We start from the raw sequence: 66394 nt of genomic DNA, 5'->3' as shown, positions 1-66394 counted from the left end.
CGTGGGCGCGTTCCCGAGCGCGGGTCGCCGCCGTTATTGTGCCGTGTTAATTGCCACGAACATGAGGGTAGCTTCCTAATGTGCGGTTCTACCGGTTTCCCGAAAAGCCGTACGAAGTGGAGGCGACGGAACCGCTGTATACGTGCCGTGCGACGTGTGAAGTGAGTACGAGAGAAAAAGCGCGTCGCTTACGTAAAATGCTGATTAGTTTTCGATATATTCCCTTGTGCAGTCCTGACGGCTTTGTGAACTATTCATCATTGTATTGAGTATCAATGAAAGCGAACTTTCATGTATTTTTAGGAAATATTGGCTGCTGCATTGTACTACCTACACTTAAATTTCATTGTATTACTTCACTTTGTTTTTTGATTACATCACTTCTTGCTCATTTTGTTTTCATTGTTTACTTCAGTTGCCCTTTCTTGCTGTTTGTTTAGGTCAGAAATGTTTACCGTGTGGGTGGTCGAACCATGGCAAACGTTTTCAAACGTAAAAAAAAAAACGACGAGCGTTATCTTTAAATTTGGCAAGGTTAACACGCCACGGTGAGTAAAATGAGGCGGAGGTGGCATTTCCGCTAAAAAATCACCTTTGTACAGCAATAAAAAAAAAAGCTCATACCATGATTTGATGCACTGACCACCGGAGGAAAGCAGTGTGGGCTCGTCAGGTGCGGCGAAAAATGTGGAAGGAAGCTCGTTATTTGTAGTGCGCCTCCTAACCCGCTAGCTCCTCGTTTTATTCCCGTACTGTGAGCCGTGCTAGGGTGGCTAGATTGGGAGGTGTGAAAACCGGCCGCTCTAAGTTGGCCCCATTCGCGATCCCGCAGCGGTGGCGCTGTAGTCGGAGGCGCTGCCAGCTTGCGCTGTGGTAATGCACTCGCGCATGGGCCAACAATCAGGCATAATTCGAGCCTCCATAATGAAACCATTCTTCGATGAAGTGTTATTTCGAATGAACCAATGTTTACATGTTTGATGAAGGCAAATTATCTTCATCTTCATGAGATTTATCTGCCATTTACGGAGCAAAAGAGAAAGCTTCTTCCTGCAGGAGCGTTATATCTTTCACGACATTTTCTAACATTATCACGCGATAACCTTTGATACATTGTAGTTACTCGTACTTCTAATATACCGCGAGAGTGCGCCTTGCCTTGTTCATATGTTCCTTGCCATTTACTCAATGCTGAATTTGCATTACACTCGAGGTCGCGCCGTCACGGAGCAGTATGCTCAAAGTTGAATAGAAATTGAGACGGCAGTTAGTTTCGTGGCTTCTACAAAATTTAATTAGCATCATTTTCTGAGCAATACAATGGTGGATATTCTTGTAGGTGTATGCGCATGTATTCAATATTTTTTAATTTGTCTCGCTTTATGCCTGGTTGAGCCCCTTCAGAGGGGCTCAACCAGGCATAAAGCGTCGTTTGGTGCACATTGAGACGCGATTTACGCCACGTGGTGCTCCAACTAAAAATCGGCTTTATACCTCAATCGAAAGCAACTAAAGAGTTCTTATTATAGGCAAGTTTTATCATTACAATTTTCGTTTTAAGGAAGAAAATATTTTGATGTTCCCCATTGATGGCTATCTCCCCATTTGGTCACATGGCAGCTTCCTCATTGATGTTCGCAATTGCCGTCAATAGGGAACATCAAAAATTATTTTCTTCCTTAAAACGAAAATTGTAATGATAAACTTGCCATATAAGAAGAACTCTCTAGTTGCTTTCGATTGAGGTATAAAGCCGATTTTTAGTTGGAGCACCACGTGGTGTAAATCGCGCCTCAATGTGGACCAAAACGACGATTTTTCTGAAATTCGTGATTTTTTCACGTAATGTTTAGAAACTTTAGGGGTCTGAAAATATTTTTATCGCAAAATATACCTTCTGTAGAGTAAGTATTCATTACTCGTATATTCATGCAAGGCGCAATATCGCAATGGAAAAAATGCAAACATAGAACGTCTTGGCGAAATTCCTGGAGGCGTATATGGCAGAAAAATTGTACTAATATTATCGTGCTTTAAACAGCTTACACAAACACCTTTGCATAATATCTAAACCAAATTTGGTATTAAAACAAGAAACAATACTCTCAGAATAAATTTTCTTGCAAACAACACCCAGATGACATTCTGGTAAATTTGGAAGGCACCCACAAGACCAAAAAATTTTTTCTCTCCTAAATATTCTAGCAATTCACTGTTTTCAACGTAATAAATCGGCACGATTTTTTTTTTCAATACATTTGAGATAGTTGCCAAAATGACTGGGACGTTTGGCGTGGAATGACCCATATATAGTAACTTTGATAGATACAGCAGCCCTCAAATATCCCATTGGCTAGTTATCTGACTTTTCAGCTGTCATGCAGTGCTTTCTATTAGCACGATGCACGTATTTTTGCAGTGTGTGCAGCCCGATAGCAGAATGCGCTTTGTAACTGCGTAGCCCGCGATTAAATACACAAGGTGAGCATCGCTGCGTTGTTCTTTATAGTCGATGAAAGTATAATAAATGAAAAAAAAAACAGGAGAAGAAAATAAAACGTTCAGATTAATTCATTTATCACTTGCCCGTGCTTGTCACAAACGCACGCAAAAACATTTGCAGCACTTGAACGGGTTCAGTACATTTACCTTTTGTCAAAATGTTTTTTCACAGATGGCCAAATTCTCGGTGTATCGCTCTGTCGGCCTTTGGGATTGCCCGCTTCCAAACTGCGAATCTGTCTGCATGCCGGCGCACGGGAAAGTGACACTTTTTCCGCACATGTTCTGCACACCGAATCGCAGCGCCTGGCACAAAACACGGTCCTTGTGTATATCTTCTTTGTTTCCGCGCGTTTGAGCGAATCCGTTAAGATGGTCGCTGAGTTTCTTCTTTTTTGTTTTTTTGTACACGTTATTGATCCTCTCAAGGAACACTAACACAAGGAACACGTAAAAGCACGTACACGCCAACGTAGCTGACAAGCTTCCGTCGCAAGCGGCTTACACTGCCGTCTCCCCCATCCCCCATGCGGGCAGGCAGCGCCTCCGACTGTCGCGCTATATCTCGACCTAGCGGAGGGATCGCGCAACGCGGCACCTTCGAGCAAGGAAAACACGGCTCGCTTTTCACACCTCCCCATTCTAGCCACCCTAGCCGTGCTCACTGTGGGGCGCAGAAAAGAGCGCCATTTTTAATTTCCGGACAATAACCCCGCTTCGCCACACAACAAACATTGCGCGCCGTCGCTCCTCGACCGCCACCGTACGCTGACAGAATTTGACGAATTCCCTGGAAGCAGATGTTCAGAATTATGACCGGGCATGGTGCAAATGTGTGTGTGCGAATGAATGCGGCAGAAAACGGCACACCGCGCGAATGCGCTCATTCGGGCCGCTGACGGCTAGCCTGCGTCACTGGACCTTTCCTGATTCCGTTTCGTCGTGCAATGCAAACTATTTCGGCTTTCTTAACAGCAATCTCTTAGTTTATGCACTGTACTAATCGTGCGAGCATGCCTCGTAGAATTCACCTCGAGTTCAACATCGTATGAGATTCGCTGCACTTGCGAGTTGCAGCGCGCCGTAACGGTCCCTTCAATCTCCTGCACGTCGTAAGCATACTTCGCGCTGACGAGCTTCTTGCATTTACGCAGATTGCTTGGCCTGAAGATTTCAGCCACGCCCGAAATTGGCCAAAATCCAAAGCGCAGCACAACCGACAGCGGCGGCTCCATTGTGCATCTGAGCTTACTGCTGCATGCGGCCGCCAGTCTGCCTGCTCGAAACCAACGAACTTATCGTAGGGGGTGCTCTTTAGCACCGCTTTTGCAGTGCCGCCTGGGCAACCAGGCAGGTCTATGGCATGTCAAGCTTCTCTTTGATCGGCCTCTGAAGAGGAACCGCACCGAATCAACATTCCAATTATCGTTGCGAATCAGTGAACCAAGTTTCCCCAAATAGCATGTCATCTATAGTGAAACGACACCTAATAATAATATCTGGGGTTTAACGTCCCAAAACCACCATATGATTATGAGAGACGCCGTAGTGGAGGGCTCCGGAAATTTCGACCACCTGGGGTTCTTTAACATGCACCTAAATCTAAGTACACGGGCCTCAAACATTTTCGCCTCCACCGAAAATGCAGCCGCCGCGGCCGGGATTCGATCCCGCGACCTTCGGGTCAGCAGTCGAGTGCCATAACCACTAGACCACCGTGGCGGGGTGAAACGACACCTGAAGGAAACTGTTCTCATTACTAGTGGTCAGGTGCCTCAAGGAAAAAATCGGTCCAAACTATAAAGCCTCAAAATTGTCTAGCGGGGATCTCTTCCTAGAACTGAAAGACAAGGATAAAGTACAAAAGTGGCAAGAACTTGCCACCATCGGAGACACAAAGGAACTTAAGTCCACAGGTCAATAAATGCAAATACAGGAGTGATATCTCAGGAACATTTTCTTGGACTGAGTGATGAAGAACTCCTTGAGGGCTTCCAAGAAAAAAAAAACGTAACCATAGTACAAAGACTAGCAATGCGTAGAAATTATCAAGACATTCCCACAAAACATGTAATCTTAACCCTTGAAACAAGGGAAATGCCTACATCCCTGGATGCAGGCTACATCAAAGTAAATGTGAGGCCCTGTATACCAAACCCATGTCCTTGTTTCAAGTGCAAAAGATTTGCATACACTTCCCATTCATGCAGGGGCAAACAAAGTTGTGCAAAATACAGGAGGAGGAAAAAAAGTCACACTTTCGCCGCAAGGGCGATGCAATGAATGCGATAGCAACAACTCGAAATGTCACAAGGAGAACCAGAATTAGTTCGATACTTGCAGCGTGCCGCTGAAGCACAAAGAAGGACGCCCTAAATAAACGCACAGGCATGCACAGGGCAAGTGTGAACTAACAACTGTCACAGTTGTTACGCCTATGACCTTGAGCAACACGTGCAAGTGTCGACAATGGAGAATCAGACGCTTGCTTGCTTGCTTGCTTGACCCTTAATTCTTGGCTCTTACCAACTATGGGGGATTGGCCATGAAACTGGCGGTTAATATAAGTCGGGAAATTTAGAATTTAGACGCTCTTAGATATCTCTAAACTGCGGCGCGTGGAGTGATCCTCTGCGTCTCCTACCACAGGGGGCGTCTGATGCAAGGTGTGCCCGGTGTTCTTTGTCTTTTATTTTCCTTCCACATCACGAGTGGGTAAAGAAAAGGGCCACTTCGTCGTGCGCGTCTCAAGGGCAGTATTCGAAATGAAAGAAAATTAGGAGCGCTGCGTGTCTGCAAGTGTCGACAATGGAGAATCAGACGCTCTTAGATATTTCTTTTTCTTTTAAACTGTGGCGCGCGAAGTTACCCCCTGTGTCTCCAGTCACACGGGGGCGTCTGATGCTAGGTGTTTCCGGTGTTCTTTCTCTTTCTTTTTCCTTCCACATCACGAGTAGGTAAAGAAAAGGGCCACTTCGTCGTGCGCGACTCAAGGGCAGTTTTCAAATTAAAAGAAAATTAGGAGCGTTGCATGATCGGTAACACGCTCACGCTCCTCTGAGATTTGCTTACCACCAGCGGTACATTGTGCATATAAATAGCTCGCCGTTATTTCGCCGGCGCATACATGGCGTGTGGCTGAGTTGTCTAACGCAGCGCGCTGGGGAGCGAGGAGTTGCTGGTTCGAATCCGCGGTCGGGTACTTCAGAATTTTTTTCTTCTGCTTTTTCTTTGTGCCTTTTTACATATATACATACATATACATATCCGGGATATGAATGCGTCGACAAACGGCGACGGCAAAAATTTGCCGTAGTGTCCATATAATTGCTATCGCAATAAAAACTTTATTACAGGTATATACAGGGAGTAAGTGCGAGGTGGCCCGTAGGGAACCACCCCTTACAACCACGAGGTGGGCTCCTAATTACAGGAGCCCATTGATGATCGCCGCGACTCGAGCTGGGTCTACCGGACCCAGCTCGAGCGGGTCGGAACAGCCGAGCAGGGCTGTCTCCCAGTCCTCCCAGGTGGGGTGTGGTTTTGGGGCGAGGTTCGGGGTTGACTAGCATGCCCACACCATGTGTAAGATGTCCGAAGGCTTCTCGGCACAGTGCGGGCATTTTCCTGTACGGGCAGGATCAGAATGTTTTAAAAGTGCCGGGCACTGCTGTGCCCGGCACTTTTAAAACATTCTGATCTTTCTGATTCATTTTGCTTAAAGGCGGAGGAGTGTGCTTTCCTCCACCTTTGTAATACCTGTGTCACACGGGCACTTTTGAACGGCCATCCAGTGGAAGGCCATTGAAACGCCACAACTCTATCGACTCGATGCAGTTGTCGCGCTGCTACACGGCAGTTCTGAACGGCCGTTCAGTGGTTCAGGCGTCTCGCAAAAACTGCGTGACGCTGCGGATCTTTAGTTTTGTATTCATGTCACCGAAAGTTAAATAATACAAATGCGCCTAAAATCACAATTATGCCTGTTGTTTTTCTTTAAACATTTTAATAAAGTGTTTATCTGTAGTTAGCAATACATATTTATTATTTAGGTTGTTGAGCAGCGAAACTGTGGCGAGTGATACAGGGCAAGACGGCACGATAAAGACAAGCACGTTGCTGATGTCGAGAGTATGTGCAGTTCGCACATTTCAAGGGGCACGAATACTTTAATAAATAATAGATAGCGCTCTCATATACTGCTTTAAAGCAAACTGGTTAACGTTTTCTTTCTGTAATCGTGAGTACGAGCACACTGAACGAGAGAGCACGTTCGCGCCGTTTCCGCTTCCGTCGCTCAATGGCCATCGAAGTTTCAATGGAGATGTGGGGTGCTCCGCTGACTCGATAGGCTATTGACTCGATGGCCTTCGAAACCGCCTGTGTGGCAGCTCGTGCTTGACCATTGAGCCAATAGACTACCGGTTGGAAGGCCTTCCAAACGCCCGTGTGACACGGGTATAAGGCCCTTACAGGGTTTAGGATAAATTCCATGACCAAATTGATAGAATTGAGTACCTTCTCGAAACGTTAAGGCCGGATTGGGTTCGGGATCCATTTCGGAAGGGTCTGAAGGCGTTGCCCGGCGAGTCAGCGCGCGGGCAGCGGCGTATGCCTTTTCATTGCCTTCGGGGCCCATATGATCATCATATCATATGATCATCCGCGACGCAGGAGCCCCGACGTAATTGCTATCTTGAAGGATGCGATACGCCAGGTGAGGAGCGACCCATGTTCAATATTTCTGCGGGCCCCTCTCGAGTCGGTAATGATGACGCGCGAGTCCTGGTCTGCGGCAACTAGCACGATGGCGACCTCCTCCGCATGTGTTATATATTGTGCCCTGGATGTTAGGCCGTTCACCGCGACGTTTTGGTGGACAACTGCAGCCGTGTACCAACCCCCATGGTGAGGGCAAGAGGCGTCCACGTAAAAAATACCGTGTTCCTATAGTGGCGAGCCAGTGCCTCCGGCTGCGCAAGGCGTCTACCACTGTGGTCGTCACGTGTCATGTTGGCACGTGACGACCACAGTGACGAAATTTCTGGAATGCGTACGCGCTCTTCCGTCAATGTTGGGTGGTGGATGTGTAGTCGGGCTAATAGGCGGCGTCCCGACGTCGTCTTTGAATGTTTTGTGTATTGGTTGGTCAAGTGCAGGGGCGTAGCCAGGGGGGGGGGGGGTTGGAGGGGGTTCAACCCCCCCCCCCCCCCGAAATTTTTTAGTTTTGCTGGCGTATATATACACGAGCACATAAAAACGCACGCACGAACATACATAAAGTATGGTTGAACCCCCCCACCCCTCCGAAAAAAATTTCTGGCTACGCCCCTGGTCAAGTGTGCCTCCCGGAGCTCTGCAGAAGCGTTTATCATCACCAGGCCCGTAAGGCGCTGGTTGGACGTGGTTATCGGGAGATCGAGGGCACGCTTGTACATCTTGAGAATCTCCTCAAGGGCCTTCTCGTTAAACTTGCGCAGGTGGAGGTAAGGAGACGAGACTCGACTAGTCACGAATGCATGCGCCAGCCGCACGGCGTCATTGCAACGTAACCTCACGCGTTTGTTGGAAACCCGGCGGACCATCCGGCCCACCTGGTCCCCCACTTTACGCAATTTGGCCAATGTTGTGTCTGCTCTACGGTGCTTGTGTATAGACAGACCCAGTACTCTGATCTCATCGCGTTCCGGGATGGGTCCGCTTTACCATGCTGTGTAAACTTTAAATGAGAACATCCAGCGTACTCGCGCTCCTGGCCATGCTGGAAAAAAGAAAACGAAGTCATTGCTCTAACTGTCAAAAGATTTCTTGCTTCGTAGCACGAAAACCTTTCTAGAACCAGCTATGCCGATGTGGCACAGGCGGGCGCAGCGTCACAGAACATTGAGGCGTGCTCCGGGTGCACACAGAGTGGTCCAGCTGTGACTCCGCCCCCTTGATGGAAGCAGCATCCGGTCTCGCTGGGCCCTAAGATCAATCGCATGCCAAGGCCTGAGAACACACTCAGAATACCGCACTTCACACCCACACACTACACACACAATTCTAGGCTCGGCGTCTTCAACCAGTCTTGGTCGATCTCGAGGCAGTAAAACGATGTTTCCATTCACTGTGCACACGTCCGCACGTACAACGCCACTTGCATAGAAATGTTTTTCGCACGCGCGAACGTACTTGGAGTCGAACGAAAATCCGACAGTCTCCTGTAGCGGGATTGGACGTTTCCGCCTGTCGAGTTGTTGTGCGTCGGCTGGTACACAGAACAGCGAGACTTTTTCGACGGTGCCCTTGTATCCCGAGCGACAGCCCAGCACACAGCAGGTGTTGGGCATCGCTGTCACGACGAGGTGACCGCGAAAAGAAAAAAAGGGTGCAACCAGCAAAAACACCACCACTCCGCGCCCACGCTGCGCTAATAGCGGCCAGCAGCAGCCGGCTTCCTCGTTCCCCTTCTAGCTACGCCAGCGCTGCGGCACGGAAAGTGCGGGCGGTATATGAAGCTCTCCCATTGAGTTGCGTGGGAGTTTCATGACCAGTAAAATTACTGTGGGACCATGATGATACTTTCGGCCGGCAAAAAGGAAACAGGACTTGATCGCGCTTACACTACACAATGCTCGCGCACCTATCCCTAGCATCGCCGGAAGCACTTCTCCCATTTTTCAATAAAATATGGGAATCTGGAATAATCCCTGAAGACTCGAAAAATGCAATAGTCGTACATTTCCTAAATCCTGGCAAACCCCCAACATTCCCGAGTAGCTACAGGCCCAGCATTAACAAGTTGTCTTGCAGGAAAGTACGAGAGCATTACAAACATAAGACACACTTTCATTCTTGAATGACAGCACCTCAGCTCCATGAAGCATAGGTGCGCAGTGGCACAATGGTTTTGGTTTGCTCAAATAAGGTGACATGGGTGTGATGGGTGTGTAGCAGGCCCGTAGGCAGGAACCTTTTTCGAGGGGGGGAGGGGGATTTGCAGTACTTATTTCACCTATAAATTTCGGGGGAGGGAGGCGCCAGGGCCCCTAGCACCCCCCCCCCTGGCTACGGGCCTGGTGTGTAGTTCTTTTCTTTCTCTTTCTTCTTTCATATGCTTTTAATAAATATTCAGTTGCGAGTCAGCGCTGTGGTTTGTGCTTCTATTCTCTTCGTCCGCGTCGTCGTTGCGCTGTTTCAAAAATGTTCAAGTTAACCGAGGGTGCCATTATAGGTCTGTCAACAAGCGCTGCTTTTTTATGTCGTTTGGTTTCGTAGATTTAGCCGACAAAGTCATAAGGATCTCGCAACAAGCACGACTTCTTTTTTTTTGTTTACCCTCGTTTCGTTCGGGCTTTTGCAAGGACAGTTCGCTCGACCTACACGACTGCAACTATTGTGGGATATGACACTCGCCGAGTACGCGGACACAAGAGTGAAGGACACTATATGGGAGTGCATAGTAAGTGAAATGAAGTGGCCTGCAACGGGCGGAACGATGCCAATAAGTACTATTTAAATTGACTGTTTATATTCTGCATTATCACGTCGGTGGGTTTCGTGCCACTAACCTTCAGGAATGCATATGCTGTGCATGACGTGGGGCACATCGGTGTCTACAAGCGACGGGCACCGGTCAGCCTACTCTCAATCATGCTGCCAAGCCGGAAACAGGGACGCTCAATTAAAACGCGTTTTGATAAATGAATCGACGCACAATTCAGGGTCACGTGAATGCCGACGTATCCGCCAAACGTCGCTTGTGATGCGTATTCTTGCGGCAAAAGTGAGGACATTCATCGCCCTATTCGTCAGAGTACCGGTCGCGTTTTTGCAACATAATGTGTTGTGACGGTGACTGACCGGAACTGCATCCTGTTAGAACGTACTAATAAATACTTCCCCACCTCATTTTCGGTTTCTTTTTCTTCTTTAACAGGAAGGTGTTTTATGCCGGGGTCCACCAAGTGCTTCTGTTACCGGATATGACATCATAAAATGGACGCCAGCGGGTGAGAAAGAAGAAAAACCAAGAAAAAGATCCGCTGCTGGGAATGGAACCCACGACATTGCGGCCGCGACGGTAAGCGCGAGACGCTCAACCGACTAAGCTACCTTCGCACGGCTAGACACTTCACGAACGCGCCTTATACCTTTCACACATTCTCTCTCACACGGTGCTCTCTGGTGGCGGTGTAGGTAGGCGGGGCGGGGCGGTGCCGCCGTCTGTGAAAGGTGAAAAAAGTAATGCGTCACAATCGACACTTGCGCTTACTCCGAGATTGCGAGGGACACTGGCCGCCCTTGGCGTCTCCGAGGCACCCTAGATGCAGTCACGTTTTTGACTTTCGCTTCGTGTTAGCGTGCGCCGGCTCACCGGAGTAGCGCAGCTCTTCCACATGCACCAACGGGATTTCTCTGCCGCCGACTGCTTCGATTTCGAGAGCACCGACCAACAAAACTGCTACAATACGCGTTGCAGAAAGGACGCGATTTCGATGGGGCCTTGGGGGAGCGAGACAGGGGCCAGCGGGAGGCACGCGTTTGCGGTTCAAGCAACGAACCTCTACCTCCCGTGTTGCTGAAGCGCAGTGTGGTAGTGTATGCATGAGCAAAGGTGTCGGTTACCCATTACTAGAAAGCGCACACCTTGCCGTTTCTTTCCTTAATTGAAGACGTTTTGAAGAAGCGCATATCGGGTGCAAGTGTTCATTATGAGCTTGCTGATGTCATCTTGACGTATGATTCACGATGCGCTGTGTCAAAATATATGTTCACAACTTCAGCTACCACAGTGATTGAACCCCCCGCAGGGGCGCCTGCGCAAGCAGGCGTTTGGTGTGTAGCGACACCACGGACCCGAGCTAACGGGGCGGTTTCGACCCCCTACGACGCCTAGCCGTGCGTGGCTTTGCCGTGTCCGGGGAAAAGGGGATCCTGGGGGTTGAGCCGACTCCGGGTGATTGGACCTTTAAGGCCCCCCGGCAGAGGCAACACACCCCTTTGTCCCCGGCTTCACGTAGACGGCACCCCTGGGCTGACCCACCCAGGGGAAATCGGCGGTCACCTTTTCCTATCTCCCTCTCTGATCTTTCCTATCTCCTTTCCTATCTCCTTTCGTCGCTGTCCTGTCTCCTATTCCCTTCAGTTACTTCCCAATTTTCATAGGTGGCTTGGGTTAACCTTGTGCAAGTAGCCAACCTCGGTCTATGTGCATTGGGTTATAGTAGCGGTGTACGGCTGGCGTCTGCATGTTTTCAGCACCATGAATCTTGTAGCGTCCCCATGTTGGGCCCCGTGGTGGGTGGCCGCCATCGCTTCTGAATCATATTCCACTATCATGCATAGAGCGTTCCCATTACTAAATGATCGTGCCGCTTCGAAGCGCGTACGCACCGAAGAACTCAACTTTTTCAGCCGACCAAAAGAAGTATTCCCCCACTATCATGTTGTACACAGTGAGAAGTCTGACAAACCAGCTAGGACCGTGTCCCCTTTTGTTGTATCCAGAATACTAACAGACAGCTTAGGTGCTGGCTATAAGGTAACTAAAATGGCTAGTGGAAACCTACTTATCGAACTCCGTGAAAAAATACAATTTGACAAACTGAAGAACATCCGAACTTTTGGCGACATTCCTATTACCGTAACACCACACCGATCCATGAACTCTGCCCGCGGAGTCGTGTCGGACGCAGATCTCCTTAACCTTACCGAAACCGAACTCCTCGAAGGTTGGAAGGACCAGAACGTGACCAATGTAAAGCGAATTATCATCTGAAGGAACAACCAGGAAATCCCCACAAAACACTTGATACTTACCTTTGCCACAAGTGAACTACCACAAATCATAGAAACTGGATACACAAAGACAACCATCAGACCGTACATCCCAAACCCTCGCCGATGCTTTCAGTGCCAAAGATTTGGCCATGGCTCTCCGAGCTGCCGTGGTCAACCTACCTGCGCAAAATGCGGTGTCCAAGGCCATGCCTCGGACACCTGCAATGAAACTCCACACTGTGTGAACTGCGATGGTGACCACGCTGCGTATTCACGATCATGTCCAAAGTGGAAAAAGGAAAAAGATATCATATCCCTGAAGATCCGTGAAAATATTTCATTTAAAGAAGCGCGAAGAAGGTGTTCGGCCTTTCATGGTCCAACGTATGCTGATGCGGCGCGTCAGGGGGCAGCGCCGCACCGGCCACCGCCACTGTCTCGGCCCACGGAAAGTGAGCCACCGGCCGTGGCGGCTGCCCCCGTGGTGGCAGCAGTCAAGACTGCTCCACCTACCAAGCCACTGACCTCCGTGACTCCAGGGTCGTCGGGTCAAACGACCGCGCCTCGCCAGGCGAGGTCGGAAAAACGAACAACCAGCTCGCACACGCGGGCGTCCAGTGTCTCAAACGAGGCAATGGACACAACTCTGGTACCCCTGGTACCGAAAGAGCGGCGTAGCTCCTTGGAGCGCGCAAAGAGAACGAAAAAGCCGATAACGGGGCCCGAGGATGGCCCTGTTACTTGAGCTCCAACTTACCTCTAAATTCCAACTCGCCCAACAAGCAACGTTGCTAAGTTACCTCTAAAACAACAGCCACTTCTTTTCGTACACACAGCACTACTTTTCTTCCAATATGGAAACACAAATTATACAATGGAACGTCAGAGGACTGCTTAAAAACCTCGACGATATCCAAGAACTTTTACACAAACATTCACCAAAAGTGCTGTGTGTACAAGAAACACACTTAAAATCCAAACACACAAACTTTCTTCGCAGTTACATCATTTTCCGAAAGGACCGGGATGACGCCATGGCGTCATCCGGTGGTGTAGCCGTTGTAGTTGGTCAAGGAATAGCATGTACACACTTACCTCTCCAAACGTCCCTTGAGGCAGTGGCTGTTCGAGTGGTTCTTTTGAACAAACTCGTCACCATTTGCTCTCTTTACATACCTCCACACTACCACCTGCAAAAACATGAATTCCAGTCCCTAATAGATGAGCTACCAGAACCTTATCTGGTCCTTGGGGACTTCAATGCACATAGCAGTCTATGGGGTGACTCTCGCTGTGATGCTGCGAGGACGACTAATCGAACAATTCCTTTTCTCTTCTGGCGCATGCCTCTTGAATCAGAAAGAGCCAACATATTATAACCTCGCTAACAATACCTACTCGTCCATAGATCTCACCATTACATCTCCATCACTTGTACCTCTACTCAAATGGAAAGTCGTTAATAACCCTTATGGAAGCAACCATTTTCCAATAGTTCTGAGCACACCAATAGCGAATGAATGTCCTCCACAGGTTCCCAAATGGCAAATCGACAAAGCAGATTGGGAACAGTTTCGTAAAATGGCTCTCAAGTTGGACCGACATGTGTGCTTTAAGCATGGATGAAGCTGTAGAACACTTTACTGCTTTTCTGATTGATGTTGCAATTAAATGTATCCCACAAACATCTGGACTGCCAGGCAAAAAACGTGTGCCGTGGTGGAACACTGAGTGTAGAAATGCGCGCAAAAAAACAAAATAAAGCATGGAGGCTGCTTCGGGAATCTCCCACAGCCGAGAATCTGGACAGTTTTAAGAACATAAAGTCCCAAGGCAGGAGAACGCGCCGACAGGCAAGGAGGGAAAGCTGGCAGAAGTTTTTATTGGGCATTAATTCATATATACACAGGAGGCCAAAGTCTGGAACATGGTTAGCAGGGTAGCAGGCCGACAAGCACATTCACTTCCCCTAGTAAACACACAAGGCGACAGCTTGGAAGACCAGGCGAACTTCCTAGGTGCACACTTCGAACAGGTGTCGAGCTCGTCGCACTATAGTGAAGCTTTCCAACGATACAAAACAAGAATCGAAAAACAGAAACTAGAGCGCAAATCCACAAAACACGAAGCATACAATGAACCTTTCTGCATAGCTGAGCTACAAGCATCGCTTAATTGCTGCAATAATTCCGCCCCATGCTCCGACCGTGTTGTATACGAAATGCTGAAACACCTGCCATCCGAAACAGAAAAAGCCCTCCTTTCCCTGTATAATGCGGTTTGGTTTTCCGGCAAGATCCCCTCGGCCTGGAAGGAAGCCATTATTATTCCAATTCTAAAAAAGCGCAGGGACCCATCCTCAGTTACGAGCTACAGGCCCATCGCACTAACAAGCTGCCTGTGTAAACTTTTTGAAAAGATGATAAACCGCCGACTTATACATTTCCTCGAAGCAAACAAATCACTTGACCCATACCAGTGCGGTTTTCGAGAGGGTAGATCTACCTCTCACCACCTTATCCGTATCGAGGTACAATTTCGCGACGCTTTTGTCCACAAGCAATTCTTTCTTTCGGTGTTCCTCGATATGGAAAAGGCCTACGACACCACATGGCGCTTTGGAATATTAAGAGACCTATCCCACTTAGGTGTCCGAGGAAAGATGTTGACCATAATCGAAAGCTACTTGTCCAATCGCACGTTCCGTGTTCGAGTGGGTAATGTCTTGTCCAGAATATTTGTCCAGGAAACTGGAGTGCCGCAAGGTGGTGTCCTGAGTTGCACACTTTTTATTATAAAAATGAATTCGCTACGTCTGTGCATTCCACGAAACATGTTTTATTGCACATATGTGGACGACGTGGAGATCGGTTATAAATCGTGCAACCTTTCAATGTGTGAGCGGCAGGTCCAGCTGGGCTTGAACAAGGTCTCTAAATGGGCAGACGAGAATGGGTTTACACTGAGTGCACACAAAAGCACTTGCGTCCTATTCTCCAGAAAGAGAGGCCTTCATCCCCATCCAGGCATTGACCTACATGGTGAGCGTTTGTCGGTAAAAAGAGAGTACAAGTTCCTAGGGCTAATTCTAGACACACAACTTACGTTTATACCACACATTAAGTACATAAAAAACAAGTGCATAAAAACCATGAATATTCTAAAAGTGTTGTCACGCACTATGTGGGGTTGTACGCACGCGCCTAGCGTTGTAAAAGCGTTGTACGCACGCGCCTAGATTACGGGGCGATAATCTATCACTCTGCGACACCAAGTGCTTTGAAGATGCTTGACCCAGTCCACCATTTGGGCATTCGTCTTTCTACGGGTGACTTTCGTACTAGCCCCGTAGAAATCCTTTACGTTGAATCGAATGAGTGGTCGTTACACCTCCAATGATCTTACCTATCTTTTGTATATTTCCTCAAGGTGAACGCAAGCAATGAACACCCCTCACACACTACAATTAATGATTTGTCCATTTCTGAACTTTTTCACAACCGACCTTCGATGAGACAGCCCTACTCACTTCGTGTGAGGGGCCTAGCTGAAGAAACGGGTGTGCCACTTCTCGAACACTGTCTAATGGCTCCCGCCCCACATCTCGCGCCGTGGCAGTGGCAGTTTATAGATTGTGATGTTTCCTTCGTGGAAGTTACCAAGCACGCGCCACTTGCACATATCCGTACACACTTCCTCGAACTCCAGCACAAATACACTTGTCCAGAATTCTTTACAGACGCCTCAAAGTCGGATACTTCTGTGTCGTACGCAGACGTTGGCCCATCTTTTTCCGATTCTGGTATTCTGCACCCTAATTCAAGTATCTTCACCGCGGAAGCTTACGCCATACTTGCGGCCGTTAAACACATAAAACAATTAAATCTGCAAAAGGCAGTGATATACACGGATTCCCTAAGCGTGGTAAAAGCTTTAAAAACTCTGAAAAACACAAAAACCCTGTCCTTGTCTTGCTGTACTCTCTTTTATGCACTATATACACACTCGAGCAACATGTTGTAGTGTGCTGGGTGCCAGGGCACCGCGCGATTCTAGGCAACGTGTTGGCGGATCACCTAGCAGTATCCGCCCACGAAAACAGTCCCAATACACTCGTAGCTATTCCCCCACTAGACTTAAAACCCTTCCTCAAGAGAAAGCTCAGGGCCTTTTGGCAGAGCACATGGGATACGAAGACAAGAAATAAACTACACGTTGTCAAACCGCATCTGGGTAATTGGCCGCCGCTATCGAAGTCACGCTACACAGAAGTTACACTTTGCAGTCTGAGGATAGGCCACGCACATAGTACACATTCATATCTTTTGTCCGGAGGCGATCCACCTCTGTGTGATCACTGTGGCGATCCACTAACTGTACTCCACACCCTACTGCAATGCACGGAACTAGACGCTCTCAGAAAAAAGCATTTTTCATCAATATACCTGCAGTTCCCACTTCATCCCGGTATGTTCATTGGCAGAGAACCACTTTTTAAATATCAGTCTCATTTCGAACTTCTAAAGGATGTCCATAACTTCAACGTTATTTTTCCAGGCGCTCCGTAGTGCGGCCTCATGATTGAGGCTGCTGCTGCGGTAACTCTATCAAAGGAAGCACCTGCCTCCCGGCCTTTGGGCTCAAAGGCCTTGAGGAGGCATTCGTTCTGTTATCCCTCCTCTCACTTGTAAATACCATGCTCACTCGTCATTTATCCCACACCCATAGATCACACCACTTATCACTGCCATAATTTTATACTAATAATTTTTTAGCAAGAGTATATAAAAATTTATTCACTGACATGCAAGTGAGCACACTTTCCTTGCACTAACAAATTGATCTCCTAGGAGAACAATAAACTTATTGCGCAGCTCACACGTTTCTGTTATAGCACTAAGATGTGCTTATTGACAGTCGGGTGTGAGTAATGGAGGTTCCTTAGATAGAGGTTCGCCAAGTGACTAGGCGAACCATTAGTGCGTGATTTGACGAGTGCGGAAACAGGGAAAATTGATTAGCGGCTCGCGAAACCCCGAGGAGAGGCCTGTGCAGGGGCGGTGCCAGGATTTTTTTATTGGGGGGGGGGGGGGCACCCACGACAAGTGGGTTCCTTCACGGGGGCAGGGCAGAGTGAAACTTGTGCCGTGTGTTTTGAACATGCTTTCTCTTAAGGAGACAAAGGGGGGGGGGAGGCAGGCACCAATTTTAGGAGGGCTGCTGCCCCCTGAACCCTCCGCTGAAACCGCCCTTGGGCCTGCAGAATCACTAGGTTCTGCAGCGGCCACTTTGAAGAAACTATGCAGTAGACCCTTCATATGAGAGGTCTGGTTAGTAAAATTTTACGACAGCACAAGTAATGCATGAATATTTTGCAACACATAAACTTCCCCTTTACATTAGCAGTTATTATACTCCTCCCTTCTCAATTATACCATTTACTGCCGAGCTTCAAGCGCTTACTTGCACAGCCCTTCCAAGACTGTTCCCACATTATGCCAAACACCTGTACACATGAAATCATGATAATAGTACCTATCCCAGACGTATACTCCACAGAGGGGGAGATCAGTATGGTGCAAATATTGCAGGAAAGGTGGGTATGACTACATGTGCAATGTTACGCCTATTTGGCTCAGTACGCATTGGGTCCTTTCTGTGCATTACACTTCATCCACGAATAAAAATCACTTAGTTTCTATATGCGTTACTACACTCCAAGTTGACGCTAGAACAACCTCGCAAGTAATTAGATTCAGATACTTCACACCTTGTGGGTTGATCTCTCATGTCATGCTTCAAAATGTCTCATGTTTTATTGTTCTAAGATACCTTAGGTGCTATTCTTGTACCAGTACTACAATAAAGGTGGAGAGATGGGAAGAGAGAGGGATAAAGAGAAGAGGAAGGCAGGGAGGCTAACCAGAAGAATTATCACCCACATTTTAGGCTCCAAAAGTAAACTGTTATTCTGACCGCAAACCAGTGCCATTTAGTTTTATTTCAATGTGGCTAAGGACACAGAAACAGGATGGGACAACTGTCTCGTTCGCTTGTCTCTTTTCATCTGTGCTATTTTGTTTTTGCCGGCTGGACAACATAGCAGTACAACATAGTTAATAATTTCCAAATGTGGGAAAGCTTTGTGTTCTAGTGATGGGCAGGTTCAAAGTTACAAGCACAATACGAGAGAAAGTAAGAAATTTCCTTTAGAACTATGCGATAACCAAGGTAATAAAGCAGTATTCTGTAATAGTGCAACAATTGATGTTTGTTATGACTGCAGGAGGTGCAAATATGCTCTTTCACACTTAAAAGATCCATGAAAAGGGAAAAAATCTGCAGAGCCAGTACCATTCATGTTCCCTATGTGGTGGCTGCTGCCCTTCTGGGAGACATAGGGCTCCTCAAACAATGTTAATCAGACCCAGTCACGTTATGGTATTAAAAACTGGAGCGCTGTGGAATTGATGCTATGAGCTTTGACAATGGCTTACTGTGTCTTTGAGGAATGCCGATGATTTTTCTTTCAGGGTGCGAGGAAGTGCCGTGAGGAACGCAAGAGTTGTCAGCACTGCAATATAAAAATGTTGTATAACAAGCAAAATATATTTTGTTCAGGAAAGGCCCTTGTGTTCGTACATTTTTTGCCGTCCTCACTTGTGCCTTCAGCCATTCCAAGGAGCTGTGAAGTTTTTGGCTCCATTTCTTCTTTATCATGTTTAAGATCTTGTCAGTATGCTTCTGTGCTGCATCCACAAGGGTTTCCATTGGTAACTTGCCACCAAGCAGTTTGAACTCATGAAAGATCTGAAATAACAGATGCAGGACAGCATAATAATACTGATACTGCGAGATACACACAGCATCTGAAACTTGCCAGCTTAGGCTTTTCAAGTGCCGGATACTGCTGCAGCAATTCATACATTGATGGGCTCGCTTCTTTGACCCAATGTCGCCGAGCATGAAATGTCCGGGTCATTGAGTCAATGGGTTTCTCCATAGATGGTGTTGCACATTTCATTTCCTGCTGCATGGACTTTGTGTGCATCTCGACACTCTGCTCATCTTCAGTTGATGCAACACTTCTCAGGTGTTCCTGTAACAAAACAAGGCATTCTATAACTGTTAAGTTACAAATGTGTCTCCAACACACACTTTTACTGGTTACTTCACAGCTGTCTCTTGACGTGATCGTATAGCATTAATATCATCATCAAGGCACTCGAAGAACAAGAGGAAGAAGGCTTCTATTTGGCGTAAGCGCGTGCGCAATATGCTACAGCTGGCTATGCTATATGTCGTTTTGCCAGCATCAATATCTTCATCAAGGCGCTCAAAAAACAAGAGGAACAAAACTTCTCTTTTGCACGAGCGCGCGCTCAGATTGCTATGCTATATTGGTTTTGAAGGTAAACATTAGACAGAAGTCTGTCTGGTTGGGTAAGTAAACTGAGATAACTATTATTTATTCTCCAACCAAAGTTGCTTGCGTTACACCAGGTGACGACGACAGCATAGAATCACAGCCTACGACAGCCCAGCACCCTAAAGTGCTCCGCACTTAAAATCCAAAATATACTGACTTCGCTGCATAGGCGTTTTGCTGACGTTGCCGAAGATGATGATGGAGGACTGTGCTTGCCGTATTTCTGTCGCATTTCTGCCACCTGCCCATCACTCAGGAACTTTTTCCTTTCGAACTTGCACTTGAATTTCAAGGCATGGTGCGATGAATCCTGCATGTTGACAAACAGGATATCAAGAGACGGATCACTTAGTTTATTTCAAAAGTCAAGAAAATTAACACAAGTGTAACAAATATTTCTTAAACCTAGGTTTATTTTCTTGACTTTCTGTTAAAACACAGTAAAGTATACCAATATGTTTTAAGTTTGCAGGCCTAGGTTCTGAGTAAAAACAGACGCTTTGCAGAAAATGCAGGCAACAGTTACTTTGACAGAACCACTAACTTAGTCATACTTAATGCTTCATACACAATATTAGGTACTTATCATGAAGTAAAAAGGTTGTATACTTTTGAAAAAGGTGTCACAGTTGCACTTTGTTATTTAATTAAAGAATTGTGATCGCTGGCACCTTAAGAAATCCAGACTAAATACCACGATCCTCGGTGCATGAATGCTTCAAATCGTTTGTCACCACTTGTACATTGCCACAACAGTAAGTTTTCTGTAAACATCTGATAACTAAACATAAATATTGCGAATCTGAAACTTACATATCCAGACCCGAGTGAGTCTTTCAAGACATCATGAAAAACAAGCTGCCGAGCAGCTTCCTCGTACAGCTTTCCTGGATACCTGCACAGGAAACCAAAAGGAACAAGTGGTGGAAATAACGTGTTAGCCATGTTTGCCACAGTACCATATATATATATATATATATATATATATATATATATATATATATATATATATATATATATATATATATATATATATATATATTCATGTCAGAGCTAAGCTTCCATATTGCAATCTGGATCAGATGCAATCCAGCTTATGGCGACTTTGGTCTAACTTTTCTGTTTGTGCGTTTCACCACACTCTTGATCGCGTTCTAAAAAGAGGAAATGCTATTGTGCCCATATAATCTTCACTGTTGTTGCTGTCACCACTCCTCAGGTAACGTTCGGCAGCAAGCTCACAGGCATATTAATCCCCAATACCATATATGGTTTAGACGTGACTGTGACATCAATGCTTCTCACACATGTTGCACATGACTGCACATGTTACATGCTCCTACACATATGCAGGCAAGCTTCAGTTGTGCTATTTTCAGATGTTTTGTTAAGGCATTAAATTTATCTCTTAAACTTCTCTTAATATTTATTTCTGCCGCATTGTGGATGCACCTCTTGAATAATAATGGCCTCGCCATGAACACTCTCCTTGTGGCGGGTGTGAAAGCTCTCATTTCACTGTTCTGTTGAAAATTTGAAGCAGGGCCGTTATTCAGACATTCTGTCTATTCACTCACTGTACTGTTTTGCTTCTTGACTGCATATTTTACTAAAAAAATCTTTTTATGACAAGCCCACGGGAACAATAAGAATTATACATTTGCTGTTGTCTTTTCATATAAATAAATACTTGTTACATATTGACACTCTGTTGAACTCTCGTGAAATGATTAAGAGAGGAGAGAAGGACGAAATGAAGGCAGAACGTTAACCAGGGCTGAGCCCAGTAGGCTAATTTGTACTGAGGAAGGGGGTAGGAAACTTACAGAGGAGGAGAAAGAAGTCACTTTTGCAACCAATGTAACAGTTACGCATAACCTAAAAGCTCCACTACACAACACCAATAAGTTTGGCAGGGCATATTGTCACAGAGCACAATTATAACCCACAACATGTTCACATTGTGGAACGGAAAAGGTCAAAACTGAGCCACTTGATAATGCGACGACGGAAGGTTAGTGTGATTTCCGACCTTTTCGTCACCTTTGAAAGATTATAGAGGATATCCTTGGGGGCTGTGGGAAGGACATAGCTCTCTTGGGATCTGGTGTAAATCCTTTTCCACTGTTGCATCTTCAGGCCTGGAAGTATTAAGGTGACCTATGAAAGCAACCTGTCTGCTCGAAAATAAGTAAAGGGAAAACCATTTCAAGGTCATTGCAACTCTGAGTTACCGATAACTCCGTCTATTAAGAATCTTACTCTATGCTACAGTTCTAACTTCTTCTGGCTGTGCTGAGACCTGACACCAGGGAATGTTCTCTCCCTATGGGGCAGTAATATCACTGAATCATGCGTGGTCAACACACATGAGGCAGCACACAAATTCAATTTTTGCTTTGTGCTCATATTTAAGGTCAGCGTTATAAATATACTTAGGATTGCAGTCTACTGACTTATTTACCAGGAACATGTCATCAAAAGCTAAGTGTTACGGTACATGGCAACTAGGGGGCACAAAGTCACATTTTACAAAGACACCTGTATTTCTCATGCTAATATGGATTTTCTTCCGTCATAAACTTTAAGCCTGGACAGGCTGTGTCCCCGATATAAAGAGCACAGGGAGACTGTAAAGTTCCAGAAGAAGCAGGGGAATAACCCTATGCAACTTTATATTTATGATCTCGTCAAACAGCATACTGAATGTCACTCTGGATGAGTAGTTTCGCTGTGTCATTGACAGACTATCAGAAAGGTTCAGTGATACTGCTGAACCTTCCTGCCAAGAAAATCTGCTGCACTGAAGTGTGTAGCAAGTGTACGCGACAAACCAACTCAGTGAAATGTCACACACAATGTTGGCACTGAATACGAACAAACGTTTCTGTGGATTGAAATTTTACAAAACACACCTTTGGAAACTGCTATTCTTTCTGTGCTAGCAAGAACTGTCTGGTCCCTTCAAAGTGTCCTACATTTCCTCATTCTCAGAAGTTTCAGCACACGGTGGCACAGCTGGAATGACCACGAGAAACCCACAATTACCTTTGCACCCTACCCACCGCATCTGCCCTGTGAATACGTGCTTACTTTCCTCATCCCCCACTACGGCCCGCTCACCTGTGCCCATACATCCCCCTTTGACCACCTGCGAAAACAAACAGGAACTTGGAACCTTTGTGCACCCCACGGGATTTCCCTACGCGATGCGATAGCATGTCGTTGCAGCCGAACTTCACATAAATTTGGATGGGTGTTGCACTTGGCAATGGCGAAATTTAACTTGTTGTGTGTGTGTGTGTGTTTGTGTGTGTGTGCTCGTGTGTGCGCGCGTTACGGAGCTGTTCAAACATGAGCTAGTGTGATACTCTCCGAAGTGATGAAAATGAAAACAACAGGGGTGCTTAAAATGCTCACACTAGGGTCTATTCAGGCATCTTGGTTAGCTGCCGCTATATTCTCGTAAATACCCATTAAATTGAGCGCCCTCCATCATCACAACATTTATGTACATTGAGTTCACACTTTAGGTGCATCTGATTCGTCATAGAGTGAAGTATTTCTTACACTATTTCCACTATTTGAGCTGTCACACCCCGCAGGGGCGTCTGCGCAAGTAGGCGTTTGGTGTGTAGCGACACCACGGACGTGAGTTAACGGGGGCGTTCCCCTCCCACGCCTAGCCGTGCGTGGCTTCGCCGTGTCCGGGGAAAAGGGGATCCTGGGGGTTGAGCCGACGCCGGGTGATTGGACCTTTAAGGCCTCCCGGCAGACGCAACACACCCCCTTTGGCCCCAGCTTCACGTAGACGGCACCCCTGGGCTGACCCACCCAGGGGAAATCGGCAGTCGCCTTTTCCTATCTCTTTCTCCCCACATCTTCGTCTTCCTCTATTACTTTTTAATCTTTCCTGTCTAGTTCTCTTTTCCATTTACTTCCGATTCTTCCTAGCGGCGAGGGTTAACCCTGTGTGGTCCTCCAACCTCGGGCTACCACATTCGGCTATAGTAATAATGTACAGCTGCAGGGCAGGGCGTGCTACACCACAGCCTCTGTCGTGTCCCCTCGTTGGGCTCGATGGTGGGTGGCTGGCATTGTTACCGAACACACAACTCATTCATGGGCTCACATAACAGTTTCTCAGCAGATCGTCCCCATAAAAGGGGGCGCAACGATGCAACCGTTCAGTTATTATCGAAGAAAGAAGACTCTTTTCCAAAGTATCATGTCATACACTGTGAAAGCACAGAGAAGAAAGCGCGAAACATTTCACCGTTTCTTGTTTCGAAGTGCCTCACTGAGACCATCGCAAGTGGCTACAAGGCCGCCAAGATGGCAAGTGGGGACCTTCTAGTCGAGTTAAAAGACAAGACACAATTCCTGAAATTGACAAACCCTCACAGCGTTTGGGGACAAACCCATCACCGTCACCGCCCACCGAACCATGAACACTGTAAAAGGTGTCGTCTCGGACGACGACCTAATGGATCTCACCGATAGCGACCTCCTGGCGGGCTGGAAAGATGAGAACGTGATACAGGTACAGCGTATCAAAATGCGGAGAGACAACGAAGAAATTCCAACTAGGCATATAATACTAATGTTCAACTCTTGCACACTGCCCGACGAAATAGTAACGGGCTATCTCAAACTTCCTGTAAGACCCTATATTCCAAATCCGCGGCGCTGCTTCAAGTGCCAATGATTCGGCCATGCTTCGCAGAGTTGCCGTGGGCAGCTTACCTTTGCACGGTGCGGTACCACGGGACACTCCACAGAAGATGACTGCAATGCCGAGGTCCACTGCGCAAACTGCGATGGGGACCACGCGGCGTATTCCAGATCCTGCACAGCATGGAAGAAAGAAAAAGAAATTATCACCATCAAATTCAAACACAACATCAGTTTCCGCGAAGCAAGGCATCGTGTTTCTCTATACTTTCCTAGAAAATCTTTCGCCGAAGTGGTGCAACAGGGGGCAGCACCACAACGGCACCAGGCGGCCGCCCAAGCTGCGCGTAGCGTACTGGAGCGACCGTCACTCGCCCCCAGGGTGGACGCAGCCAAGGCTGCTCTGCCCCCACTCAAGACGGCCACACCGGAGGCCTCGACATGCACTGGCCCGAGCCAGGGCAGGGGGCAAGCGGTGGGGGTCCCATCGACCTCGGGAACAGTTGCGTCGAAGGCTTCGTCGTCTGAGACGAAGCCCAGAAGGCGCACGGAACGCTCGTTAGAGCGACTGTCCAACGCTTCCCCGGAGGCTATGGACAATACCGCGAGCCAGTCGCTGCAGGCAATATCTAGGGAGCGGCGAGCTTCGCTCGACCGCTCCACAAAGGACAAAACCCTAATTAGAGGGCCTCAAAAAGGCCCTGTAAAATAAACAAACTTGCATTTCCATAACCTCAAAGGTTATGGTTCCTTTTGTTACAACCACAATATCTTCAGACATGTCACCTCAAGCTTCCACATCTTTGAATAACAGAGAGCTGAGCTAGTTGGTACGTATTCATTCTAAAAAGAGACAGGGCGTGCAAACACGGACACAAGAAAGAGATCAGGACACCACAAACGCCGACTAACAACTGAAGAGACGCACAACGGCTGAAAAGAAAGAAGGCACGAAAACTTATCTGCGCATGCCCATGCAACCGGCGAACCTATCAATCCGGCACGCGTGGCGGTCTACGTAGAAGATAACTGTTAAGGCATTTGAGTTCATCTTTATGCAAGTTAATCGACGGTTGGCTCACGCATGCGCTACCACTATTCTCGATATGCCATGCTTCAATCATCAGGCGCGTTTCTTCATTTCTATGCCGGTACAACACTGCGCATTCATCGAATTTTGGCGTGCACTTACAATCTCGACAATGTAAAGATAGATTAGAAGGTGAGCCTCCTGTTAGCGATCTCTTATGTTCTAACAATCTCTGGTTAATGCATCTGCCCGTCTGTCCTACGTAGAAGCGGCCGCAGCTGAAAGGGACCTTATACACCACACTCGTACGGCAATCAGTGAATTTGTTGGTGTGTTTTACGAAACAATTATCGGTCCGCTTCTTGTCTTTTACTCGCTCATTCTTCCTCTGCACAGCGGCACAAATCTTACCTAGCTTATTGGCAGCCGTGAAAACAACATTAACGCCGTATCTACTTCCTACTTTCTTTAGCCTGTGAGATATGCAATGAATGTACGGAATACCTACGACACGTTTCTTCCTATCGCTTTCTGCAACCATGCTCGGACTTAACACAATAGACTTCTTTAAACGCTCAGCGACCGTGGCCACTGCATCACGAGGATACCCTACATCTAAAAGACGCGTAACCTGTGCGCTAAAGCTATCACTCATTTTGTGCTCACATGACTTGGTTAGGGCTGACTTAAGGCAAGACATGGCGATGCCGTTTAGCGATAGGAAGAAACGTGTCGTAGGTATTCCGTACATCCATTGCATATCTCACAGGCTAAAGAAAGTAGGAAGTAGATACGGCGTTAATGTTGTTTTCACGGCTGCCAATAAGCTAGGTAAGATTTGTGCCGCTGTGCAGAGGAAGAATGAGCGAGTAAAAGACAAGAAGCGGACCGATAATTGTTTCGTAAAACACACCAACAAATTCACTGATTGCCGTACGAGTGTGGTGTATAAGGTCCCTTTCAGCTGCGGCCGCTTCTACGTAGGACAGACGGGCAGATGCATTAACCAGAGATTGTTAGAACATAAGAGATCGCTAACAGGAGGCTCACCTTCTAATCTATCTTTACATTATCGAGATTGTAAGTGCACGCCAAAATTCGATGAATGCGCAGTGTTGTACCGGCATAGAAATGAAGAAACGCGCCTGATGATTGAAGCATGGCATATCGAGAATAGTGGTAGCGCATGCGTGAGCCAACCGTCGATTAACTTGCATAAAGATGAACTCAAATGCCTTAACAGTTATCTTCTACGTAGACCGCCACGCGTGCCGGATTGATAGGTTCGCCGGTTGCATGGGCATGCGCAGATAAGTTTTCGTGCCTTCTTTCTTTTCAGCCGTTGTGCGTCTCTTCAGTTGTTAGTCGGCGTTTGTGGTGTCCTGATCTCTTTCTTGTGTCCGTGTTTGCACGCCCTGTCTCTTTCCACATCTTTTATTCACTTCTAACTTCCTTTTATGTAAAACTCTTATTTTCAAGATGCCTTTTATTCTCCATTGGAATTGCAGAGGACTCCTTCATAGCATAGATGACATAAAAGATATGCTAAATAGATTTTCTCCAATGGCCATGTGCTTGCAGGAGACCAATCTAGGAGAAAAACACACAAACTTTCTTAAAGGGTTCACTGTAGTGCGGCACGACCGCGTTCACGCTAGCCGGTTGTCTGGCGGTGTGGCGATCATCGTCAAAAGCGGCATCGCAGCACGAGAGATTACAGTCAACAGTCACATTGAGGTCGTGGCCGTCACTATTTTAGCTCATAAAACTGTCACCATATGTTCCGTTTATATTCCTCCACATACGCATTTTACTGTTAAGGATTTAGAGCACATCCTGGACCAACCGCCTGAACCATTTGTTATAGCAGGGGATTTTAACGCGCACGGAACGCTCTGGGGAAGCAGTACAACCGACATCAGAGGACAAATACTCGAAGATTTTACCCTCAGCAATGACATATGTCTTTTAAATACTGGTAGCGTCACCTACTGCTCCCCAAGCACAGGAGCTACGAGTTGCTTGGATATAGGACTGTGCTCGCCATCGCTAATTTGTGATTTTAAATGGAGCGTCATAGATAATGTTTATGGCAGTGACCACTTGCCTGCTGTCATAAAACTCACACAAACCCTCCCTACTACTCCATCTAGACCACCTCGTTGGAAACTACATCCTGCAGACTGGGCGCTGTTCACAGAAAAAGCCGCCCTAGAAATAGAGGTGCTTCAAGGTTAAGCATCGATGAGATGAATGGGGCAATCACTACATGCATACTCGCAGCAGCCGAACAATCTATCCCACAGTTCTCCGGCGTCTTAAATAAGAAACTTAAACCCTGGTGGACAATTGAGTGCACACAGGCTAAGAAAGTGCAAAATAAGGCCTGGGGCATTTTTCGTAGATACCCCACAGAAGACAACCTCGTATCATTTAGAAAGGCAAGGGCAAAGGCAAGATTTATCCGCAGGCAGGCTGAAAAAGTGTCCTGGAAGAAATACGTCTCATCTATAAACAGCTCCATCACATCTAAAAGAATGTGGGATCAGGTGCACAAGTTTACCGGCAACTATAGTTCATATACCATCCCCATTCTCTCAACTCCTAGTATGCAGACAACCTTAGACGAACAGGCAGACTTACTAGCACTGCACTTTTGCACTATTTCGAGCTCAGCCAACTATTCGACAGCCTTCCTAAAACAGAAACAGTCAATGGAAAAAGAAAAGCTTCCCACAACTGGTTTTAAGGACAAGCCATACAATGCCCCCTTAACCCTTCAGGAAACGAACAGTGTACTTTCGCAGGGCAAGAAAACAGCACCCGGTCCAGACAGAATACATTACCAAATGCTCGCCCATCTGTCCCAGGAAGCGGTGAAGACATTGTTGCACTTCTTTAACGTTATCTGGGAGACTGGAAGAATGCCAACAAATTGGAAGAAAGCTATCATCATTCCCTTTTTGAAAGCTGGAAAAGATCTTACTTTACCAACCAGCTACCGGCCCATAGCACTCACAAGTTGCATAGCAAAATCCCACGAGAGCATCATTAACATTAGGCTAGCATACGTCCTCGAAACCGATAACTTATTAAATGTCCATCAGTGTGGCTATAAGAAAGGATGCTCAACTACCGACCACCTCGTTCGCCTTGAACACATAGTTCGAGAAGCCTTTTTGTAAAACCAGCACTGCTTAACAGTGTTTTTCGATCTTGAAAAGGCTTATGATACAACTTGGAAATATGGCATCTTACGAGACCTGGCGGATCTAGGAATCCGCGGACGGATGCTCAACTGCTTGTCGGACTTTCTATCAGACCGAACGTTTCAAGTTCGTTTAGGCTCAACGCTTTCACGTCCATTTACTCAGGAAAACGGTGTGCATAACTAGGGACGTTCAGCGCAATAACACGGAGCCACAAGAAAGAGACGCAGACAACACATGCGCTAACTTCAAACCACGTTTATTTGGGAACGCACATGCATATATATAAAACTCTAATCGCAGCAAGCTCACGCCTCGCTCTCTTACAAATATAGGTCTACAAGAAACATGATGTTTTATCAAGAACACGCCTACAAGTCATCAACTAAACAGGGAATCTCGCACGTGTCATCCAGCAATGCCAAATCATACAGAAAACCCAGTAAATCAACTATACAATCGAAATTACAACACATCACGCACGCCCATCTGACGAATATACGGAACGCACGCGAAATGACGCAACCATGCCGGCTGCGCAAAAATAATAACCTTATTCTGTCGAGTGCGGCCCTACGAAGGCATGCTAAGAAACGAAAATTCTTTTTGATGAAGGAGCAGTGATGGTTGGCTCACGCACTTCGAGCCTTGTTTTTCGATAACGTAAGCCTCAGCTATTTCGCGGGTTACTCTCTCCCTGTGACGAAATAGCACAGAGGTTTCTTTCCACATCGGACTGCAGCCGGCATGAGCTTGCTGCGATTAGAGTTTTATATATATGCATGTGCGTTCCCAAATAAACGTGGTTTGAAGTTAGCGCATGTGTTGTCTGCGTCTCTTTCTTGTGGCTCCGTGTTATTGCGCTGAACGTCCCTAGTTATGCATCTTTACCAACCCGCCCAACTCGCCGCACTTGTCAAAACGGTGTGCCTCAGGGCTGTGTCTTAAGCACAGCCCTCTTTGTCATCAAAATGAACTCTGTGAACCAGGTCATACCATCCACTCTTATGCACTCACTTTACGTCGATGATCTCCAGATAGCATGCCGGCCAGCTAACATGGCGACGTGTGAACGACAGACTGAAATCGCACTAAACAGGCTAATCCAATGGGCTAACAAAACGGCTTCCGCTTTTCAGAGGAAAAGACTGTTGCCGTGGCGTTCTCTCACAAACGAGGTTTGCAACCAGACCCCGTCCTTAAACTAAACGAAACAATATTGCCAGTAAAACAGGAACAAAGGTTTTTGGGTGTAGTATTTGATAAGAAGCTTAACTTTCTTTCACACATTAATCATCTGAAGGTCAAAGCCAATAAAGCTCTTAATGTCCTCAAAGTCTTGTCCCGAAAGCGCTGGGGCTCCGACCGTAAATGCCTCCTACACATCTATCGTTCGTTGGTACGTAGTAAACTAGACTACGGTAGCATTATCTATTGTTCTGCAAGAGACTCGTACCTCAAGCGCCTAGACCCTGTTCGTAACAAAGGGATACGCCTAGCAACAGGTGCCTACCGGACCTCGCCCATTCCTAGCTTGTACTCTGAAAGTAACGAACCATCTTTGGAGTACAGGAGAACGCAACTGATGTGTACATATGTCCTCATAGTTCGTTCTTCACCAGACCATATATGCTACAACATTATCACATGCTCTGACCAACGACTACACTACACGAATAAGCCAAACGCCATTAGACCATTAATACTGAGATTTGAGGACAAATTTCACGCCCTAAATTTCCCTAATGAAGCACTCTCCGTTGCCAGAAGACCAGCTAGACTGGCTCCCTGGAATGACTTCTCCAAACACCTTGACTTTTCACTAACACATAAAAAAACAATACACCCCACGTGAACATATAGTGCAGGAATTCCTCACGCTACAAGAAACGTACCAAACTTACAAAGAATTTTATACGGATGGTTCTAAGACGTCTGCGTATGTTGGAAGCAGCGTTGTAGGAGGAATACACGAGCAAGTAGCCAGACTGCCGCAGTTCGTCTCTGTCTACACCGCTGAATGCTATGCCTTGTTGATGGCAGTAAGAAATATTACTAGCTCAAAACATAAAAAGCAGTAATTTTTACAGACTCCTTAAGTGCTCTCAGAGCCCTAAGTCCTCAATCCCAGTATGAGCCACTTACAGGTGATATTCTCAATATCCTTTCTTACCTGCCTGAAGACCACACCATACGCATCTGTTGGGTCCCGAGCCACATTGGTATTCCAGGTAATGAAAGAGCGGACCAATTAGCTGCAACGGCAAAACACATGCATCACTCAAAGATCAACATACCTGTTAGGAATGGGATTCATGCAGTTCGCCGCGCCATCACCTCACATTGGCAGCATCAATGGAAATCACAACAGAACAAGAAGCTTCATCTAATTAAACCTGTCCTTGGTGAATGGAAGACGTGTTTTCACCAAGAACGTTTTATTGAAGTGGTCCTGCGCCGACTACGAATAGGCCATACACACGTCACACAAAACTATCTGCTGAGAGACGAAGAACCACCAACATGCAGTAAATGTCACGAGGAACTAACAGTAATACACGCTTTAATAACTTGTCCACATCTGGAAACGCTCAGACAAAAACATTTTCCCCCGCAGGGGCGTCTGCGCAAGCAGGCGTTTGGTGTGTAGCGACACCACGGACCCGAGCTAACGGGGGGGTTTCGACCCCCTCCCACGCCTAGCCGTGCGTGGCTTTGCCGTGTCCGGGGAAAAGGGGATCCTGGGGGTTGAGCCGACGCCGGGTGATTGGACCTTTAAGGCCCCCCGGCAGAGGCAACACACCCCTTTGGCCCCGGCTTCACGTAGACGGCACCCCTGGGCTGACCCACCCAGGGGAAATCGGCAGTCGCCTTTTCCTATCTCTTTCTCTCCCCACATCTTCGTCTTTCTCTATTACTTTTTAATCTTTCCTGTCCTCTCCTCTCTTCTATTCACTTCCAATTTTCCAGGCGGCGAGGGTTAACCTTGTGTATCATATCCAGTCTTGGGTATGAATATTTGGTTATAGCGACGGTGTATAGCTGGCGTCTGCAGGTTCTCGAAACCTGTAGCGCCCCCATGTTGGGCTCGGTGGTGGGTGGCTACCACCGTCGCCGAATTTCGAAACCATCCTATGGCAGACGCTTTCCCTCATCTTCCAGATCGGCCTGTAAAAAGAGGTCGCACCGAAGCACCTTTACACTTTGAACTCCGTACCAACTATGACAACTTTCCTCGTTTCCACGTCTTGCACAGCGAAGGAACATCAAGCATGCGTAAACTGTCCCCATTCCTGGTGGCGAAATCTCTTGGAGAAGCTATTGGTAAAGAATACAAAGCATCCAAAATGAGCAGCGGAGATCTTCTAATTGAACTGAAAAAGAAAGAACAAATAGAAAAGCTATACGATCTAGTCAGCATCGGCAACACTGATATCACCATTACCGCCCATCGTTCGCTGAACACCTGTAGGGGCGTTATCTCCGAAGAAGACTTCCTGAACCTCAGTGACGAGGAACTCCTTGAGGGTTTCCAAAACCAAAATGTCATAAAGGTTCAAAGAATAACAATGAGACGAAACAATGAACAACTCCCAACTAAACACATCATCCTAAGATTTGGAACAAGCACTCTCCCCAGCTCTCTGGACGCAGGATATCTTAAGATCAATGTCAGACCATACATACCGAACCCGAGGCGCTGCTTCAAGTGCCAAAGGTTCGGCCATGCATCACAATCATGTAGAGGCAAGGAGGCATGCGCCAAGTGCAGCGCCAATGGCCACTCAGCTGATAAGTGTCAGGAATCTCCCTGCTGCGTGAACTGCAAAGGCGACCATCCAGCCTATTCTAGATCATGCCCTTTTTGGAAAAGAGAAAAAGACGTAATTGCCCTGACTGTGAAAGAGAAAATTTCATTTTTTGATGCAAGGAAGAGGCTTGGAGTCTTGCCTCAGAGAAGTTTTGCCAGCGTGGTGCGGCAGGGGGCAGCACCACAACTTCAGGAGCATGCAGCGGTCACCACCCGTGGGCCCGTAGCAGCTCCACCTGCCCCCGTGGTGGTAGCAGCCAGTGCTGCTCCATCATCATCAAAGGCGAGCCTACAGACGCTGTCTGCACAGGGCCCGCGACTTAACCGGACACCAAGGCCCGAGACGCGCGTCTCCGGGCCAAGCCCTCGATCCTCCAGTGCCTCTGAGAAGGCTATGGAGGTCGACGGAAAAACCATGGCGTCATCGACGCCGAAAGACCAGCGTTCTTCGGAGCGCACTAAAAAAGAAAAAATCATCCTGAACACACAAAAAAAGGGACCGGTAACCTAAATGGTTACCGATCTCGCTAGCAATAAACATGTCACCAACACAGGTCACCTTTATATATTGACACCAACTGCTCATCTAAACCTGATCGCTTTAGTTTTTTCCTATTTTCATCACTATGGCTTTTATCACACAATGGAATTGTAGAGGCCTCATCCACAATCTAGGTGACATTAGGCACATTATGAATACATATTCACCTGTAGCATTCTGTCTCCAGGAAACAAATGTGGGTCCAAAAAACACTAATTTCCTGAAAGGTTTTAGCGTATTTCGAAAAGACCGCGAACATGCCAACCGACTATCGGGAGGAGTCGCCATCGCAGTAAAAAGCGGTTTTCCCACCCGAGCCATCACATTAAACACCTCTTTGGAGGCTGTAGCAGTTAGGATTATCGCACACAAAACCCTGTCCATCTGCTCTATTTATATTCCCCCGCACGATCATATAACTGTGCGAGAACTCGAGGATCTAACAGCGCAACTACCAGAACCATTTGTCTTAGCAGGGGATTTTAACGCTCACTGTACGCTATGGGGCAGTGAGAAAACAGACCAAAAAGGACAAATAATTGAAGACTTTATTTTGTCAAACAGCATATGTCTTTTAAACTCTGGCACACCAACATACTTTTCATCGAGTACTCGCAAGTTTAGTTGCCTCGATTTAGCATTTTGCTCGCCATCAATTTTTAACGATTTTAAATGGGAAGTCCTGGAATCTTCATATGGTAGCGATCATTTACCGGCAATCATAAAATTGCCATCGACACTCCCCACCCTCACCTCGAAACCACGCCGTTGGCTGATCAATCTTGCAAACTGGCCCCTATTTCAGGAGATTGCAAAACTAGAAGACATCTTTTCGCCAGAAATGAGCATTGATGACACAAATGATAAAATCACAGAAATCATAATAGCAGCCGCAGAAATAGCAGTACCGCGATCATCAGGTCATGTCCGAAAAAAGCGAAATGCCTGGTGGACAAGGGAATGTAGCGAGTCAAAGAAACTACAAAATAAAGCCTGGGGCATCCTGAGGAGGTACCCCACTTACAGCAACCTTCTGAACTTTAAGCAGGCTAAAGCCAAAGCCCGATATATCCGGAGGCAGGCCGAAAAAACATCATGGCAGGAATACATATCCTCTATCAATAGCACAGTCACATCTAAAATAATATGGGAGCAGCTGAGAAAGTTCGGAGGCGACTATTCATCCTATACCATACCCATTCTTACAAGTCCGGACACCCAAACAACAATACAAGAGCAGGCAGACATCTTAGGACAACACTTTTACAACATCTCCAGCTCAGCCAACTACTCGGATACATTCCTGAAATACAAACAGTCGGCAGAGAAGCAGAAACTGCCTCTCACTGGTACTTCACATGAGGCTTACAATAAACCCCTAACATTACAGGAACTAAAGATCGTGCTATCAAATGGCAAAAAAACGGCTGTGGGACCTGATCGCATACACTATTCCATGCTAGCACATCTCTCCGAAATATCCAAAGAAGCTTTACTGACATTTTTCAACATGATATGGCAATCTGGAAAAATGCCAGAACGATGGAAAAATGCAATAGTAGTTCCCTTTCTAAAAGCTGGTAAACCCCCTACATCGCCGAGCAGCTACAGGCCGATTGCCATAACCAGCTGCTTGGCAAAAACATATGAGAGCATCATAAACTGCAGATTGTCTTTCATCCTATACTCAAGAGATCTGATAAACAAACATCAATGTGGATATAGAAAAGGCTGTTCAACTACTGATCATCTTGTCAGATTAGAGCATGAAATACGAGAGGCATTTCGATACAAGCAACACTGTCTCGCGGTTTTTTTCGACCTGGAGAAGGCCTATGATACCACGTGGAGATTCGGTATTCTTCAAGACCTCGCTAACCTGGGCATTCGAGGTAAAATGCTGAACTGCCTATCCGATTTCATGACTAACAGAACATTTCAGGTGCGGTTGGGGACTGTACTTTCACGCACATTTGTCCAGGAAAACGGCGTACCTCAAGGCTGCATTCTTAGCACAACTCTATTTATAGTTAAAATGAATACTATTAACAAGGTCATACCACCCACAGTTATGTATTCTCTATATGTTGACGACCTCCAAATCGCTTCCCGTGCGTCGAGCCTATCAACCTGTGAGAGGCAACTCCAAGTTACCATAAATAAACTGGTGCTCTGGGCGGACAAAAATGGTTTCCGATTCTCATCACAGAAAACTGTCGCTGTTCTGTTTACGCTAAAAAGAGGATTACACCCTGACCCAGTTATGACATTAAACAGCATTGCAATTACGATAAAACATGAACACAAATTCCTAGGCGTCACATTCGACAAAAAACTGAATTTTGTGGCTCACATAAATGCACTAAAAATCAAGGCACACAAAGCGCTTAATATATTGAAAGTCTTATCGCATAAGCACTGGGGTTCCGATCGGATATGCCTACTGAGGATTTATCGTTCGGTAGTACGCAGCATTCTAGATTACGGGTGCGTTGTTTACGGCTCGGCAAGAGAGTCATACATTCGGCGCCTGGACCCCGTACACAATCTCGGTCTGCGTCTATCCAATGGCGCCTATAGAACATCCCCTGTGCAGAGTTTATACGTAGACTGCAATGAACCTCCGCTAAGCCACCGTCGAGTATTTTTAACCGTCTCATATGTTTTAAGAATCAGGTCACTACCTCAACACATATGCCATGACATTACCACGAATTGCTACTCACGCTTACACTACTCTAACAGACCACACTCCATCAAACCACTCATTCTACGTTTCGAAGAGCACTGCCACGCATATGACATTTCTAATGATGCTCTAAATATCGCCAAGAAACCGCCGAGGCTACCGCCGTGGTCCGATGTGACGCAGCTTTGTGATCTTTCACTGGCTCGCCTGAAGAAAAAAGACACCGCACAAGAGCACCTAACTCAGGAATTCCGCGCACTTCAGGATAAATACAAAGATTATACCGAGGTATACACGGATGGCTCGAAAACTAAAAACCACGTCGGAGTCGGAGTTGTGATGGAGGAAAGCGCTATCAGCGTTAGAGTGCCTCATATCATGTCCATTTTCAGCGCCGAAGTCTACGCCCTACGGGAAGCAGTGCAAAAAATCATCACAGGTAAACACAAAAAAGCAGTCATATACACTGATTCATTAAGTGCACTACAGGCGCTAAATCTAAAATCTGAGTGTGAACCGTTAATTGGTGATATTTTAAACATGATTGTTTTAAACAGTATTGGCGTGACCATCCGTTTTTGCTGGGTCCCAAGTCACGTAGGGATCCCAGGCAATGAAAAGGCAGACGAATGTGCATCTCTAGCAGCACAAAAAGCCATTAAAAACATAAATATTCCCTACAAAGATAGCCAGCGTGCTATCCGCTTAGCGGTGTTATCAAACTGGCAGCAACAGTGGGACTCCTGTACAACTAATAAGCTTCATCTGGTGAAGCCCACAATAGGCGAATGGAAGACGTGCCATCATCAACAACGGTTCATTGAGGTTATTCTATGCAGACTTCGAATTGGGCACACTCACCTCACACACAACTTTTTGCTTAGAAAGGAAGACATGCCGCAATGTGAAAAATGCCAGCAGCCATTAACAGTTGTACATATCCTTATCACGTGCCCATATGGCGAAACAGAAAGAAAAAAGTACTTCAGAGAACTATACAAACATCAGATACCTATGCACCCGAGTCTAATTCTAGGAGATGATGCACTGGTTCCCCTGTCAAATGTCATCGATTTCCTAAAAGACAGCGGCTTCTTACATAGGCTTTAGAATTACATATAATGTCCTGACTACTACAAAACACCCTGTGTCTGGCGCAGCTTAGCCTCAGTTGCTTTTGCGCCATTAAACCCAATTTAACTAACAAAAACATTTGCATACGTTTTACAAGTTAACCATTCCATTTCACCCGATGCTTCTCCTTGATGATGAGCCTTTAATACCCTTGGCTAATGTGATCACCTTAGAGGAAGCAGAATTATTAAACAAACTGTAATTATGATAGACTGTGCCACCTTCACCATAATAGCAGTCTAACTAATGCAACCTGCAGCACGGCCTCGCCAGAGAGACCCTTGCTGCGGCAGGTATTTTTAAATCAGGCACTGGCCTCCCGGCCCTTGGATATAAGGACACGGGCAGAGCAATAGTGCTACGTAAACGCCGTTACAGTTTCACCATGATAACCTCGTGCACCTTTCATATACATTGACAATCCCACGCATCGCGCCCATAATTTTAGAGTATATATATATTTTACGCGTTTATGCAGCGAGTAATTTTAGGCCTCTCTACAGCCACGTTACACCATTCATCATATCCCATTTGTCATCTCCAAGCACATAGATCATAGTGTACTTTCACTATAGCTTTTTTCCTTTCTTATCACCGTGTGTTTGGCGCAGCATAGCCTTAGTAGCTTTTGCGCCATAAAACCCAACATAAACAAACAAACAAACAAACCAAAAAAATTCGGCGGATCCCACGTACCGTGGGAATCGATGTTATGCGAAGCATGCGCGGGATGGGGACAGGGCATAATTTTTCATGTTGTGCGAAGAGTTACAGAATGACGCTAGAAAAATGTGAAAGTCGTATAAACACACTCTTATGCTGAAGAGTCGCATATGTATTATACAAGGTGTTTCAAGAAATGTGTCCAACCTCCTCAAAAAATCTGGAAAATGCGATATTTGCTCGGGGCTTTCAGAATTGCTTTTTCTGTGGCGGCAAGAATGTTAAGGTAGTTAAGGGCATCATTTAGGGCAGTAATTAAGAAAGTTACAATAGTGAACTTTTTTAATTATTGGAGTTAGGTGATTGTGTCAAATTCGAGGATTGAAGTTCTTGATGCGAGGCACCCATCCGACCTTTGAGATTTCGAAAAAGCTTCGTCTAGTAATTGTTGTGGCGTAATGAAATTAAACGAATTACAACGACTTTCAATAGCGAAAGCCATCGAATTCGGTTGAATTTCATTACTTCGTAATTATTACTAGAGGCCGCTTTTTCGAAATCTCAATGTTAGGATGGGCTTCTGGCACGAAGAACTTCAATTCCCCAAATTGACACACTCACCTTACTCCACGAATCAAAAAGTTAATTAATTCAGCTTTCTTAATTACTGTCTCAAGTCGTGTCTCTAACCATCTTAAGATGCCTAGCGCTACAGAAAAAGTCATTCACTCATTTTGGACGTCTCAGAAGAACATGGCAGTTGCGTTCTTCCATGTTTCTGTTTAGGTTTCGCCATTGAGTTTGGTTGAAATTCATTACTTCGTAATTAATACTAGATGCCACTTTTTCGAAATCTCAAAGTTGGGTTGCGTTTCTGGCATGAAGAACTTCAATTCTGCCATTTGACACGATCATCTAACTCGACTAATTAAAAAGTTATTTATATTAACTTTTTTTAATTACAGTCCCAAATAATTTCTTTAACCATCTTAATATCCCTGCTACTACAGAAAAACCAATTCTGAAGCAGCAATTAAATCTCGCATTTTCCTGATTTTTTGAGAAGGTTGGACACATTTCTTGAAACACCCTGTATAACCAGTTGTTTACAGTTGCGTAACGATGGCAACAGCAACATGAGTGTTACCAACAACAGACGCGGTAAGCTGATATGAAGTGCTTATATTCTTCAATACTGGATAGCACGAATCCGAACAGCGCATAGAAGATACACAAATGCACAAGACAGGCGTTACTGGCAACTAAGCTTCATTCAGCAAAGTTTTCCTCGTTATACACCGAGTTTTCCTCGTTATAAAGCCGAGTGGCGCACGCAGGCGCACTGCACGTACGTTACAGTCACAGTTGCAGTTAATACAGTTGCGTTACAGTTGCTGTGCTTATACTTATCTGTTATGACGGGAACGCACGCACGTTTAACGAACCCGTGTGTTTGTGTAGAAGGGGTTCTTGACAGTTCTTTAACAAGGTCATCATCACCGTGATCAGTAAGCACCAGCAGCTGGAACGGACTTGTTAATCGTAATCGAGTTCGTTCATGATCGCGGCTACGAGGGGTCTAAGTGTAGTGAAGTGCGAGGTATAGCACAGCTGGTGGAAATCCTGGATGGCTCTCACGATGAAATGATCTATGACGCCTCCTGTCCTGCACGTGGCAGCGAGGTCTCTTGATGCCCTGTCCACATTCAAGGCGTCTTTCACGCAGTATAAAGACCAGGCATTGTTGCGTCTTGATAAATCAATGTTGAAGTCACCGGTGATGATGAGAGGCCTGGTTCTCTCGGCAGATTTATTGTAGGAAGCATTGACCCCGGTATTTGCGTAATCGAAGTGGTCCACGTTGCGGACCACGTGAACGAGTGCATGGTAGTTGAGCGTTTTCCAGGGGTGTTCTGTCTCAGCTTCCTCATTTTCATTGTGTCCGCCACGGTGGTGTAGCGGTTACGGCGCTCGGCTGCTGACCTGAAGGTCGCGGGTTCGATCCCGGCCGCGGGTTCGATCCCGGCCGCGGGGGTCACATTTCGATGGATGCGAAATGCTAGATGCCTGTGTACTGTGCGATCTCGGTGCACCTAAAGAATACCGAATGGTCAAAATTAAAGCCCCAACAATTATTATTATTATCACTTTCCTTGCGTGTCAATGTGTGTGTTCGCGTTTACTGTGTCGGTTGACACTTTGTATCACCTGTGGCACCTACTCGCATAACAAACCCTGGTAGGCGGGTATGTGCCACACGGGACTGAGAGAAATGATTTCATGACGTACGCGGCAGGTATTTTGCGTAATTCATGCCATGACCAGTGAATCGCGTTCACCATACACTGATCCGTTGTTATGCTAATTTTGGTATATTAAAAGTTAAGGAGGCGACCAGGAGAGCGCCCAGACGTAAGCGGCTAGATAGATATATAGATACGTTGATAGAAACGCCCAAAGTGCCTGAGGTTCGCTAAGAAACGCTTCGCATTTAATAATTTGCTCGTACTTTGTGTCTTCTAAGGTTGTTTAGGGGCCATTTAGATGTATTACTCCTCACTTACACATGCAATCTGCCCTTCAATCAAAACAGCTTCGCCAGCTTCAGTTCCATCAACGTGTACCTCTGTTAAAGCAACATAACTATTCCTGCCTGCTCTCTTGAGCTGTTGCTGCTGCGGCAGCCTTGCCTAATCAAAGGCGGCAGTGAACGCATGCATGCTGCAACAAACATGTATGGGAAATGCAAGCAGGGCACTGCTGCGCCACTTGGAATAGTGAAAACGTTTTTTATGGCCTATCGGTTGATAATTAGAAGTACGTGATGCGCGACGCCACACATTTAGAAGGAAGATAACGGTAAGTTCAAGCACCATCTTTCGATGTCACTTTCGTTTGCTGTCACTCTCTGTCACTCTTGGTTTCTTGCGCTTGTAGGCTACAAATGAAGCGGAGTACACCGCTTACTGTACGTTAGCGCTACTAACCTTGGCTGCGGCTATTCACATTGCACACGATAACCCTCATTGAGCATGTGCGCGCTGCTCGAAAGGCAAAGTATAAGAGCACCGCGAACATGCACTTCGCTTCGTGGCAGTGGACGTATATAGGCTACGAATTATCAGCCTGCTGCGAGCGCATCGTGCCAACTCGACGTCAAGCGCTGAGCGTAGTGGGTGAGCATAAAATGAGAAAAAGGAATGGTCAAGTGGAACAACTTTCATGCGCTATGCGATTTTAATAATATGCGGGGGAAGCATTCCCGTATTTTTAGTCCGAACATGAAGTCGCCAATATCAATCACATTCGCACATAAGGGTAAGCAGAAAGTAAGATATGAAAGCCGCCGTTATATTTTTTCCCGTTTACATTCTCATACGACACGCCTTAGTGTATGTAATAGTAGTTTAAAAGCTTTCTCGCACGCGAAAAGCAAACGAGATTCCAGAAAAATCTTCTTAGCACGTGTGGAAAAGATGTCTAGTTCCGGAACAAAGCTCAAGGCAAGACATTATTTCTATTGCTACGGTCTCGAACAAGCGAATTATGTCACGAGTCATCTCAAACGTTTTTTTTTTATGTTAGCTTTTCGTTGCGCCCGTGTTTCCTTCCGACTTATCGCAGTCGAAAGGAAACAAGGACAGCAGCAGCGGTGAACGTGCAACTTTGCGCTCGCAAGCAGTATTGCACTTACGCAATTTTCACGCACAACACAAATATCCGATTGCAACTTCGTCGCGTCGAGATGGTCGTACATACCTTTTGTAGCGATGAAAACCCACAAAAAACGTGCAATCTTGACGGTGACCTGCACTGTCGCACGAATCCACAGAGCACACAAACCCAACGAAAAACCGAGGCCCCGAGGCTGCCATAACGGATTTTGAAGGCAGCGCTGCAAAGTTCACAAACACGGCAGAATAAAGGCGATACAGGCGAGCGCGTCACCAAGGGCGCATGCGTACCTTTTCTTTTTCCTTTTTTTTCGACAAGTATTTTGCTCTCACAGGGGCATTTCGGGGATCAGTGCGGGCTGTTTTGTTCTGATGGTGCTTTTATGAAAATCGTTGGTCCCGCAGTGATTTTCTGGAGCTCTTCTTGGTGCTTAGTGACTTTTAGTTGTTTGATGTTCAGAACAAACGTTCTGACAATTTTTAAGAAACATAAATTTGGGAGCTCCACATTCCGATCATTTCGGTAGATCCAAGGGTGATGGTGTGGTTTGTTTGGTAATGTAATTATTTTTTAAAGGTGCGCTCACGCTTACCAGTATGCGTTCTAGGCTCCTGAGGGCTTGGCCTCTCACGTGACTCAAATGCGCATTTAAACCTGGAAGATGAATTCGTCATTGCGGCGGGGAGTGTGTCGCGGATGACATTTTGTGTCGCTTTGAGTTCTCGGATGGATGATGCATCTTAGCATACGGCCCCCGTGTTCGTGGCCTTCAAACATTCAAAGTGCTGCTTACTGATACCATGTTACTGTGCTCCATTCCGAACTCGGACCATAAAACGGCGGACACGTCACCAATGTCAGCGGTTGTTTTTGTGTGTTTGATTGTGGTGAAAGGAAGAGATCCCGGTGCACTATAAGAAAGCCGCCAGCGAATCTTTTGAGCTGCGTGGACATTCCCTTTTCTCTGGTGTCTCAAATAAATAAGTTATCTTGTTGTTTTGATCACCAGACTTTGTTTCACTCTTGGGTGTTTCACAACGACTAGAACAATCGAGTCTTAGAGACTAAACCAGCCACATGTCGATATTGTGGCGCTGCAGTGGTGGACGAGCCTAGTCGCATCTTTCACTGCCTATGAGCGGCGCCTCTGTACATCCAACATGGCTGTCGTTAAGATTATCACAACTTTGCAGACGGTACAGGAGCGTGCACGTTTGGAGAAGAGTGCAGTGCTGTGCACTTCAGTCTTAATCCGACCTATGTTGTTTTCCTGCAACCAGAGTAGCGGGAAGGTTTATGTCTGACGGAATCTCTGGCACGCGAATCCAACCACATCAGGAATAAAAATGCGCAAACATTCCCGTCGGGTTGCTGGAAGCGCTTGCCGCGCATTGCAACGCCTGCCGCGTTGCGAGGCCAATATTACAATGGAAGCTTGTCACAAAGAATGAAATTGTCACGCGCAATCTTTCTCGGTATTATCAGAAAAACTTTTGGAGACACGCTTTATCGTATTTTTGCTTGCATTGCATTCGGCCGCGTAGCCTGTGCAGCTCACTCAAAGTACAGCCGCAGCCACGTCTGTGTAGAGCACGCAAGCAGCCGGTTTTTTCTCTGCGGGGCGACACCTTGAGGCAGTTTCCAGCTCTGACGTGGTGTGTCAAGAGCATGTGCGGCCTAGTGGTCAGGCTGACCACGTCAGAGCCCGAAACTGCCTCAAGGTGTGGCCCCGCAGCGCAAAAACCGGTCGCTAGCGCGCTCTACACAGCCGTGGCCGCGGCAGTACATGGTGGAGCAACTTGAAAAAAAGAAAAAAGAAGTTTGTTCTTTGCGACCGCAAAACGAAACCGCTTGAGACATTCGATTACTGGCAATGTGATTTTATTACGCTTACTTAATAAAAAAAAGCAGTGAAAGACTTCAAGACGCCGCCAAACAGCGGATGAAGCCAGCGATCAGGCACAATCGTCAGTTATAAGAATTAACGTGCCGCTTACCATTCTGCGTGGAGGAAATAACACGCACGTCACTGGGAAAGCACAACAGAAACAGTGCCATGACCAAATGAAAGCCAAGAAAAGCTCAGTGAAACCGCACGTTCTTGGGATGTGAAGGTCACAGCGGTATTTGCAGGCGTTTCTGACGCGGAATAATGTGACGGCCGTTTTAAAACCGCACCTTTTATTATATTTCACAGACGGAACGCATTTCTAAGTAGTTCTGGTGCTGTTTGGACGGCGACCGTATCGGGCGGTTCAACGAAGCGCGAGAGTGTGATATCAGATGTTGTTACCTGAAAATTAGGTACTCGGTACAAAATAGGTGCGGCATACGTTCGTGGATCTCGTTATTCACTTGCGAGGTTTAAACCCTTGAACGACTCACGCCTTTTTTTGAGTCGTTAATCTGTAGAGGAAGCTTACTTTGACAACCACTTCACGATGCGTGCTTTGACGCACGCCGCATAATCCGTGGCCTTTTTTGTTTTGTTTACTTTGCGCTCAAATGAGGAACTCAAAGTGTCACACCAATGTCGAGACTGCTCACAACGTCGCGAAACGACCACAGACAAGACGAAAAAAGCGACAACATTTGCGGCCTCAAGCAGGTACGGCATTTCAGTAATCTCAACAGAGCTTCCAGCGGCCACCGCTATGCGGTGCCACGGCACGTCAAAGTTGCGAAAACTGAACGACTGAACGACAGCGAAACTACGCGTTCGATAACCAAAACGCGCCCTTTCTCGTTTCGCTACGCTGCATTTGTCGCCTTGTCTCTACACCTCTCCGAGTTCTCCACCTCTTCACCTTGCGATGAAAACGAGCAGGGATTGCGCGCACTTGCTAGCAGACAAACAGGTTCTTGTCCGCCTACTCGACAGCGTCTGTGGCCCGTGCCATCACCTAATCGGACAGGTGACGTCACGACGGCAGCTGGGAATTGCAGAAATGCACGAAGAGGAACATGAGAGCGCCTTTTAGTGGTTTACCTTCTCCTAGTAACGTAGTACCGCAGCGGCGAGGCTCTGAGTAAGAGCAGCGGCGACGCCTCTCCGCAGCGGATCGCGTGGCGTGACGTCACGCTAGCCACACTTGTGCTCCATCGCTCCTGGTCACTGCGACGCGATGAATGACCTTGGGAGACGTCGTAGCACAACTTTCGCTCTTGACATTGCTCCGACTCCGCCATTGGAATTGAACATTGGAGATCCTGAAGGAGATTCCGCGTATATTTTTTTTTGTATCTTGTCTGTTGGGTATGCCGCGTCGTTCAGTTAAAACGTTCATCGCAGCGCGCACATATAGCTAGGTAAGCGTACGGTTACAACATTGCACTGCAGAAAGAGCGCACAGCGTGCGCTAAATTTATATTAATGCATAAAATCTGTGTAAGAGCGCACCGCCGATTCGCGGAGAACGTCTCTTGGGATGTCTGCCCCTTCGTTTGTCGCATGGGGTTGATGATCCCTGAAGTTCTAATTGTAACTATACTTCCTCGACACTCACCTATGACAATGCGTTGCAGTCTCTGTTTTTCCCTTCCTCAATGCACACATTAATACAAAGAAAACAAGCAGTTTATTCAATCGATAGCATTCTTTATGTACTGCGCGTAATTGGTCTCTGTCGATGTTTTTTCTCTGTTTGAAGAATTGGAGCGTCTTTTTTTTACTATAGCTTACGTAGGTTATTTGATGTTTTCGCCATTTTGCGTTACCAGCTTAGCACCGATTTTTAGGTGGCCTGACTTGGAGAGCCGTGGCCCACGTCGTTTCTTTACTTTTAGGGAGAAACTAGGGACGCGTCCTCCAATGAGGACCTTCGGGTGCGTTGGCGGGCCGCGCTGCTCAGCTCAGGACTAGACAATCAACTCCTGACGATCCAGCAGGCCAAGGAAGCTGCTGAGAGACATGGTCTCTCGGCCGGCTCCTAGGCGGGAACCCAGCCCGGAAAGCTGCAGGAACTTAATAAAGTTATTCACATACACATGTAGCTGTCAACATAAAGTTAAGTGTAGCGGTGGCGTTATTTGCATTCGATAAATGTGTTGCGGTTGAACAGACGTCATAATTCGGCTGGCTCACCACTTGCGCTCGACTAACGGTCATGAGATATGATGGAGGATTTTATAGCGAATAATACATGTACCTATTAAACCACGGCAACGTTTGAGCGGTCTGGTGATGCATGCAGAGCTCTTTACTTTGGGAATGCAACCGGCGGCATTGCTGAAAAAAAAAAAAAGGTTCAGTAGACATGTTCTAAAACATTTGCGCGCGTGGAAAATTTCCTAGAAATTATGCAGTTTTGGTATTTCGTTAGTCAGGAGTTGCTGAAAGTAGGAATAATTTATACAATATCCACAAGTGGCCCATTTTTATATTGTTTATTCTGACGTCCATGGTTTAGAAAAGTGGGGGGGGGGGGCATATAACCTTTGTGCCATACTCGATTCATAGCGACCTTCCGCATGCAGCTGACCTAGGCCTAAAATTGACCCGCAAGGCACCAACAGGATTCAGCAACAGGCCCGGTACTTTCAATTTCAAAGGTCCCGAATCTTCCGCGTTCAAGCTCAGCTCAAACTCGCAGACGGTTTTGTACAGAACAGTCTTCATCATCAACATAGCTAGCCTCTGGCCGAGGCAAACGTGGGATCCGAGTCCAAAGGGGAAGTAAGTGGAAGAGATGGCGCTCTGGTTGACGAACCTGTCGGGGATGAACTCGTCCGGATTCTGCCATATGTTCGGATCCCTGTGAATGTGCCACGGCGGAGCGACGAGCGTTGTTCCGCGAGGAATGAACTGACCCAGAACGGTGGTGTCCTGGGCACATTCGCGCAGGATCATTACAGGTAGTGCCGGGTACAGCCGTAGGCCCTCGCGCACTACCATGTCCAGGCGTTCGAGGTTCAGTATGTCGTCCGCTTCTAGGCTAAAGTTCAAGGGTTGTTCTTGAAGGTCGCAGGGCCCCGCGACCTTGTCATCCAGCTGTGTTACGTCGATCACCTTGGGATCTATTTGGCTTGACGTCCTTCTGTGTGTTTTGTACGTTTCGTCTTTAGAAGAAGGGTCGTGCTCGGGAAGCGTTTTAATGTTATCTGGTGCCTGCTGTTCTGATGGTGCTCTCTGGTGCCTGTTGTTGCTGTCTCCTTTCGCATCTTTCAGGCTTTCCATTTTTGCCAGCACTTCGGCACGAAGCTTCTCTTGTTCCTCGGGGTGTTTCGCCAACAAATAGAGCAAGAAGGCCAGCGAAGAGGAGGTGCTATCGAAGCCCACGGCCAACAGCATGATGAGGTTAGCCAGAAGGGTGCTGTCGTTGAGGGCACGGGCGTATCTCCTCGTTTTTTCCGTGGCACCGTCGTCAGTCGTTTGGAGGTCGATCAGGTACTGAAGCACATCTGTCTCTCGTGGCGCACTGGGACCCCTTCGCCAGTTGAGAACTTCGAGCACATCCTTCGAGACTTTGTCCATGCTCTTGCAGAAGTCTGTGAACGGATACACGCAGCGGAGCGCAGCGCGCAATAACGGAAACGCAAACACGCTCTCGATTGCCGTATCGTCCATTTGCTGGAACACCGTGCACAGTCGAGTGACGGTGGGGTTATCCTCGTCCATCTGGAAGTTCACCTGCATATGCGCAATTTCGTTGCGTTTGATTAATCATTACGTAAAGATGACTACGCTTCTTATAATACTCAGGTGCAGATTAACATCGAACTCGTTACTAGGTAGAATGATGTGTATTAAGAAGTGTATTTATATTTGTTTACTAATCATCGCTTCCTATGAGTTAAACGTTCGCGATCATTCGAGAAATAATAATACTTTAATTTCCGTGTGCGTTCGCTTTGCACCTAAAAGCTCGGACAGTTAAATCGTGGTCTTAAGCAATTAATTTTGCACTTTTTTATGCTTACTGTCACACTTATTCAAGCTCACAAAACTATTTTCTAGCGTTGAACATGTTTGTTGAGCATCGAATGCTCTATGGCTTCGATCGCTGTTTTACACTACGCCATAAATCACAATTTTTGTTAAGTTGGGAAGCACCTACTAAGCCATTATTCGTCATTCTGCGGAGAAGCGAGGCACCAGCTACACGTCTGTAAGGCATTATGTGCACTTTGTTGACGCGACGACTGATGACGATGAAGAATTAGGGCTCAGCGCTTTGTAATGGGTTGCAAGCTTTAAACGGCCCACCAGTTATGCAATTTGCATTGGGTGACGCCCAGTCGCTATTTCCCTCTCCCGTCATGTGGTATCACATACGTTGACGTGGGAGAGAGAAGGGGGGGGGGGGCGAAGAACTTTACTGAAACCCCAAGGAAATGGATCATGCGCTTATGGGCTTTCTTGACAACCAATACAAGTGCACTTGCGAGGAACCCACTATGCTATAAATCATTGTAATTTTTGAGAAGTAGGGAAGCAGGCACTATGCCATTTTTCGTCATTCTACGGAGAGCCGTGGTACCTGCTAAACGCATGTAAGGCATTATGCGCACTTTGTTGATGCTGCGCCTGATGACGATTAGGAATTATGGCGGAGCCCTTTGTAATGGGTTGGAAGCATTCAACAACCTACTCGTTGCGCAATTCGCATTGTGTGATGCCTGGTTACAGAATTCGCGTTGTGCGACGCTTGGTGCTTATTGTACTCTTCTACCACGCTATATTGCATATGTTAATGTGGTTCCTTCCCGACATGAAGCCTGCATAGGACCTTTTTGCAAAGCAGTTTCAAGCACAGGCATGGCTCTGAGGTTGAATACTGGGCCTCCCAGGTAGAGGGACCAGGTTCGAGCCCCGTTCCATCCGGTGGCGGCGGACAACTACGGCGCCAAAAACGGCCCGTGTTGTGATCTCATAACAGCTTTCGCGGTAATATCAGGATCTCAGCAGGAATTGAACCCAAGCATTCTGCGTGGCAGTCAGGTCTTCTGTCACAGAGACGCGCCAGGCCTTGAAACTCCTTTAGAAAAGGAACTTATGCCAGTGAATCGTCAATTGTGACACAATTGTGATTTTATAACAAAGCAGCAAACATTACGTATGTAGTGCTACGATACAGACGTCATGTCGGGTTAACGTCAGTTGCTCTAGTATTGGCTCCGTTTGTATAGTAGTCTAATAAACAATACATTTGTGTTTCTATGATTCAGCAAGCTATATTCAAGCGTTGCTCGACCCTGGCGGAATACGCTAACAAAATGTGCGTATGATAATAGGGACTTTCAGCTTGTACGTATACTTCTTTACGGGTCGCGGGATCGAATCCCGGCCGCGGCGGCTGCATTTTCGATGGAGGCGAAAATGTTTGAGGCCCGTGTACTTAGATTTAGGTGCACGTTAAAGAACCCCAGGTGGCCGAAATTTCCGGAGCCCTCCACTACGGTGTCTCTCATAATCATATCATGGTTTTGGGACGTGAAACCCCAGATATTATTATTATACTTCTTTACGTTACCGTGTTATCGGATGCCGGATGGACTCTGCGCATGCGCGAACTTTTACGGAACGTAAACTGCTCGCCGGATAGGCTTTACGTTTACGGCCCTATCTCGCAAATGAACCTTCGTTCGTGGCTACGCGCGATATCCGCTTTGAGGAGACTCCAGCCGCCGAGTCAAAATAAGCCGAAGTGCGAGCGCCACTTACGATCACCTTGTTTCAGCCGGATTACCGAGGCTAAAGCGACCTAGAATACCGAAGCCGTAAACGTGAGAGGTCTAAAGCCTTTGAAAGGCTGGGCAGGTGGCGCCTTCTAGCGGGGCCAGGGTGAACCAGGCAAGCACAAAATCGTTATTGCAGAAACATTGGACATTCTACTTCCAATGTAAATGCTTTCCAGCGGCATAAGTACGAATGAGTTGCCTTTTTAATCATTTTTTCCCTCAAAAACTCTCAGCGAAAACAAACGTACCCATGACTGTGGTTTCACGAAGCGTCACGAGATGTCGACACCATCGTCCGGTAACCCGGTATTGCTACACCCCTTTGCGTATACCGTGATACTGCAAACGCTAAAACCTCTGTTATGATTTTACCGTAACGGTTTTTCAATGTTATCTAAATTAAATGTAGTTACAATGCAGTTATCATCACCATTTAGTGGTTTGCGGAAACGTAAACGTTTGCGTAGCCCGCCACGGTGGTCTAGTGGTTATGGCGCTCGACTGCTGACCCGAAGGTCGCGGGATCGAATCCCGGCCGCGGCGGCTGCATTTTCGATGGAGGCGAAAATGTCTGAGGCCCGTGTACTTAGATTTAGGTGCACGTTAAAGAACCCCAGGTGGTCAAAATTTCCGGAGCCCTCCACTACGGCGTCTCTCATAATCATATCGTGGTTTTGGGACGTTAAACCCCAGATATTATTATTAAACGTTTGCGTACGTACGTAAAAGTTCACGTTTGGGTAGGTAAAAACTTTACTAAAACTAGAGTTCCGGTAATACGGTAAACGCAATCCGTTAACACGGTAACGTAAAGAAGTATACACTCAAGCTGAAACTCCCTAATCACATCATCGCTCTGGAAAGTGCACTCAGTTTTGATAATACTGACGTCTGTGCTCTAAAGTGAGCGCTGACGTTATGTCAGTCAGACCGTAAGTTACCCTATAAACGCCAGCTTGATCGACGTTCCCGCTAAGCCCACGATGTCCGCACTTGCAAAAAAAAAAAAATACGTCGGTCGGTCTCGTAACGCTTGGCTCAAAGCCAGAAAATGCAGCATACACAATTATTCGCTGACTGCTTCGCATGAAAGTGATTCCCACGAGGCGTGGGATCTGTCGAATTTTTCCCTATATTGACGCTATTCTTCCGGTTCGGGTTTTGTCATTATTTACAAAGGGTTATTCCTTTCGCATAAGAATAAGTGGTCCATTACGTATGCCGGAATCTTTGTGAAGGGGACAAAGTATTTGTCACATTTTGTGCCCCCGTCCCCAAATGGAAGTGGAGGGTGAATTTTTTCGAGCTAAATGCCGCTAATGAAGTACTTTCCAGTTCGACAAGAGCAATTAGATCATCTGCTTGGAGCGACTTCACGAAATTCTCTGACTTTTCAATGGCACATCTAAAAAAACAAGGTAGGCGACGTGAACACGTACCACGAGAATTTCGCACCGTACGAACAACGTGAGGCGCTTACGCAGCACTTTACACCGTTGGTTAGATCGACGGCGCCTATTTATATCGAAAGCAGCATGGTTGGACGGAGACGGCAGCATAGAGTTAAGCTACCACAGATTTTGTCAGTGTACACTGCCGGGTGCTGTCTTGTGGATGGCAGTACAAGGATGATAAACAACAAACATAAGAAAAATGCAATTTAGAAATCCCCCAAGCTCTCTGATGGCTCCCAATACACAATTTGAGTACGAACCCGTGATGGGTGATATTTTCGACAAACTATCACACCTGAGTAAAGGCCAGACCATTCGCTGGTGCCAGGCCACGTTGGGATCCTTGGAAGTGAAAGGATGGACCAAAATGCAGCAGTAGCAGCAAAACACCTTAATCCTTTGAGACGCGTTGTACACCATTGTATACACCATCTATTTTTGCTAGTTGTGTTGACTAGTGGCTAAGAAAGGGCAATATACATTCAGGTTTGGATGAATTGAACCTCCTGCCTAATAAATATTTCTTGATTTGACTCAATTTTGCAACGTACGGTTGGATGTGATGACTTTGCTGAAGTCAGTACCATGTTTCGGTGAGTCGTTCGACGCGCCTCTTGCCGCGAGCCACGTCAAAAGTATCAGTTTTCGTTTCGCGAAATGAGCATAACTAAAAACGAATTCCGACTCTACTTCTAGCCTGAGATTTGATTCTCTTAAAGTAAAAAGAGAACATGAATGACATCAGGACAAATGGGTATTTAATTAAAATTTGTTTCAGTATAACTGGTATAATGACGCAAATAAGCGTATTACGACGTTATTTTTGTTCCCATAGAATATCGAATGCCGTGAAATAATGTTACGTAAAGTTGACGCACATACAGGCAGTTCCTAATAGATGGCGTCTGAAAGGATGAATGTTAAAAAAAATTATGTAACTTCTAAGGATAGAAACCAAGCTGTTCGAAACTACTAACCTACAACCTTTGGTAAACGAAAGACACGTTATTAGCAAGAATGTTCAATCGAAGTATTTTTTCAACTTCAAGAAGGGCGCCTGCATATCACATGTAATTACTCATTAAACTAGGAGGACAAGCCATCATACGATAAATATTACGAACCATGAACAATTATACACCTTTCATTTGCATGACCTCATGGTAAAAAACAGGCAAGAACACTTCCGTGCATTGTTCATGTTAAACACAGGCGATATAACTTTTACAGCGAAAGCTGTTATGAGATCATTTCACCGGCCGTTTTTGGCGCCGTAGTTGTCCGCCGCCGCCGCCGCCGCCGCCGCCGCCGCCGCCGCCGCCGGTGTCCGTAACCAGTATCGCTCGAAATAAGAAAAAAAAACTAAATAAGAAAAAAAAATTCCAGGATGGAATGAGGTTTGAACCTGGGTCCTCTGCGTGGGAGCCCAGTATTCAACCTCTGAGCCATGCCAGTGCTTGAAACTGCTTTGCTAAAAGGTCCTATACAGGCTTCATGTCGGGAAGGAACCACATTAGCATATGCAATATAGCGTGGCAGAAGAGTAAAATAAGCACCAAGCGTAGCACAACGCGAATTCTGTAACCAGGCGTCACACAATGCGAATTGCGCAACGAGCAGGTTGTTGAATGCTTCCAACCCATTACAAAGGACCCTGCCATAATTCATCATCAGGCACAGCATCAACAAAGTGCGCATAATGCCTTACATGGGTTTAGCAGGTACCAACGCTCTCCGTAGAATGACAAAAAATGGCAGAGTGCCTGCTGGCCTACTTCTCAAAAATTACAATTATTTACAGCGTAGTGGGTTCCTCGCAAGTGCACTTGGATTGGTTGCCAAGGAAGCCCATAAGCGCATGATACACTTCCTCTGGGTCTCAGTAAAATTACAATGATTTATAGCTTAGTGGGTTCCTCGCAAGGGCACTTGTATTGGTTGCCAAGGAAGCCCATAAGCGTATGATCCATTTCCTCGGGGTCTCAGTAAAGTTCTTCGCTCCCCCCCCCCCCCCCGTCTCTTTCCCACGTCAACGTATGTTACACAGCATGACGGGAGAGGGAAATAGCGACCGGGCGTCACCCAATGCAAATTACATAACTGGTGGGCCGTTTAAAGATTCCAACCCATTACAAAGGGCTGAGCCATAATTCTTCATCGTCATCAGTCGTCGCGTGAACAAAGTGCACATAATGCCTTACAGACGTGTAGCTGGTGCCTCGCTTCTCCGCAGAATGACGAATAATGGCTTAGTAGGTGCTTCCAAACTTCACAAAAATTGTGATTTATGGCGTAGTGGGTACCTTTCTAGTGTACTTGTATTGTAGCCCCAAGAGAGCTTAACGGGCTCTAGAAACGCCGCTCTTCCAGCTTTCGCTGTGACTGTGCTGCGGTTTTAGCGCAGGTTTGGTGTTTTTTGGAGATGATACAACGATGTGAACAGTTTTTGAGATAGAGTGGATTTCTTTTTCAATACGCTTTCGCTACTGCAGTATATGCCGCATTTCTTGGCGATATTTTGTGACCCTGTCGCTGGTGGAGCATAGCCTTGTCTCTGGTGTCACTCCTAGGTGACACTCTTAGGTTTAAATGCACATATATATCCCATAAACTGAACGAGAGGATGACCGCAGCCGTAGCTCAGTGGTACAGCATCGAATGCGTTATTCGAAGGTCGCAGGTTCGGTCCCTGCCGGCGGCAAGTTATCTTTTCGTCCACTTTACTTTCTTCACATTTATATTCTAACTGCTACAAATAGCACCCCCTATACTTTGCTTGGTATTATTGTCTGTTAGTTCTCATTAACATTTAGCTTAGAAATTGAGTGGCCATGTTCGGCTCGTGAAGGTGTCGCCAGTCACTTCGCTCTTGCTGAATATTATATGGCTAGCAGCACAATCGCAGAATGCTTGCATTTAGTGTGCATTTGGCATGGAACATGAGTTAGGGACTTATAGATAGAACAGAGCGTCTATCTGAGCAGAGAACTAGTGCAGGGTGTTGTCGTGTTTTGAACGGATACGTCATCTATGGCTTGAAAGGTCGACATGCCGCGAAATATTTCTTTGTAAATTTGAACCATTAATAAGTATGTTTGAATCTGATCACCACGAAATTGCATCGCAAATGTTCTAGCGTAACGTATAACTATTGCTAGCGTCGCTAATTATTATATTTCGGCGTTGCTTCAAAACACGCGCCCAACCCAGAAGCTTTCATTGAAGCTGGAAGAGTGCACTTCTCGTCCTGGAGGGTCAAGTGCCATGCATTGTGATTGTACACCCACCGCTTATGTAATGCCCCTACATGGGGCCTCTAAGGAAACAAACAGAAAGTGAAAACCATAACATTTCCCCTCCCTCTCGCTGAAAATAGCAATAGGATCAAGTTCGCTCAAACTTCGGTGACGTTGAGGGCGCGCTTTTTGAGCCAGAGCTCCACGTGATATATGGCGTTTCCCCTATTTCTCAATTAGTTCCGGCAGGTTGGCGCGGCCACCGTGGAGAGATGGCGTTACGTGCACATGACCCAAAATCCAATTTTTTCCTCCTGCATACCTGCCATGTTAACACCGTCTTCGCCAGGGTGTCCAGTGTTAGGCAGTGCGCGTTGTGATACACGTCGATAGGGTCCCCGCTTCGGCAGAGGACTTCCATCTTCTTCACGAACTCAGTTGTGCACGCGTCGACTGCGCTAAAGAGGTCCTTCACCTTGCTAGCCGTGAAGCACGTGTTGAACAGCGATCTGAGTTCTCGCCACTTGTCTCCTGCAGTAAAACAAGAAGTGGGCTCTGAGCTAAACGCTATGGCCACTACAGTGAAGCGTTATGCAGGCATACAAAAATCGTACATGAAATCGCAGTTTCCATCACGCTACGAAATCGCTCACCAGGAGCGCAGCCAGAAATGTTTTCGGGGTGGGTTGGGGGGGTCAACAACCCATTTTTATGTTTGTGCGCGTGTTTGCATGTCTGCTTGTGTATATATACATGCAAGACTGCATTTAGGGGGGGGGGGGGGAGGAGGGGGGGTGGCTACTGCCCCCAGCCCCTATGGCTAAGCCAATGTCGCTTTCCTACGCATTCAGACATGACGGTCTCCCGAAATTGTCGTATATTTCGCTATAATAGATCGTTAAAAAAAAAAAAACGCCAGGCCTGCGCTGAAACCGCAGCACAGTCACAGCGAAAGCTGGAAGAGCGGCGTTTCTAGAGCCCCTTGTAAGCTCTCTTGGGGCTACAATACAAGTACACTAGAAAGGTAGCCACTACGCCAAAAATCACAATTTTTGGGAAGATGGGAAGCACCTACTAAGCCATTATTCGTCATTCGGCGGAGAAGCGAGACACCAGCTACAGGTCTGTAAGGCATAATGCGCACTTTGTTGACGCGACGACTGACGACGATGAAGAATTATGGCTCAGCCCTGTGTAATGGGTTGGAAGCTTTAAACGGTCCACCAGTTATGTAATTTGCATTCGGTGACGCCTGGTCGCTATTTCCCTCTCCCGTCATGCTGTTAACATACGTTCACGGGAGAGAGACGGAGGGGGGCGGCGAAGAACATTACTGAGACACCGAGGAAATGGATCATGCGCTTATGGGCTTCCTTGGCAACCAATACAAGTGCACTTGCGAAGAACCCACTACGCTATAAATCATTGCAATTTTACTGAGACCCCGAGGGAATGGATCAGGCGCTTATGGGCTTCCTTGGCAACCAATAAAAGTGCACTTGCGAGGGACGCACTACGCTATAAATCATTGCAATTTTACTGAGACTCCGAGGCAATGGATCATGCGCTTATGGGCGTCCTTGGCAACCAATACAATTGCACTTGCGAGGAACCCACTACGCTATAAATCATTGCAATTTTACTGAGACCCCGAGGGAATGGATCATGCGCTTATGGGCTTCCTTGGCAACCAATACAAGTGCACTTGCGAGGAACCCACTACGCTATAAATCATTGCAATTTTACTGAGACCCCGAGGGAATGGATCATGCGCTTATGGGCTTCCTTGGCAACCAATACAAGTGCACTTGCGAGGAACCCACTACGCTATAAATCATTGCAATTTTACTGAGACCCCGAGGGAATGGATCATGCGCTTATGGGCTTCCTTGGCAATCAATACAAGTGCACTTGCGAGGAACCCACTACGCTATAAATCATTGCAATTTTACTGAGACCGCGAGGGAATGGATCATGCGCTTATGGGCTTCGTTGGCAACCAATACAAGTGCACTTGCGAGGAACCCACTACGCTATAAATCATTGCAATTTTACTGAGACCCCGAGGGAATGGATCATGCGCTTATGGGCTTCCTTGGCAACCAATACAAGTGCATTTGCGAAGAACCCACTACGCTATAAATCATTGTAATTTTACTGAGACCCCGAGGGAATGGATCATGCGCTTATGGGCTTCCTTGGCAACCAATACAAGTGCACTTGCGAGGAACCCACTACGCTATAAATCATTGCAATTTTACTGAGACCCCGAGGGAATCGATCATGCGCTTATGGGCTTCCTTGGCAACCAATACAAGTGCACTTGCGAGGAACTAACTACGCTATAAATCATTGTAATTTTTGAGAAGTAGGGCAGCAGGCACTGCGCCATTTTTCGTCGTTCTACAGAGAGCCGTGGTACCTGCTAAACGCATGTAAGGCATTATGCGCACTTTGTTGATGCTGTGCCTGATGACGATGAAGAATTATGGATGGTCCTATACAGGCTTCATGTCGGGAAGGGACCGCATTAGCATATGCAATATAGCGTGGTAGAAGAGTAAAATAAGCACCAAGCGTTGCACAACGCGAATTCTGTAACCAGGCGTCAAACAATGCGAATTGCGCAACGAGTAGGTTGTTGAATTCTTCTAACCCATTACAAAGGGCTCTGCCATAATTCTTCATCGTCATCAGGCACAGCATCAACAAAGTGCGCATAATGCCTTACATGCGTTTAGCAGGTACCACGGCTCTCTGTAGAATGACGAAAAATGGCACAGTGCCTGCTGCCCTACTTCTCAAGAATTACAATGATTTACAAAAAATGAATTACAAAAAATTACAAAGATTCGCTTAGCTGAACTGCTACGATAGCGATAACTTATCGAGTACCACTGATAACCTGCATGCTAATGGTCTAATAGACGTACAAGACCTTTCAGCGAGCAATCTGGCGCGAAAGGTTTGGCGACGAAGGCAAAAAAACGAAGGCAGTAGTGTAAGTTCGCTAGTAAATTAGAAGGCTTGCCGATATAACAGCTGACTTCCACTAAGAGGAAAAAAGTCACAGTTTCGCCACAAGGGCCGAGCAATGGATGGGATAGCAACATATTCGGATGTTATACGAAGAAAGGTTCAGCTGATCACAACGTTTGCGTTGAAGCCGTAGTCTGCACGAGGGTCACTTCGCTCGCTGTACCGGCCATGTTTATTATAGGAATGAGCTGCTAGCCTTTCTTCGTATGACATTCTAATTTGCTGCTATCTCATTCATTGCTTCAATACTGTTGCAAAATGGACTTTTTTTCATTGGGGGTTATATGTATTGCCATGGGGTCGTGACGTGGACTGAGGCAGCAGTCGGCTTGTTCAAGACTAAACTTTTTATTTGGGCCAACCTATGCCCGGTAAACGACAAGTCAAACTCGAGCGATACATGCTTATACTGATAGCGGCGAACAGAGCGTAGGCCGTCGGTAACCTGATCTGCGGTAAGGCGCGTAAACATTTATGCATGCGGCATCGACCATTTGCGCCTCATCGCTGGTGGCCGTGTGACCTCCAGAATAAGCTGAACAGCTCGTGTTTGCGCGCTCAAGGCTGTCAGAAGGAGGAGGAATAAACGTTTATTGCACGAAACTGTGTCGCGGTGCTAGTCCCTCGTCTACCCTAGGTGGGAGGTCTCCTCATTCCAGGAACCCTCTGGCCTTCGCTGCCTCTTTGGGCCTGGCGACGAGACGTCGTTGTTGGTCCAGGTCCTCTGAGGCGAGCTTGGCCTCCCACGTTTCGAGAAGGTCCTGGTTTTCTTGAGCGGCGTTACTGGCATTCGGCGAAGGCGTTGCGTCTGTCTGTATGCTGCACGGGCACGCGAGGATCATGTGAGCCAAGGGGTCAGGTACGCCGCAAACTGCAACGTTGTGTACACTCTGTGCATCAGTATACCGTGAGTGTAAGTGTTGCTCTGCAGTCTTCTGAGTATGGTGCTGTCCTCTTTGTTGAGCTTTGAATGTGGTGGGGGGTACTCTCTGCGTTCCAGGCTTTGATGTTGCAGTATTGCAGAGTATGTGATGGGTACGGGCTCAGCCTCCGCGGACGCAGTACCGGCGTCTGGAGAGTGGGAGGGGATAGCCCGGAAGACGTGATCGCGGGCTGCGGCGTGTGCCGCCTCGTTCCCCTCCAGCCCCTCGTGCCCAGGAACCCATGTCACACAGGTGTACGGCATCGGAGTGCTTCGGCGCTTCAATATCTTCAGTGCTTGTACAGACACACGACCTTTGGTGTAGTTTCGTATGGCTGCTTGCGAATATGTGAAGACGACAGCTGCATCCAAGCACGTGGTAGTTGCTAATGCGATTGCCGCCTCTTCTGCAGTTTCTGGGTTTCGGGCGTGAATTGTGGCAGATGCGAGCTCTACGCCCCGAGAATCTACGACGCTCAAAGCGTAGACTTTTCTGTCGCGATATTTGGCTGCGTCAGTATATCTGGCGTCCGGATCATTGCTGTGATTTCGCCGTAGAACATTCACTCGGGCCTGTCTTCTTTGCTTGTGATGCGTGGGGTGCGTGTTGCGCGGGATTCGTGCAATGCAGAGAGATTCGCGCATGTTTGGCGGAATTCTTTCTTTTCGGTCCGTGGCTGTGTCGGCTACAAACGTTTTGCCGTAGTTCAGCCGCTGAAGCACTGATCTTCCAGTAGGCGATAGCTTTAGCCGTTCTAGTTGACTAGCCTTGTGCGCTTCGGCTAGTTCCTGCCAGGTGTTGTGTACGCCCATCTTGAGAAGTTTCGCAGTGGAAGCCGTGAATGGGAGCCCCAAAGCGATTTTGGTGGCCTTACGTATTAGGGTGTTGAGCTTCTCCACCTCTGCATTTTCCAGCTCGAGATAGGGAGTGCCACAGGTTATTCGACTGCTGAGGAGAGCTTGCATCACACGTAGCGTGTCTTGTTCTTTAAGGCCGCGTCTATGGTTCGCAATTGTCCTGACTAGATGCGTTAGCTGCGATAGCGTGCGCTGTAGTCGAGGGAGTATGGCCGCCCCAGACCCATCTTTGTGGATGTGGAGCCCGAGCACGCGTAAAGTTTCCACTTTTGGGATGGGCTCTCCGTTTAGGGTGACGCTGGGATCGGGTTCATTGTAGGCGGCTGGCCGTCCTCTCGTCCTAGACTTCAGGATGAGATGTTCCGACTTTTCGGGAGCGCATCGGAGGCCACATTTTTGTAAATACCTCTCGATGGTATCTATCGCTTCGTGTAGGCGCATTTCTTGCGTTCCGGTGTTTGAGGTCCTTGTCCATAACGTGATGTCGTCTGCATAAAAAGCATGTCGTAGGTCTGGCATAGCGTCGAGGAGGCTGGGTAGCTTGATCAAGGCAACGTTGAAGAGCAACGGCGAAATGACCGAACCCTGCGCGTGGGCATTTATACATGCGGCATCGAACATTTGCGCCTTATCGCTGGTGGCCGCGTGACTTCCAGAATAAGCTCAACAGCTCGTGTTTGCGCGCTCAAGGCTGTCAGAAGATTCCAAAATAACCTGAAAGATTCCGAGGCATTCGGGCGCGCCTTGCGCAAGGCAGCGGCAACACCTGCATCGGACTAGTTACATAAAAATAAGATAAGAAGCGCGCGTGGCAATAGATAATATTGTAGTGAACGAGACAGAGACAACACCCGTTTCTCGGGCACGCTGTAGATGTAGATGTAGATCCTGAACTGCTGGCTCACACCCACTCAGGGGGATTGGTCAAGAATCGGGTAGCTTAGAAAAAAAGAATTAAAATCTAGAAATCGGAATGATTTCTTACTTTGTATAACAAAAAGATTTTTTACAAGTTAATTTTGCGAGAATAGTAATTAAAAAAAAGGAAATAGGTGGATGGAATTAATTTATCAAATAATATATGAATTATTGTAGAAAAGAATCTTGCTGTATTTTGCTTCTGGTTCACTATGGAACTTTGGGACTGTGGTTATTGTGTAAATCTTTTTGATTGCTCCATGAAATCTTGCATGGCCTCGCATACTTTCCCGCTGCTGTGCCCGTTCTAATGTGGTCGTCATCTTTCTCTACACTGCGCTAGCTCCCGGCGCGCCCGTAGCCCGGCGTTGTTCTTTGTCATCACACTCGGCCATGACTGCGAGCTTGCGGAGCTGCAGATGGGCGGTGCTGGCTGCATCGTGGTTGTCACCACGCTGCAACATGGTTTGGTGATCTGCCCGAAGTGTATCTGGTGAGCGACACTGACTCCATCGCGTTGGTGGGTCCCGGACACGCTGCGACTAGGCTTGAGAAGCCTCAGCGTACTCTGGCGGGTGAAATCGACTTTGTCGTTGTGGTCGAAGTTCTCGGTCACGCTGGCACCCGGCATGGAAAGCTGCCGATGGTGACTCCGGCGGGGCGCCATCGGCTGCATCATCGAAGTCGTAGGTCTCGCTGACGACTGTCTTGCTGCACGTAGGAGCAGGACAGAGGAGACGGTAGACGACGTACAAAAACGAGTTGGTCTTTTGGATCACGACTGGTCACAGTGCGCTGGTGTGGTAGCATGCTACGTATCGGCTAAGCGGGAGCCATACTCAGTGCCGGCGCGCCACACGACTTGTGCTCTGGCAGCTCCGCTGGCATCGGGCCAGTGTACCACGGATTTCGGCAAGCAGCAGGTCTCGAGTAAATTCCGCGTGAACTCGAGCCGTGAAGGTCATGCCAACAGGGGTCAGAAGCAGCAACGGGGGTCAGTGGTCAGTAAAACATAATTGTTATTAACACGTCTGCTTCGTTTCCCCTGCACTCTCAAGCACTCATAAATGTTAATTTTTACTGGTACACTGTTGCGCGTTAAAGACGTAGGCAAGAGCACAGAGGCACACGCGGAGCGCACACTATGAACATTTTTCATAGCAGACTGACGTGCCCTTATGTGCCTAGATACAGAACAACATTGCGCATGACAGCAAGCACATATCAACAAGAAGCACTCAATACACACATGTCGTGCCAGTCAGATACGCGATTTCCTAGTCGGACAGAAAGATAGAAGCTTGCCTTGCGCATTGTGCTTTTAAACCCGAGATTTTGTCAGCCTCGATAATGAGGCGTGTCATTTTGTTGGCGCTTTTTGAGATTATGATGCACTTGTGAAACTCAGCTGAGCAACCACAACTGTTGCAATTGTGGCTGACAGCGGCCACTCGGTCATATGCTTCCAGACAGCTTTCCTGGTCTTCGAGTGATGATCCGCGGATTGTTGGCGGCTTATTGGAGCACGATCTGTGTAGGCGGTCCAGGGGTTGTCATCGTCAACCAACGAGCCCAAGTAGATATCCTTCTAAAGTTAATTTTTAGTTGTCCATGCAGTATCCTAAAGAAAACATTGAGCCTGTTTTTTTGCCATCGTGTTTCTAGTGGTTCCATTTCACAGGACTCTAACATCTGCGCGACGGAATCTAACCGGCGCTACGTTGTGCATTTGAAACGCACGGCGCGGCGTTGAACTTTTGCTAAATTTTTTCAGGCTTTCTTTTCTTCAGACTTTTTACAATTTTTCTTCAACTTTAAAGGCCAAGACCCCATAGCTTATACTCTGTTCCAGAAGTTCCGTGCAGCAGAGCCAAGGCTACACGACCCTCGAGCGCAGGTTGTTGCGAAGCGAGATGTAGTGCCCCATATACGTAGCCCGTTGTTTGTCCTCATGACTTTTGCAAGCGGTCTCGTCGGAAGATTTTTACTTGAAGGCTTCTCTGCGTGTTGTAGCTGTGATTTGTATGACGATTTTGTCGCATTTTCTGTATAAAAACAATTTTTGTGGCTCCATGATACTGAAGAAAGAGTTCTTGCTTGTACGTGTTATAACATGCAAATGACGAAAGAAATAACGCTGTTGTGGCTCGTATGTGTTATGTTTTTACTTATAAAGTACGAAGGAATGGTACGACACTGTCTAAACTTTTATGAGTAGTCCGCACAGCCCGAGCGTCCACAGCGCCGCGGAGGACCCAGTCTTGGGTTGTGATTAGTCCGCGGTGGCAGATTTGGTCACTCCTTAGTCAAAATGGCGGCGCCTGGCTCACCTGTGCGATATCGTGCGATATCACCTGTGCGTTCACCTGTGCGATATCACACGCGCGCTTTTACGGTGCCGAGGAGAATATTTAACCGCTTTCACAATTACAGCTCATCTCACTGCGCAGTTGCACAGTGTCCCGAGACGCTCTTGCCGCTTTCGCTGCAGTGCTCGCCGCTAGCAGACGGCAGGGCGCGGAAGGACACACTTAGATGTGCTCGCCCTCCTGATTGGTTGAGAAGGCCTGTAGCTTCCACAGTGCTACACGGAACTTCTGGAACAGAGTATAGAGAATCTGGCAAGGCCAGTTTTGTAGAGGTAGCTAAAGGGAAAACCTTCGATATGTGCGTCATGGTGCATTGCTCTGCAGCAGAAGGTGAATATTTTTGCAGCTTAAAATGGTCAGGAGGAAGGTGCGTAGGCAGATGTAGTGTGAGTGCCATGGAAATGAAGCGCACCGAATGTCGTGAGCCAAAGCGCTTGATTTTGAAGTGTCTAAAAATGTATTATCGCACTTTGAAATATGTACACTTGCTCCATGCTGAAAGCTGCGGCTTTTCGTTGCTTTTCAGCTTTTCCTTACACTTGCTCCATGCTGAAAGCTGCGGCTTTTCGTTGCTTTTCAGCTTTTCCTTGCTAGCCTTCGCGAAATAAGGCAACGAGACTATGCGGCCTAATAAAAGTGCTAGTACGTACTGTCAGCATCATGGGGCTGTAAGGGGACCCTGGTCGTTAACATGGTTTTTAGGGGTTCAAAGAATACTATGCTCACTTGAACATTCAAATGGGTTTCCCGTTGACGTAGTATTGACACGGTCATTTTGAAATTGCATTACAGACAGCAAGAGTACCTCTGTGAACACACAGCGCTGTGCGCAGCGCACTTTCCCGTTTTCTTATTTTTTTCGCTGTTCTGCCACAAGTACCTCTTAAATTGGCATGCGTACCTTTTAAGAAAGTGAGCGCGCTAGAAAACGGTTCAGCGTCGATGAAGAACATAGGCCGGTCCTGGAAAACCTTCGATGGCTTGATGAAGCACTCCTTGATCATATCGGTGTCCGTGATGACCATATGAGGTTTGTCACCCATGTAGATGCCGAATACTTTCCCATACTTTGCGATCCACTCTTGCATCACCTGCGTTAATGAAAATGTCAACATTAGCATGTTGTCCAAATCACACGAAATGTTGTTTGAAGCGGGCTTGTGTTAACGTATGCCAAGCGTTTTAGGACAATATTGACGCTCCGTGAACCATATTTTTTTTTGCCCGCAAAGGTAAATGAAATTGTTTAAAAACAACCGGAAGTCTACATGCAGCAGAGAAAAATCACGGATACGCGCTTCGCCAAAGTGGGTAGATGTCACAGCAACCTACCAGCATGCTTCATAACTTTACTTTTCATACAGGGTGTTTTTTAGACAGATTTTTTACAAAAATGTTATGTCAGTCACGCAGCTGTTGTCTTCGCACACGAACTCTACGTCGAGGCGGAAATACTTTGTCATACCTGAAGTTACATTGAAATAAGTAATTGGAACTTGTTAATTAATAGCTTGATGCTAGATGTTTCCACGTAAAAGCTGTCGGACGTGACAATTTATGGGGCACCATTTTTTTTCAAAATTCCACAGAGCACGTAATTTGAGACATTAATAATCGAAATTGAAGGTCCTATCCAGATGATATTGAAACGGAGCGTGCCGTGCGCACCTGAAACGCCGCCGCTGTGTTCCGTCACACTGGAAATTAACGTGACCAGCTTTGCGAAAACGCTCGTCGCAGCAGAATCTGGTCCGGAAAAACCGCTAGTCGTCTGAAATACACAATTGCACCGTTTATTCATTGCGCGTAATCTTTCGTGTTTGGCTGACTTTTTCGCGCCGTACCCGAGAAAACCGCTATTTCCACCTTCTCTGTCTCTGTGCAGTGTATTACTAGGGCGCAGCCACTGCAGCGCTTGCCCCTGCGCACAAGATGCACGAGTTCTTTGCACTTATTTAGAGTTTAAAATTGAAACGGAGCATAACTACACACCAAACGCAGAGAATAAGCGGAGCACTAGAGCATTTCAGATGACTCGCCGTTTTTCGTGACCAGATTGTGCTGCTGCATGCCTTTTTTTTTTCAGAGTTCTTCAAGTGTAGTTCCGGTCTGACGTAAAGCAGCGGCCGCAGTTCCTAGGCGCCCGCGGCGCTCAATTTCGACATCGCCTGGATCGGGGTTTTGAATTTCGATGAATAATATGGTAAATTACGAGGGTTTTTTCGGGGGTTCTAAAAATGGTTATGTCACAGATTGTCACGTATTAAAGGTTTCCGCAAAAAAGTGCCCACAAGTTCATGATTAACAGTTGATTAACACGCTTTTATTAAGCAGTTCAACATTTCGTGTTATGCAATTCCACCTTTGTCTACATGTAATTTCTATTGTTTATTTATTAGTGCTTGTACATTTTTGTATATTATGTACCACACGCTTGCGGTTCTGTGCGCTGAATGCGTGTATGGTGCTAGAGGCCTAGTCAGGTGACGTTTCTTTCAACGTCACCTTTTGCCACAAGCACCATGACAATCTTGTATTGTTGCACAAATAAAGAAATAAGCACAACTTGAGGCGCGGTAAAGTGTTTCCGTCTCGAAGTAAAGTTCGTGTGCAAAGACGACAGGTGCCTGACTGTCATAGCATTTTATAAAAAAAGATCTCGGTAGCCCTTCCCCACTCGGGAAATTGGGGGAAGCGAAGTTTGGTGTGAGCGTGCCTGACGGGTACTTCTTTTGTTTGTTTGTTTCTTTATAGGTAGCGGCCGTCTTTTATTGGCAACGAAGCGAAGGCTACAGAGCCGAACCACGCGCGTGCTACCGCTGAATAATACAGTCCCACAATTACGTCCGTGTTTTCTGCGTGAGGACAAAAAAAAAGAAAAATATTATTTTCTACGGGTCGCTGTTCCATCGCCTCACCGTGAGAGCTTGTGACTGATTTCACTTACAAATGGCTGTCCAAGCCTGTGACGACCGCTCGAATAATGAAACGACCGTCATAGGAGATACGGAAGGTTCACAAACCAAAGGTAAGTTCGAAACGCGCGCCGAACCGGACTACTTCGCGGAGCAGTACATGTGCAGTCGCTCCGCCCCCGTAGCCTTTCCTTGATTGCCAAGAAAAGTTGTCCGCGAGTATAACAACTGTCACAGCTCGACACCGAAAGCGCTCTGCTCAAACACAAAGGACGCACGAAACGAACGCACAGGTACACACAGGACGAGCGCGAACTAACAACTGTCCCTGTTATTTCTTTGTGGTTGTGAACGCGGCCGCTGCAGCGAGCGAAGTGATGTTCTTGCACTCTAACTTCAACGCAAGCTTTCCGGTGAAAGCACGAGCGGGGCGACGGCCTTATAGCACGCGCGCCCTTCGCACCCAGAGCCGTATATTCCTTCGGAGAGTTCGGCGGAGGGGCGGAGCCAACAACCATCCAAATTTAGCGGCGGCGCGGCGCTGTCCGCCATTTTGTGCCGCGGCACTGTAAGCTCGCGTTGGCGTGCGCCCGCAACGCTCCGTCTCTGGCGAACCCTTTCTTCAGCGACCGCGCTGCAAGCCCCCATTGCGACGTCCGTGCAGGTCCACGATGTTCCACGCAGCCGACACGTGCACGATCAGCAGCAAAGACACACCAGGTCGGTCACAGAGGAAGCATAAATGCCGACAGCGACGTCACGGGTACAGCATCACGAGAAACCTCGGCACGAAATGGCGTCGGCGGCGCGGAAGCGCGCTGTTGCCAGACTGGCGGCGAGATCAAAAGAGCGCCGAACTCTCCCAAAGGGAATATACGGCTCTGTTCGCACCATCTCGCTGGTAATGCAGAGAACACACTGAAATGCCTTCGAGATCTGTGTACCGCCAGCGGTAAGTGGTGTATATAAATAGCTCGCCGTTAGTGTACCGAGGAACGAAGGTTTCGTGGCCTAGCCGTCTAAAGCCTGTTTCACATGCAGCGATTTTGCTCCAAGAGCGGAGCGGCTGCCGTCGCGGAAGCCCAAAAACAGGTTTTTTAGAGCGACCAGTGGACGCGCGATCGAGTTCGCCGGAGTTGGAAGAATTCGCGAGCGGCAGAGCGGCTGCCCAAGGTCAACCAATGGGGGAGCAGTGACGCGGGGAGCACGTGACCGTAGGGATGGAGACGAGAGCAGCCGCGCGCGCCGGGAGGAACTCGCTCCGACTCGGTTTCCTAGCAGACGACATTCGCTGCAACGAGCTGGCAGTGTAGAAAACGCCGTTCTTTTCCTTTTGTTGTTCTTTACTGCGCTTCCATCAAAGCAGACAAATCGTTTGCACGTGTCATTTTGTTCTTTGTATTTTTATCGAATCGTGACACCAACATAGGTCCGGACAGGGGGAACCTACGACACTCCGCACTTGTTCGCAGTAGACGTTTCAGTTTTTTTTTTTACTACTCTGGTGCAGCACGTTCGAACAGTTTACTGTTTTCTTTTCCTTTTTTTTTTTTTTTAGTGGTCACGTACCCCGAAGACGACAAATGCCGCCGCCTCTTTACTGCAGAATGCCCATAGGCAAAAAAAAAAAAAAAGACGAGCTCCTTCACAAACCCACAATGTCGTCGACTGGGCCGTTGGCATCCGCTTGCCGGCCCATACGGCGCACCAACGCCTTGCGGCATTCGAGACCAAAAGCCACCGAAAGCCCTGTGAAAGCTTAAAACCCCAAAAACAAATTCTTTCTTTTGCTTTTCCATGGCCAAGTGTATGTGCGTGCAACATGACTTGCGTGGTAAAAAAAAGAAAGCTGGAACAGAAATAAACGTGACTACTGAAGTT

The 66394-nt window shown here is 47.0% G+C and overlaps 1 protein-coding gene across 1 annotated transcript; it reads right to left on the bottom strand.

The window, feature by feature from the left end:
- Window positions 1–45575: 45575 nt before the first annotated feature.
- LOC119373477 (cytochrome P450 3A6) lies at window positions 45576–62936 on the bottom strand. Its single transcript, XM_049411204.1, has 5 exons — window positions 62931–62936; window positions 62500–62689; window positions 59797–59940; window positions 53815–54023; window positions 45576–46751 (listed from the first exon to the last, which is right to left on the bottom strand). Exons 1-5 carry the CDS (start codon window positions 62934–62936, stop codon window positions 45576–45578), a joined length of 1725 nt encoding a protein of 574 aa, XP_049267161.1.
- Window positions 62937–66394: the final 3458 nt, after the last annotated feature.

This window comes from Rhipicephalus sanguineus, chromosome 11, assembly GCF_013339695.2.
Source record: "Rhipicephalus sanguineus isolate Rsan-2018 chromosome 11, BIME_Rsan_1.4, whole genome shotgun sequence".
Lineage (NCBI taxonomy): Eukaryota > Metazoa > Arthropoda > Arachnida > Ixodida > Ixodidae > Rhipicephalus > Rhipicephalus sanguineus.
This window is presented reverse-complemented; position numbering and strand designations above follow the sequence as displayed.

What these genes read in the sequence shown, in the direction of transcription:
- LOC119373477 (XM_049411204.1), bottom strand. An exon ending in CGCGCTCACTTTCTTAAAAG is followed by an intron (nt 59,941 to 62,499) that starts GTACGCATGCCA and finishes TCCTACGTGCAG; the next exon opens with CAAGACAGTCGTCAGCGAGA. An exon ending in AGACGGTGTTAACATGGCAG is followed by an intron (nt 46,752 to 53,814) that starts GTATGCAGGAGG and finishes GCGCATATGCAG; the next exon opens with GTGAACTTCCAGATGGACGA.